General features: G+C 36.7%; 3 protein-coding genes across 6 annotated transcripts; 2 read left to right on the forward strand and 1 right to left on the reverse strand.

The window, feature by feature from the left end:
- Positions 1–28,055: 28,055 nt before the first annotated feature.
- On the reverse strand, positions 28,056–35,580 carry LOC137811020 (uncharacterized). 3 transcript variants are annotated; one of them, XM_068612568.1, is made up of 15 exons: positions 35,365–35,576; positions 35,160–35,250; positions 34,764–34,874; positions 34,459–34,562; positions 33,248–33,345; positions 33,060–33,152; positions 32,770–32,906; positions 32,485–32,557; positions 32,353–32,398; positions 32,133–32,242; positions 31,746–31,853; positions 31,601–31,660; positions 31,039–31,100; positions 30,091–30,409; positions 28,056–29,316 (listed from the first exon to the last, which is right to left on the reverse strand). In XM_068612568.1, the coding sequence occupies exons 5-15, from the start codon at positions 33,251–33,253 to the stop codon at positions 28,507–28,509; spliced, it is 1,824 nt and encodes a 607-aa protein (XP_068468669.1). In that variant the 5' UTR covers positions 33,254–33,345; positions 34,459–34,562; positions 34,764–34,874; positions 35,160–35,250; positions 35,365–35,576; the 3' UTR covers positions 28,056–28,506. The 3 variants fall into 3 exon arrangements, with proteins under 3 accessions (XP_068468669.1, XP_068468668.1, XP_068468670.1); XM_068612567.1 differs by lacking the exon at positions 34,459–34,562 and having other exon boundaries at positions 35,365–35,580; XM_068612569.1 differs by lacking the exons at positions 28,056–29,316; positions 34,459–34,562 and adding an exon at positions 29,471–29,612 and having other exon boundaries at positions 35,365–35,579.
- A 5,604-nt stretch (positions 35,581–41,184) lies between these two features.
- Positions 41,185–48,408, forward strand: LOC137811023 (ubiquitin domain-containing protein DSK2b-like). Of its 2 annotated transcripts, none has more exons than XM_068612574.1 (9): positions 41,185–41,785; positions 42,314–43,039; positions 43,196–43,410; positions 43,479–43,589; positions 44,042–44,100; positions 46,733–46,761; positions 47,153–47,242; positions 47,350–47,501; positions 47,666–47,937. In XM_068612574.1, the coding sequence occupies exons 1-8, from the start codon at positions 41,548–41,550 to the stop codon at positions 47,496–47,498; spliced, it is 1,617 nt and encodes a 538-aa protein (XP_068468675.1). In that variant the 5' UTR covers positions 41,185–41,547; the 3' UTR covers positions 47,499–47,501; positions 47,666–47,937. The 2 variants fall into 2 exon arrangements, with proteins under 2 accessions (XP_068468675.1, XP_068468674.1); XM_068612573.1 differs by lacking the exon at positions 47,666–47,937 and adding an exon at positions 48,065–48,408 and having other exon boundaries at positions 41,190–41,785.
- Positions 48,409–63,796: 15,388 nt separating this feature from the next.
- Positions 63,797–65,539, forward strand: LOC137809242 (DEK domain-containing chromatin-associated protein 4-like). The gene is made up of 2 exons (XM_068610377.1): positions 63,797–64,100; positions 64,509–65,539. The coding sequence occupies exons 1-2, from the start codon at positions 63,797–63,799 to the stop codon at positions 65,537–65,539; spliced, it is 1,335 nt and encodes a 444-aa protein (XP_068466478.1).
- The last annotated feature ends 6,550 nt before the right edge of the window (positions 65,540–72,089 follow it).

The following is a 72,089-nucleotide window of genomic DNA, read 5'->3' on the forward strand; positions in this document are numbered from 1 at the left end:
AGGGTCCAGCACAGATTAAAACCTTATCTTTGGTAGCCATTTTGCTAAGTTCTTAGGCACAAGATGTTTTCTAGCAATGCAAGACCTAGATGTATGACCAGATTTCATGCAGTAAAAACAGGTTACATGAGATGCCTTTTTGCCACTGTTAAAAGCTGAAAAAACTGATTTTGCTGGAACAAAAAAACTTGAAAGCTTTTTTACATTGGTTACATTTCCAGGGGTATAACCAAGTCCATTCTTATTGAAAACAACATTCTGTGATCCAAGGAGAGACTCAAGGTTTTCTCTTCCCTTGGTGAAATTGGAAAGGGTTTTCAGCAAATATTCCACTTGTTTTTCCAATCTTTTGCAGTTTTCACAGTTCTTAATAGAGGCATGCAAGCAAGTCAGTTCAAGGCTTACCAAATCTGTTTTGGCCTTATGCAATTCTTCCTCAAGTGTTTTTACTTTAGGTGCAAGCACATTATTTACCTTTTGCAGCTTATTACATATTACAGCTAGCCTATTGGCTTCATCATGTGTTTCCTTGAAGGCAGCAAGCAAATCATCATAGTTATCAGAATCAGCAGAAAAATTACTTACTGATTCAGAGCTTGACTCCTCATCCTTCATCATGAAGCACAAATTATTCTCCTCATCTTCTGTTGAAGAGCTGCTAGTTGAGGATACTTCATTTTCCTCCCATGAGATGTAGGCTCTTCTTCCTTTGTTCCTTTCAAATTTCTTGCTGGCAGATTTGTCCCTTGTTTGATTGTCTGGACAATCTGTTTTGATATGCCCTGTTTTGCCACATCCAAAGCAAGTATATTTAGAGGAATTTGAATCATTGGGTTTAGGATACCTTCTTTTCTGCTGGTTCCTATTTTTGCTTTTCTTCCTCAGGAATTCGCTGAATCTTTTTGTAAGAAGGCTGATTGTATCATCATCTTCAACATCTTCTTTTTCTTCCTTGATCTCATTTAGTTCAGTTGCTTTCAGTGCAAGACCTTTGGGTTTTCTCTCTGTTGTTTCCTGCTCTTTAAGTCTTTTAAGCTCTAGCTCATGCTCCATCAGCTTTCCAAACAGTGCAGCAGTTCCCAACTTTGACAGATCACGGCTTTCAGAGATAGCTGTCACCTTTGGTTGCCAGCTTCTGTCGAGGCACTTCAATATCTTTATGTTGAGTTCCTCTCTGTCAAACTCTTTTCCCAAGCCAGTGAGGTGATTCACAATATGGGTGAATCTTTTCTGCACATCAGCAATGCTCTCCTCGGGTTGCATTCTGAACAGTTCATATTCTTGGATGAGCGCATGTTTCCTTGACCTTTTCACATCTTCAGTCCCCTCATGAGTCACTTCTAAGACTTCCCACATCTCCTTAGCTGACTTACATTGAGATATCCTGAAGAACTCATCCATAGTCAATGCAGAGGTTATGATGTTCTTGGCCACAAGATCATGTTGAGCCTTCCTCCTTTCGGTCTCATTCCATTCTGATCTTGGCTTTACCTTTTCTTCATCCTTGACAACCTGCATTGGCATATAAGGTCCATTGACCACAACTTCCCAAATTAATGCATCAATGGATTCCATGAAAATTCTCATTCTAACTTTCCAAAATGCATAATTCATTCCATTGAACATAGGTTGTCTATTAACAGCAGAACCCTCAGCAAAAAGCACATTAAACTCATACATTATTACAAACAAACTTGATTAAAATACAAGTCCTAGCTCTTGATACCAATTGTTGGGTTTAATAGTGCCAAAGTTCAAGAGGGGGGGTGAATTGACCTTTTAAAACTTTCTCGCAGAAACAATGTTTAACCCAGTTTTACAGAAAATAAATCGATTTATGTGAAAATGAACAGATTTATTTCAGCACTGTTTTTGTTTGAAAAGCTTTTAATTCAGCAAGGTTAATCACAAGACTATGCAGTGAGAATTTCCAGATGCACACACACAGATATCAGATTGAAAAACAGTGAAACACAAAACAGCAAGTTTCAATTTCAAGTAAGTGATTGAGGTTCAATTGATAGCATGCTAATTAATTAAGTGACCTTTGCAAACAACCTGTTCCAGTGGCTTTTAACAGACTATGAGTGTTCTTCTTGATGTCAAGCAATTTTCCAAAAATTAAGAACAATGAATCACAGAACAGCAAGCTTCAACTTTAAGCAATTGTTTAAGGTTCAATTAATAGCTTTGACAGTTTCTTGAGCAACCTATCACAGCCAATCTGTTCCAGTAGCTTTTAGCAGATTTTATACGTTCTTATCAGATTAAAACAACTTTTTCAGAAATCAAGAACAGTATGCACAGTGCCCAGAAATAACAGATTTATTTTCAATTGAACAGATTTATTTCTTTGCTGTTTTATCAATTATGCAGAAACGAAATTGCAGAGAGTGAGAGAGAATGAACACAAGCAATTATACTGGTTCACTCAACTGAGCTACATCCAGTCTTCACCAACAACAGGTGGAAATCACTAACACACAGTACAACCAAGTACAATTCCCACTGTTCTTGAAACCTACAAGAATTTAGGTACTCTTGCTGAAAAAACCTATTTCAGCATACACACACACCCACTCTTCAAGAACACCTATCAAGAAGAGTGTTCAACCAAACTATTACAAGAAATGAGATGTGAAACGACTACACCTGATTGAGGATACAAAGATCTGCCTTAAACCAGTAGGCAAGATTGCTAGAACAGTAGCTGCACCTCACACCAAGCTTTTGGAACCAAACCAAGAACAAGCACTTTGTGATTTTTGAAATCTTTGAAGAACAAATGCTAATTCTTTGTAAACTTTTGATTCTCTGCTGTAAAACTCGTTTTTGCAAATGTATGAACTGTTTGAATTGTTATTAAACTCAGAAAACAAGTTTGCATTTTATAGAAAAACCAACTTATAACAGATTTTTGAAAAACAGTTAAAGCTGTTATAAAATGAACAGATTGAAAATAAAATGAACAGATTTATTTTCAAAAAACAGTTAGAGAATCTGTTAAGTGAGGAGACTTAGTCAACCATTCTGGTGCAGAGATAAAACTGAAAACGTTTAAGCTTGTCATGGCACCAGAGACAAAAAGAATCTATTCATTTACAGATGAACAGATTTATTTTCCAAAACGAAAACAGAGAAAGTTTAACTATTTAAAAATCAGTCGTTTTGAAAGGAAGAAGACTTAGTCAAAATACCTGATGCACAAAATCTAATTTTCACAAGACATAGCCAAGGCATCAGTGTAAAAAAGAATCTGTTTATTTAGAAAAGAACAGATTTATTTTTATGCAGTAAACGTGTTTTTTGTAAAACATGTGAAAAACAGTTTAAGAAAACTTATGCTTGTTCTTATCACATGGCCAGTGGTTATGAGGTGAGTTACTCAGCAAAAAGCCCACTCTTAGACAACCTCTAAGCACTACCTAAGACATACTTAAAGCAAAGCAAAATACAAATGAAATGTACATGTAAGTCTTCATCAAACACTACATATAAGCCTTCATCAAACACAATCTTGAAGGGGCAACAACCATCTTCAACACCTGGGACAGATACGACCCATGAGAGGGCCATGACCAAGGGAGAACCACGTGCATGATACGAGAGAAAGGTAGATACACCCCAGGGCGAGTGACTAGCGATTGGGGCGCATGAGTTGACACCCAGAAAGTCACCCCACGCGCCAGAAGCACTTCGAGGAATGATGGCTCACACAGTGGAATAACCCTAAGTTGGGTTGCGGCGCTGTGGGACCCTCCGCGCAAAATAACGATCAAGTCAGAAGGGCACGTGACGATGCACACGTGCTCATGAAAGGTTTCAGTGAAAGTTTGTCAAGGTACGCGTTGATTCAGTTAAAGATTTGAACATTTCAAGGAATATTTTTATACTCTTTCAATGCGCTTTAACGCGCTTTAAACATGAGAGATGTATAAAAAGGGACCTTGGGGCATTTGAAGAGAGAGGGTTTTTTTTGACCTAATTCTCATAGTTACACAGAGCACAAACCCTAGTTGTTTTCGCTGCGCACCCACTGTGAGCACAAGGCAATTAGGGCAACACAGTTTTAGTCACTCAGTTATTCCTGACCACCTTCAGAGCATTCGTTTACGGTGTTCCGATACGGAGGTGCGTCACCTTTGATGTTTCTCGCTAGCTGACTTGATCGTCGGAGTGCAAACGTTCGCGAGGGCGCCCCTTTGTTCACTTCTTTTCAGGTATTCACAAACGGAGCGAAACGAAGGTGCCATAGCTCGTGAGAACAAGCCACGCACGAAAACGACACTGGTCAACCGGCTGGAACATTGATGAGTAAGACGCATATCAGTATAAATAAATAAATAACACGCATCTCACTTTAGACACAGATTTGTATAAATTCACTTTTTCTTATTTGTCTTCTTTGATTTTTTTTATATATACAGTTCATTGAAAGTTATCATTGAAATTAGTTACTTCCCAATGGATTTTAATGATTTAACTTTCCATGTAATCATTTTTATCCCCTTAATATTTGCAATTTTCTTATTTTGTTAAATATTGAAGTAATTTGTTGGTCAAATTGAGTTGAAAATTGTAAAACGGATGAGACCATCATTAAAAATCCGAATTATATATTTTCTTGTTTAATATATCAGTGTGCTATATTATATAGCCTAGATGGTGCTTACATAATAACACAAAGATTCCGTCTGTGTTGCATTTGATAGAAATTATAAAAATTGACATTGGACTTTTTTTTTTTCAAATAGCGTTATTTTTATTTTTATATTTTTATTTAATATCTTTTTGTTTTTATTTTTTTATTTAGTATCGTTTCTTCTGACTTTTTTAGTCAGATATACTATTTTTATTTTTAAATATTTATAAAATTGAAATATTATTTTTAAATATTTATAAAATTGAACTAGAAGAAAATTTGAAATTTGAAAATTAAAAATTAAAAATATAAAAATTTATAAAGAATTATAAAGAATTATCAATACAAAGAGAATGAAATAAAATATTGGTATAATTACCTTATTCGTCCCTACACTTTGGGCCAATAGTCAATTTAGTGTAGTGATTTTAAAAAAAATCAATTTGGTCCTTATATTTTTTAAAATGTATCAAAATTGGTCTTTTTCCGTTAAGTCCTAGCTTACGGCGTCAAGTGATGCTTATGTGACTGAGGGAGATGTTTATGTGGCAGAGAGAGGTGAGATTGAGAGAGGTGCTTTTGGTCAGAAGCTTCAGCAGCGGCCCCACTTCGCCCTCCTCGATTATCAACTTCTCGTACCGGTGGTTGTCGCTAGCCAAGGAGACCAGCGACGCTGCCGCGTCCGACCGCTCCTTCGGGGATCCAATGTGGAGAACGATGATCTGCTCCCAAATGAGGCAGAGGATCGACTTGTTTCCAGCTATAGGAGGGAGCCCGTCGAGGTACTCGTTGCTGGCTTCACCGGTCGAGACATGGAGGAACTAGGAGATGTCGTCGACGGAGTTTTCAAGGTAGGAGGAGACCTTGCGGAAGGAGGCGCTAGGGTTGAGGGTGAACACGAGCTTCATGTCAGCGTTGCCGCAACACTTGAGGACCAGAGCCAGAGCCTTCTTGAGGACCTGTTTAGTCTCCTAGATGATGCGGCGCGTGGGACGCTTGTAGAGTTCAGAACTGGAACGTGTCGCCTGACGCAGTAGCGTCGTCAGCTTCTCCGTCTTGGACTTGAGCTCGTCACATTCCTGTTTGAAGGAAGTGTCCTCGTAGGCAACTTTGGTGACTTGGTCCGCCAGCTGGATGGGTTTGGCCAATATTTGCTTTAGTAGAACATTACATCTTTTTCTTCCATTTCATTTCCTCTGAGGTAGAACTCATCTTTGCCTACTCAATTACTTCAATTACTGTTATTTGCCCGGGTCTTTACCAGAAAACTATTGTTGGGTGGGGGAGCGAAAATCCACATCCTGATTTCTCGGATTCCCTTTGATCTATTATGGCCTTCCTAAAAAGTTAAAAATATAAATAAACTAAACTTTAATGATTTTTACTTTCTTCTTATTGGTCACATTTTCTTGCAATCACATTATCTTGCAATTTAAAGGAGAGTGGAAGAAAGCTTGAAAATTTTGGGGAGGTTTATGTTCTCGAACAGGTGTTGGGGTCTAGAGAACGATTGCCTTGCTCCTCCACTCGGTCGGTCGTTACCTCTCTCAGCTTCCAACTTCACCTTCCTCTTATCAGTTGTCTGGCAGCACAGGCTGGGATGGTACTTGCAGAAGGCACTCCGACGATCAAGTCAGTTAGGGTGTCGACACTCAGTTGTCAGAGTATTGTAGATAATGACGTACCTGGTTCTTGGAATTTGCACTATTTATATTACTTTAATGGGCCTTCGTTGGTGGGCCGGATTAGAAGGTTGGTTTGTGTTTAGGTTGTGCTAAGCAACTCTTAATTATGGGTTAGCCTTGCTGACTTGGTCAACCCATGACTCGTCGTCATGGGTCGGTTGGTCACGTGTTGTCATGTGACCTTCTTATCGTGGTCGAGTGGCCAGATGGTTCGGGATTCTGATCGACTCACTGAGTCACCTGGTTGATGAAGCCGAAGAGTCTAAGAATTGGGTGTTGTTCGGTGACGTAATGATGGAGGATGTGACTGAAAGTGGCGCCTGAACGAGTGTCATGACGCGCATTTATGAGGGGTTTTTTTTGTGCCAAATGGCGTGGACCGTTGGATCGAGCAAATCCAACGGTTGAGAAAGTTGTGACGTTTTGGCTTCCAAGACTTCCTCAGTTTATAAATAGGGGCTGTCAACAGTGGCTTTTCACGCTTCCTTATTCGCTTCTTGCTCCGAGTCCCGAACGTCTATCATCGATTTGTGTTGTTGTTCTCGTCCTTCCTTGGTTAGTGATGTCTTCTATCTCTCGTCCTACTTCTTCCTCTCCAGCCGCTCCTTCTTCTCTTCCCGATCTCCCTTCGTCTTCGTCTTCTTCGTCTTCCTCGTCCACTTCCTCTTCTAACCAAATCCTTTCAGTCGGGGGTAATTCAAACTATTTTCCCCGAGGTGGAGGAAGTGATGGGTGATGACCAGGGTAGCGCATCTGACCGGTCGAGCACCTCTGAGCGACTGTGTCCATACGAGGGCCTTAGCTGGGTTGATCCCAAAGTGTTTTTCAAACTAAGTGAAAAACTGTTGAAGATGGTTGCTGCCCCTTCAAGACATGTGTTTGATGAAAAATTTTATGTACAATTCATGTATATTTCCTTTTTCTTTAAGAATGTCTTAGGTAGAGTTTAGAGGTTGTATAAGAGTAGGCTTTTTGCTGAGTAACTCACCTCTTAACCCCTGACCATGTGATAAGAGCAAGCACAAAATTTCTTAAACTATTTTTCACATGTTTTACAAAAAACACGTTTACTGCATAAAAATAAATCTGTTCTTTTCTAAATAAACAGATTCTTTTTTAAAACTGATGCTTTGACTAAGTCTTGTGAAAACTAGATTTTGTGCATCAAGTATTTTGACTAAGTCTTCTACCTTTCAAAACGACTGTGTTTTAATAGTTAAGCTTTTTTCTGTTATCGTTTTGAAAAAATAAATTTGTTCATCTGTAAATGAATAGATTCTTTTTTACTCTGGTGCCATGTCTATCTTAAATGATTTTTCAGTTTTGTCCTTGCACCAGAATATTTGACTAAGTCTTCTCACATAACAGATTTTCTAACTGCTTTTGAAAATAAATCTGTTCTTTTTATAACAGCTTTAACTGTTTTTCAAAAATATGTTATAAGTTGGTTTTGTATAAAAAGAAAACTTGTTTATGAGTTTAAAGATCAATCATACAATTGAGAAAACAAGTTTTGCATCAGAGAATTAAGGATTTACAAAGAATTAGCATTTGTTCTTGAAAGATTTCCAAAATCAAAAGTGTGTTTGTTCTTGTTTGGTTCAAAAGCTTGGTGAGAGGTGTTGCTACTATTTAAGCGATCTGTTCTACTGGTTTAAGGCAGATTTTTGCATCCTTTATCAGGTGTATTCATTTCACATTTCATTTTCTGTAAAAGTGTGGTTGTAAACTCTTCTTGATAGGGTTTCTTGAAGAGTGTGTATGCTGAAATAGGGTTTTTCAGCAAGTGTACCAAAAGTTCTTGTAGGGTTCAAGAACAATGGTGTTTGTGTTTGTTTGGATTGTGATTTAGCGAATTTCACCTTGGATTAGGTGAAGACTGGATGTAGCTCATTGGAGTATAATTGCCTTGTGTTCATTCTCCCTTAATTTCTGCACCTGAATTACTGCATATCTGTTAAACTGTCAAAAAATAAATTTGTTAAATTAATAATAAATCTGTTCTTTTTGGGCTTGTTTCATATTGTTCTTAATTTCTGGAAAAACTGTTTGATTCTGAAAAGAACATATATAATCTATTAAAAGCCACTGGATCAGATTGATTGTGATAGGCTACTCAATTAATTGTCAAGCTATCAATTGAACCTTAATCACTTGCTTAAAATTGAAGCTTGTTGTTTTGTGATTCACTGTTTTTCTTCCTAACATCAGTGTGTCTGTATCTGGAAAAACAATCTGCATAATCTCGTGATTAACCTGGCTGTATAAACATTTTTCAAACACAAACAGTGCCAAAATAAATCTGTTCATTTCCAAATAAATCGATTTATTTTCTGTAAACTGTGATAAATACTGATTATGCGAGAAACTGTTAAATGGTCAATTCACCCCCCCCCCCCCTCTTGAACTTTGGTACTATTAAACCCAACAAAAAACAACCTGTTGTTTTGTCGAAACAACCAATTGTTTTATACTTAGATGTTTTGAGAAAGGTTGAAAATTGTTTTTGATGGTTGACTTGCTGTCAAACCAAAACAACTGGTTGATTCGAGCATTCAACTGATTGTTTGTTTTGGGACCATAACAGAAAACTGTTTTGTGCTTTGACTGAGCTTTAAATGATTTTATAATTGAATGCGCTCTAATTTTAAATGCTTTGACCAGTCTTTGAAAGCAATAAAAATTTTGTTCAGATTATGTGACAAACAAGAACTGAGATTTAATCATAGAAAAATATATTTAAGTTTTTCACTGATTTTGCTTTTGAAAAGTTGAAGATTGCTCTGATCAAGAGAGTGTGGAATAGGATTTTCATATGTATTAATTTCAGATCTTTCTGTAACAAGTGTAATCCTTTTGTACTTTGTGTAAACTCTGTTGTGTGAGGCCAAGAAGTGTTGTGTGCTCTTGAGGTTGTCAAGATCAACATTCTTGGTGGTGTATGTGCTGAGCCAAAGGAAGTGTGTGTCTTGAGGGGATCAAGGTCACTTCTTTGGTGGTGTTGTAAGTAATCTAGGTTTGATTGCTTAGTGGATTCCCTAGTGGTTTCTGGGAAGACTGGATGTAGCTCTTGGTTTAAGAGTGAACCAATATAAACCTATGTGTGCAATCTCTCTATCCCTTAAACTCTTTAATTTCAGTTTATATTTGTGAACTGGTATAAACAACCGATTGTTTTTCTGGTGTTGTGATAAATTGTTTTGTGTTTTTGGCAAACTGAATTCTGAATCAAGTTTTCTCCAAGGAATTTCATTCTAGACTAAAAAGTTTGCGAAAACCCTCTTTAAACCATTCACCCCCCCTCTAGTTTAAAGTCATACATTCTAACAATTGGCATCAAGAGCTTGGTACTTGAAAGATACTCAAGTTTGATCCGAAAATCTTTTTCAATGGCTGGAAAACTATCTTTTGAGGAAGGTGCTTCAATCTACAAACCACCTTTATTATGTGGTTTGAATTATAAGTATTGGGAGGCTAGAATGAAAATCTTTGTTGAATTCATTGATCAAGGAATTTGGGATTCAATCGAAAATGACACTTTCATTCCAAAGTTTAAAATTATGGATCTTTTATTGCAAAACCTTGGTCCCAATGGACCAATGAAGAATGTAAGATGGCCAAGCTTGATTGTACAACTCAAAACATAATAGCTTCTGCACTGGATACTAATGAGTTTTTCAGGATATCAAAATGCAAATCTGCTAAAGAGATGTGGGACACACTCAAAGCTACTCATAGGAACATCAATGAATCAAAGGAAGTAAGGTCAATAAGTCGAGCACGAAGGAAAAGGAGGCTAAACAGAAAAAGCCTCAACCTATGCTTCATGGCCAAAAAGAAAGATGATTCAAGCAGTGTAAGTTCATCTAACTCCTTAAATTCTGAAAATTACAGTCAATTGCTTCAAGATTTTCAAGAAACACATGAAGAAGCTAACCGAGTAAAAACACTAGAAGAAGAGTTGGAAAATTCAAAAACAGATTTTGAAAACCTTGAAATAGTTACAAAAACTCTTCTTGCAAGTGTGATACTCTTATTTGTGAAAATTGTGAAAATCTTGAAAAGAAAGTTCATTATCTTGTTAATACTGTGGATAAGCTTTCTAAAGGTCAATCCAACTTTGAGAATGTCTTGGCATCTCAAAACTGTGTTTTTGGAAAAGCTGGATTGGGTTTTAACCCACAGAACAAGCAAGATAGATTTTCAAAGTCATTTTCGAAACTATCAGAAAAACAACCGATTGATTTGTCGAAACAACCGGTTGTTACATGCTTCTATTGCATGAAAAGAGGCCATTCTGTCAGATTCTGTAAAATCAGAAAATATGTTGTTACTAGGGGCTATATGAAGTGGATTCCCAAATGTTGTAAAGGTTCAAATGATGAATGTAAACCAAATGGACCCACATTCATAAGGGGACTAAATCTTTGTACTTGAAAATCTTCTTTGTAGGAAACCTTGGAGGAGAGCATGCAGCAATGGTACCTGGATAGTGGGTGCTCAAAGCACATGACAGGGGATAAATCAAAGTTTTTAAGCATCTCCTTTAAGCAAGAAGGGCACGTTACCTATGAGGACAACAACAAGGGGAGGATTCTTTGAAGAGGACCCATAGGAGACAAAGATATCTTGGTCATCCATTATGTGCTCTATGTAGAAGGTTTAAAGCACAATCTGCTGATCATTAGTCAATTGTGTGACAAAGGATATCAGGTTATCTTCAAAACAAACTCCTGTGAAATCTGTCTTCCCAACACAAAAGAGGTAATGTTGATTGGTAAGAGAATCAATAATGTTTATCTTTTAGATATCTCTTCTCCTTGTTCAATTGGTTGTCTTCTATCCAAGCATGATTAGTCTTGGCTTTGGCATAGAAGAATTGCTCACATTCACATGAATCACTTGAACAAGTTAATTTCTAAAGATCTTGTGATTGGGCTGCCCAAACTCAAGTTTGAGAAGGACCATATTTGTGAAGCTTGCCAAAAGGGGAAACAATTGAAAAACTCTTTTAAAATAAAAAATGTTGTTTCTTCTTTAAAACCTCTTGAGCTACTTCACATGGATCTTTTTGGACCTTCAAGAACCATGAGCCTTGGTGGCAACTATTATGCTCTTGTTATTGTGGATGATTTTTCTAGGTTCACTTGGACTCTCTTCTTGGAATCAAAAAGTGATGTTTTCTCTGCATTCAATAAGCTTGCTAGAAGATTGCAAAATACAAAGAACAACAACATAGGCTCAATAAGAAGTGAGGTGAATTCCAAAATGAAAAGTTTAGCAAGTTCTGTGAAAAGATGGGAATTCTGCACAATTTTTCAGCTCCAAGAACTCCACAACAGAATGGTGTAGTGGAAAGGAAGAACAGATCCTTTGAAGAATTAGCTAGAACAATGTTAAGTGAATCTTCTCTTCCCAAGTATTTTTGGGCTGATGCTGTTAGCACTTCTTGCTCTGTGATGAATAGAGTGCTAATTAGGCCAATTCTGAAGAAGACTCATTATGAACTCTTCAATGGAAGGAAACCAAACATCAATCACCTCAGATTTTTCGATTGCAACTGTTTTGTTCTCAAAATGGAAAGGAAAACCTAGGGAAATTTGATGAAAAAGTTGATCATGGTATCTTCATAGGCTATTCTCTAACTAGTCATGCATACAGAATCTACAACAAGAGGCTAATGACTGCAGAAGAGTTTGTTCATGTTGTCTTTGATGAAGTGGATCGCAAAAGCATTCAAATCTCGAAGAACAGTGCTGAAGAGGATGAGCAGAACATCAGTTTGGAGAAGCTGGACATCTGTGCAGAAAAGCAACCGATTGATTGCTCGAAACAACCGATTGAAATTCTGCAGTAGAGTGAGTTGCCCAAAGAATGGAGGATTCCTAGGGATCTGTCAGTGGAGAACATCATTGGGCAGATAAAGGAGGGTGTTTCTACATGTAGCTCTATCTTAAACTTCTGCAGGCACACTGCTTTTGTCTCTCAAATTGAACCAAAGTCAATTGATGAAGCTCTCAATGATGAAAAATGGGTTGAAGCTATTTATGAAGAGTTGAATCAGTTTGCAAGGAATGAGGTATGGTTTCTTGTCCCTAAAACAGCTGAGATGAACATCATTCGTTCGAAGTGGGTGTTCAGAAACAAACTTGATGAGGATGGTGTGATCACAAGAAACAAAGCAAGGCTAGTTGCCAAAGGCTACAATCAAGAGGAGGGAATTGATTATGGTGAAACCTTTGCCCCTGTTGCAAGATTGGAGGCTGTGATGTTGTTGCTGGCTTTTGCATGTATGAGTGGATTTAAACTCTTTCAAATGGATGTCAAGATTGCTTTTTTAAATGGCTACATCAATAAGTAAGTGTATGTGGATCAACCACCGGGCTTTGAAGATCATCAATATCCTAATCATGTCTTCAAGCTGAAAAAGGCTTTGTATGGGCTGAAGCAAGCTCTAAGGCAGTGGTATGAAAGGCTTAGCAATTTCCTTTTGTCTCATGGCTATGAAAGGGGAATGATTGATAAGACTCTCTTCATCAAAAAGTCAAATTATGAAATTATCCTTGTGCAAATATATGTTGATGACATCATCTTTGGTGCTACACAAGATAGTTTGTGTGAAGAATTTGAAATGTGAGTTTGAAATGTCTATGATGGGAGAATTGTCTTTCTTTCTTCGATTGCAGGTTAAGCAAACAAAGGATGGAATCTTTCTATGCTAATCAAAGTATTGTAAAGAGATTCTCAAGAAATTTGAAATGGAGAGTTGCAAGGAAGCAAGCACACCTATGCCATCAAGTTGCTACATGGATGTAGATGTTGTTGGAAAAGGGGTAGATCAAACAAAATACAGAGGTTTGATTGGCTCTTTCCTCTATCTAACAACAAGTAGACCAGACATAATGTTTGCGGTGTGTCTTTGTGCAAGATATCAAGCAAATCCAAAGGAATCACACTTCAAAGTTGCAAAGAGAATTCTAAAATATCTCAAAGGAACATCAACTGTTGGGTTATGGTATCCTTCTCACTCTCTCATTCATTTAATTGGCTATTCAGATTTTGATTTTGCAGGATGCAAGCTAGATAGGAAAAGCACAAGTGGCAATTGCCACCTTCTTGGTTCAAGCCTCATCTCATGGCATAGCAAGAAGCAAGCTTGTGTGGCTCTCTCTACTGCCGAGGCTGAGTACATAGCTGCTGGAAGCTGTTATGCACAAATCCTATGGCACAAACAACAACTTGCAGACTTTGGATTGCAAATCAACAAGGTCCCTTTGATGTGTGACAATACAAGTGCTATCAATCTTACCAAAAATCAGATTCAGCACTCAAGAACTAAGCATATTGAGATACGCCATCATTTCATCAAGGATCATGTGAGCAATGGGGACTATGAAGGGAAGTTTATTGAGACAAAGTTGCAGCTAGCTGATATCTTCACAAAACCACTACCAAAAGAGATGTTCTTCTTTTTGCGAAATGAGTTAGGTATCCTTGACCTTCAAAATCTTTCCTAATTTTGTTTTATACCTGTTATAGTCTATTTGTGAAGACAAATAGGGGGAGAATTGATTGGTTCTTGTGTATCTTTCTCTGGAATTGTTTAAAACTTTTGAAATCTCTGATATTATAATTGTTTTTGCTTCTGCTGATAGAAACAACCAATTGTTTCGTGTAAACAACCGATTGTTTGTCTGGAATATTGTTTTCAACATGTAAAAATCTAACCTACTGTTGTAGGAAACATTGGATTGTATATATGTTGTTTTTATAGGAACTGCTTCAGATTCAATCAAATCCAACACAAGCAACCAGGGATTTGTCTCTCGTCAAATAGGGGGAGATTGTCGAATCAAGTGTGTTCAAGATTTGAAGAATCCAAATCCTTTGAGTTTGATGGAAGGTTGGATGTGCTTACTATTGCTGAGGTGTTTTAGAATAGGATCTGGGGTAGATTATCTGTGTTAATCCACTCTTGATTAAATCCAAAGCTTAAGTATTCTCAAACCTTTTTAATTCAAAGTGTTTTTCAAACTAAGTGAAAAATAACCTGTTGTTTTGTCGAAACAACCGATTGTTTTATACTTAGGAGTTTTGAGAAAGGTTGAGAACTGTTTTTGGTGATTGACTTGCTGTCAAACCAAAACAACCGATTGATTCGAGCATTCAATCGATTGTTTGTTTTGGAACCATAACAGAAAACTGTTTTGTGATTTGACTAAGTTTTTAATGATTTTATAACTGAATGCGCTCCAGTTTTAAATGCTTTGACCAGTCTTTGAAAGCAATAAATAGTTTGTTCAAATTATGTAACAAACAAGAACTGAGATTTAATCATAGAAAAACATATTTGAGTTTTTCATTGATTTTGCTTTTCTAGAGTTGAAGATTGCTTTGAGATTGCTTTGATCAAGAGAGAGTGGAATAGGATTTTCATTTGTATTGATTTCAGATCTTTCTGTAACAAGTGTAATCCTTTTGTACTTTGTGTAAACTCTGGTGTGTGAGGCCGAGAAGTGTTGTGTTCTCTTGAGGTTGTCAAGATCAACATTTTGGGTGGTGTTTGTGTTGAGCCAAAGGAAGTGTGTGTCTTGAGGGGATCAAGGTCACTTCTTTGGTGGTGTTGTAAGTAATCTAGGTTTGGTTACTTAGTGGATTCCCCAGTAGTTTCTAGGAAGACTGGATGTAGCTCTTGGTTTAAGAGTGAACCAATATAAACTGTGTGTGCAATCTCTCTATCCCTTAAACTCTTTAATTTCAGTTACCGATTGTTTCTGCGAAACAACCGATTGTTTTTCTGGTGCTGTGTTAAATTGCTTTGTGTTTTTGGCAAACTGAATTCTAAATCAAGTTTTCTCCAAGAAATTTCATTCTAGACTAAAAAGTTTGTGAAAACCCTCTTTAAACCATTCACCCCCCTCCCTCCTCCCCCCCTAGTTTAAAGCCATACATTCTAACAAAAAGAACCATTGCACAAAAAGAGGAGGAAATGAGACAAGTGGAGGAAAGACTACAAAGATTGGAAATGATGAATGAAATACCCCAAAGACAAAGGAGGCACCATCATAGATATGATTCAAGAAGTTCTTGAAATTATCAAGGATATGAAGAAGAAGTCGAATGGAGGAGGCACCAATATGAAGCGCCAAAATGTGGCAAAGCCTTTTCTACCTTATATAAAATTACCTAGTTTTAGTGGAGAAGGTGATCCTAATGTGTATTTAGGATGGGAGGCTAAAGAATACCAATTTTTTAATGTACATGAGGTCCAAAATGACCAAAAGGTTAGGTTAGCCTCCTTAGAATTTGTGGACTATGCCATGCAATGGTGCCACAAAACTCTCATGGACATTGGTTTAAACAAGAGACCAACCATGGTTTTTTGGGAGGATTTAAAAGAATGCGTGTGCGCTAGATTTGTGCCTCCACACTATAGGAAAGACCTTTTGTTGAAACTCCAAAGGTTTCATCAAGGCACGCTAAGTGTAGATGCTTATTTCAAAGAGCTTGAAACGATGTTGATTAATATTGATATGCATGAAAGTGAAGAGTCAGAGATGGCTAGGTTTGTAAGTGGCTTAAGAAGAGATATCCAAGATGTGGTAGAATTGTACGAATCTTCTTTAGAAAACTTGGTTCACCTTGCCATCAAGGTAGAATCCCAACTTTTAAAGAAAACTTCTTTTCAAAAATCTCACAATGATGGCTTTTACCACTCTTCTTGGAAAAACAAAAACAAAACTTCTTCAAATTTTCCTTCAAATTTTAAAGAGTCCACTTACAAAACTAGAGATTCTAAACCTTCACCTTCTAATCCTAAATCTCCAACTAAAACTTCAAATAGAAAATGCTTTAAATGTTTAGGCTATGGTCACATTGCTTCGAATTGTCCTTCTAAGCGAAACATGATGGTGCATGAAGGGGTATTTGTTAGTGATCGTAGTTCCCAACACTCTAAGTCTCCCAATACCTCTAGATCCTCAAGTGAAAATGAGAGTGAGATACCTTGTGAAGGCGACTTATTGGTGGTGAGACAAATGCTAGGCCAAGTTTTGAAACCCTTTGATAAAAGTCAAAGAGAAAATATTTTCCATACTAGATGTCTCATCAATGATAAGTTGTGTTCTCCAATAGTGGATGGGGGTAGTTTGCAAATGTGGCTAGCACAAGAGTAGTAGATAAACTTGGCTTGTCTACTATCTCTCATGCCAAGCCCTATAAGCTTCAATGACTAAGTGAAGATGGGGAGATTATAGTAAATAAACAAGTCCTTATAGCCTTTTAATTGGCAAATATAAGGATGAGGTCTTATGCGATGTTGTACCTATGGAAGCCACTCACATTCTTTTAGGTAGGCCATGGCAATTTGATAGAAAAACAATACATGATGGCCTTACCAACAAAATTTCTTTTAACTTCCATGGGCATAAGGTCACACTCAAGTCTCTTTCACTAAAGGAAGTCCATGAGGACCAAATTAAGACAAAGGAAAAGAGAGAGATCGAAAAAGAAAAAAAGAGCTCAAAGAGAAGCCTTCTCGTTTCTCACCAAGAGGTCAAAAAGGTAATGCTAGCCCAAAAGAATATGTTTATAGCTATTTCTAGGACCCTTGAGAACAAGTTAGTGTTGGATAGTCCTCATTGTTTGGCAAATTTAGTAAAGGAATTTAATGACATTTTTCAAGACCCTCTAAAGGGATTGCCTCCTCTAAGGGGCATTGAGCACCAAATAGATTTTGTACCTGGTGCTTCTTTACCAAATAGGCCTGCCTATAGGACCAATCCAACTGAGGCAAAAGAAATTCAACAATAAGTAAAGGGTTTAATTGCTAAGGGATGGGTACAAGATAGCATGAGCCCATGTGTTATGCCTGTGATCCTTGTCCCTAAAAAGGATGGGACATGGAGGATGTGTATGGATTGTCGTGCTATAAATAACATAACTATCAAGTATAGGCATCCCATCCCAAGATTAGATGACTTATTGGATGAATTACATGGGTCTAAAATATTTTCCAAAATTGATCTTAAGAGTGGTTACAATCAAATTCGTATTAAACAGGGGAATGGAAAATCGCTTAGTAAAGGGTTTAATTGCTAAGGGGTGGGTACAAGATAGCATGAGTTCATGTGTTATGCCTGTGATCCTTGTCCCTAAAAAGGATGGGACATGGAGGATGTGTACAGATTGTCGCGCTATAAATAACATAACCATCAAGTATAGGCATCCCATCCCAAGATTAGATAACTTGTTGGATGAATTACATGGTCTAAAATATTTTCCAAAATTGATCTTAAAAGTGGTTATAATCAAATTCGTATTAAACTGGGGGATGAACGGAAAACCGCTTTTAAGACCAAATTTGGTTTATATGAGTGGTTGGTCATGCCTTTTGGCTTGACTAATGCTCCTAGTACCTTCATGTGACTCATGCACCATGTCCTTAGACCTTTCATTAGCAAGTTTGTAGTAGTTTATTTTGATGACATACTTATCTATAGCTTGTCTTTAGAAGATCATGAGTCACATGTTACGCAAGTCTTAGAAACTCTTAGGAAGGAAAGTTTATATGCTAATCATGCTAAGTGTATGTTTGCACTAGATCATATAGACTTCCTAGGGTTTGTGGTAAGTTCAAAAGGGGTGCATGTAAACAAAGAAAAGGTTGCAACAATTCAACATTGGCCAACACCCACCAATGTTAATGAGGTACGAAGTTTTCATGGACTTACTAGCTTTTATAGGCGGTTTGTTCAAAAATTTAGTACCATTGTCGCACACCTCTAAATGCTATAGTAAAGAAAGATGTGGTATTCAAGTGGGGACAAGACCAAATTCAAGCTTTTGAAACTTTAAAAGAAAAATTGACTAAAGCCCCCATTTTAGCCCTTCCTAACTTTACTAAAACATTTGAAATAGAATGTGATGCTTCTAATATAGGCATTGGGGTTTTTCTCCTTCAATAGGGTCACCCCATAGCTTATTTTAGTGAGAAACTCAAGGGGAGTCATCTCAACTACTCCACCTATGATAAAGAACTTTATGCTCTTGTAAGAGCCTTGCAAAATTGGCAACATTACCTTTTTCCAAAGGAGTTTGTGATACATAGTGATCATGAATCCCTTAAATATTTAAAAAGCCAAAGCAAGCTTAACAAGAGACATGCCAAGTGGGTGGAGTTCCTTGAGCAATTTCCTTATGTCATCAAACATAAGCAAGGTAAAATAAATGTGGTTGTCGATGCTCTTTCTAGACGTATACCTTGTTAAATGTTTTGGATGTTCAATACTTAGGTTTTGATCACATAAAGGAACTTTATAATGATGACCATGATTTCTCTCTTATCTACCAAGAGTGTTCCAAAGGAGGACACAAAGACTTTTTCATCCATAATGGTTTCCTTTTCAAAGGAAAAAGACTTTGTGTTCCCCAAGGATCTTTAAGACAATCTCTTGTTAGAGAAACACATGAGGAAGGACTTATGGGACACTTTGGGGTAGCTAAAACTTTAGATACATTGCATGAACATTTCTTTTGGCCACACATGCGCTACATAGCTTTTGTGATAAATGCATAGCATGTAGGAAGGCTAAATCTAAAGTACAGTCACATGGTTTATATACCCCTCTTCCCATCCCAACAATGCCTTGGGTAGATATTTCTATGGATTTCATCTTAGGTATTCCCAAGACATCAAAGGGTATGGATTCTATATTTGTGGTAGTGGACCAATTTTCTAAAATGGCTCATTTTATTCCATGCCACAAAGTAGATGATGCTTGTTTTATTGCAAATCTCTTCTTTAAGGAAGTAGTTCGTTTGCATGGGCTTCCTAGAAGTATTGTGTCCGACAGAGATTCAAAGTTCTTAGGCCATTTTTGGAAGACTTTGTGGGGGAAAACTTGGCACTAAACTCTTGTTTTCTACTGCTTGCCACCCTCAAACTGATGGTCAAACTTAGGTGGTTAATAGAACTTTGGATCAAATCTTAAGATGCCTTATTTCCGGGAACCCAAGGGTATGGGAAAATTTACTACCTCATATTGAATTTGCTTATAATAGAGTACTAAATTCTACCACTACCCATACTCTTTTTTAGGTTGTTTATGGGTTTAATCCCCTCACACCTCTTGACCTCCTTCCAATTCCTGTACTTGATGAGGTGTTGTGCAAGGATGGTTTTGAAAAGGCTTCTTTTATTAAAGACTTGCACCATCACATCAAGCTACAAATTGAAAGAAAGGTAGGCAAGTATGTTGAACTTGCCAACAAAAGGCTCAAGGCATTAATTTTTGAACCCGAGGATTTGGTTTGGCTACACTTGAGGAAGGATAGATTCCCTACTCAACGGAAGTCAAAGCTTATGCCACGTGATGATGGCCCTTTTCAAGTCATCAAAAAGATTAATGATAATGCCTATGAGTTAGATATGTCTGATACATACCTTGGTAGTCATTCTTTTAATACCAACTATCTAACTCCTTTCTCTGCAGATCTTAAAAATTCGTGGACGAATTCTCTCTCACCTGGGAGCATGATGTAGACCAAAGAGAGAGGACGTTTAAGGCTTAAGACCAACAAACCCAAGCCCAATCTGAGGCACAAGCCCAACCCATTATTGCTTCATCGATCATGCCTTAGAGGATTACTAGAAGTAGGGCACAAGCATTAGGAGAGGAGCATCAATTAATGTCTCTTTTTGTAATATATTTAAAGTAGATTTAAAATAGAACATAAAAAAGGGAAGTATGAATAGGAGAATAGGAATTATGAGAAGTAGTAGAAAAGACACATTTGTTTGGGCGACATTTCAAATGCCTTTTCATTTTCCTCCTTTGTCTTGATGTATGACAGACCCTCTACACTATATATAGAGGTGTTTGGCTCTTGTAAAGACACATTGAATTTGAAGTAAAGTTACTCTTCTCATATTGAGTGAGATTTTGTGAGACTTGTTCTCCTTCTCTTAGTCTTATCTTGTGAGTCTTTGGGAGCTCTCAAGTGGTGACATTCTTCACTCATCTCGGAATCTATTCACCTTCCAAGTGGCGTGAATCACTTCCCTTACATCAACCACATAAGTGTTTTGTCCTTTCATCTTCTTCTTCCATTTCCATTCCATATCAAATTCTAAAATATGTCTTGTTCATTAGTTTTTTATTTCAATCGGTAGTTTCTTGTTGTTTCTTGATTTCAATCGGTATAATCTTATTGTTTCTTGATTCTAATCGGTTGAATGTGTTTGCTGGATGTTTTGTTTGGTTCATATGTTTCCCTTCTTGATTCTAATCGGTTGAATGTGTTTGTTGGCTTATTTGTTCGGTTCATATGCTTCCTTTCATGATTCTAATCGGTTCATTATCTTGTTATTTCAATTGGTTAGTTTTGTTCTTGTTCTTGCGTTCATAATTGCTTAAGAATCTTGATCCTAATTCTTGAAAGTGTCTTCTAATGAACCAACCTAATATAAACTCACATCAAACTTTGTATCAAAGTTGAACAACAAAATTTGAGAAAAGGATCAAGTCGCAAGGAAAGTTCTTACTCTAAATCTTATCCCAAGTAAGAGTATAAAAGGGAGGATAGTGTTTCAAAATATATATCCAAAGAAACTCCCAAAAATATAGAAAAAAAAAATGAAAGAGCTTGTAGAAAAAGGAAGAAAGTTTATATACGGAGAAAAAGAATATGCAAGAGTTCAAAGAAAAATTTCAAGCTCTTGTTAGAAAGAAAGAAAAGAAGGAGAAAAGAGAACGAAAGGAAAGATAGAGAAGAAAAAGAAAAGAGAGAAAAAGTGATGATAGGAAAGGAAAATACAAAAAAACTCTTTTTCTAGAGTTGAATTAGATATCGATAACATTTTATCTTCTCTAGAAAATCCTTGTGAGGATGTGCTTACAAAAAAATCTATGTTTGGAGTTGAAACAAATATAGATATAAATGTTTCCTCCACAAAAAATACAGAAGAATGTTTGATTGAAAAGGAAGAAGAGTCTTTTATGACATCCCCTGAAAGCATAGCTGGGAAAGAATCCTTAAAAGGGGATTGCAATACTTTGAACTCTTCTTTTCAATTATATAATGCTCATTCTTCTTTATGAAAGGGGTCTTATGTTTTTATTTAACAAGAATTTTAAAGATAAAGGGCTTTATTTTTGTTTAATTTTCTTTTGTTTTAATTTTATTTTAAAAAAAAAAATTATCTCATGTTTGTTTAATGTTTACTGTAGATTGACATTTGATCCTGGAGGATGAGCATAGTTTTCAAAGCAGGAATAAGATTGTTGTTCGAGATCAACCTTGTAGATCTGAGGACAGATCCTCTCAAGAAGGAGGGGATGATAGAAACCGTCCAGCCACACACAACCCCATAATAAGGAGGATGAAGACCTATAGGTTTTTATTGATTTAATTGCAAATATGGGTCTAATTGGGCTTTTGTTTATTTTTGTAGGCCCAATCAAGAGGACAATTCTAGGTGAAAGAATGTACAAACATATTCAAGAAGACCTCCAAGTTATCAAAACATAAACTAGAGCTTTGACCAGAAGAACACAAGAAGACTGAGTTTTTGCTGACTGGTCAACATTATTTTTGGGCTAAGCTTTAGCTTAAATAAATTGTATAAAGTTGTTTAGGATTTCATGGGCCATGTATTGGGCCTAGTAGCATAAAATAATTGGACCGAATATTTGGGCCAAATAGCATAGGTTTTTTGGGCTTGTATTTGGGCCAATAGTAAGATATGACTAGTTAAGGTTAAAAGTGACTAGTTAGGGTAACAATTGGGCTTCTTTGAGCCCAATGTAACCCTAAAACATCTAGAGTATATTGGAGAACGAAAATCACCTTGGCATGGAGCATATGGACGTCCACATGGCAACATAGGAGTGGAAAGGATTTAGCATGGAAGGTGTGAGCTAAACATGGAAAGCATGACTCCACATGACGCCTTCTCATTGGAGAGTTTTATTTTGAATTTTCAAATTTTGGCTCCAAATGTTCAGCCCTCTCTCCTATAAATTGAGGTGCTTGGCTCTCATTTTGAAGATTAATGAATGAGTGAAATTGCTGCCAAAATATTGAGCCAATTCTCACTCTTGTCTTGCCTATTTAGGATAGACACTTTAGTCTTCAACTTTCCACCCAGCTCAAGTGATTAGGCCTCACCTATCACTCTCCATACTTATCACGCACCTCCAAAGAAACCACAAGCTCCATGTGAGCCTCCTTGCACGCCTCCTCCATTGAAGCTTCCGCTAATCCTCTCCAAAATTCAATCAAAGAATCTGTTCATGAAGATACAATACATCACCTCCCTTGTCCAGGCATTTTACGCCTGGGTGACCGACTGTCAATCACCTTCTAACGAATGGGTTCCACTCTCAGGCTTTCTGCATAGCATTCCCTTGCAATCTTCTAGTCCACATGGATCGTCAAGATATCGCCCGACAGAGATGGGAAATTCATCGCGAGATATGGGGTGGACACAATCGCTCCAAGCTTATTGAGAGACGACCGTCCAAGCATCTTGTTGAGGTATTCGCATCGATAATCAAATACCTAATCTTCAAGGTTTTACTCGCTTTTTCTAGGCCGAAGGTCGTATATAGGTCGATGTACCCCTACGTGCCCACTCGCTCTCCAGAGAAGCCAACTACGTGGTCATCGTAGGTGTCATCTCTTCTATTGGAATTCTCATGGCCTTGAAGGTCTTCCAGTAGAGGATGTCGACCGAGCTCCCCTGGTCCACCAGGGTGTTCATGATGGTGAAGTTGTCAATGTCAACCGATATCATCATCAAGACATCTTGGGAGGGGTCTACACCCTTAAAATCTTCGTCATTACACGTGATGGGGGGCATCCTTGGTCGGATGCCAACAGAATTGACTTGGTGCACCGTGCGCAGATGCTTCTTCCTGGCGTTGTTCGAGCTACCTCCTCCAGCGAATCCACTAGTTATGGTGTTTATCACTTCGGCCCCTCCTTCTTCGGTCATCTTTTGGAGGGTTGTCCCTCCTCGTGCGGCGTTCCTATTATCGATCGTCCTCGCTCGTCCTCGGGGGTGTGTGGTCTCTCTTTTTGGATGTTTCTTCCCTACGCGGGGAATGCCTCGTAGTACGATCGCCTTGCACGAAGCAGCGCAAGTGCCCGACCTGTGTCAACTCTTCTATCTTGTCTTTCGGGGCCTGGCACTCTTCAGTCGATTGACCGGTATTTTGATGATACCGACATTTCTTGCTGCAATCCGCATTATCAGGACTTAGGGCCCTTCTGGGTGGTGGCATCAATTCTACACTAAGGGCTTCTTGCAGAATCTTCCCACTATCGGCATTGAGAGGTGTATACCGTGACAATCGGGGGCCGCAATTATCCTGCTTAGGGTCTCCTCTTCTAGACCCAGACTTCCCTTATCACTCCTTATAATCCTTCTTTTCACCACCTGCCTATGCCCGAGCTTGGTTTCTGAACTTGCGCAGTTCTTCTAGCTGCATGAACTTAGTGGCTTAGCGCCTAAGTTCGTCCAAGCTTGCAGCAGGTTACATGCACAAACTATCTACAAAAGGACCCGGTTGGAGGATCGTGAGCATGTGGTGCATCGCCACATTAGGACTGAGATTTTGGATGCTCATGGCAACCTTCCCGAACCGGTCGATGAATTTCCTCAGTGATTCTTCCTTCTCCTAGCGGATGCCAACCAGGGCGATGGACGTAAGGTGATAGGGCCAACTAGTTGTGAACTGGACGTCAAACTTAGCCACCATCGTCTCGAAACTGTCAACATAATTAGGAGGGAGCTTCGTGAACCAACTCAAAGCACCTTCTTTCAGAGAAGTGGAGAAGACCCGGCATAGGACCGCGTTATCAGTGGTATACAGACTCATGAGAGTGGTATACGCATCCATGTGCTCGTCTGGGTCAGTCGTCCCATCGTAACGATCCCTGTTGAACCATTTCCACTTGTCCGGTAAGGGAGCTTCCATGACAAAATCAGTGAAAGGGTGGCGACGACCGGTCATTGCAGTTCCGATCATGTTCAACGACTTATTAGGGTGGGATTCACCATCCATCTCCAAGGTAAGAACCTTATTCTTCGATTCTCTCTCAGTCTGGGGACCGGCAGAGATGGCGAAGGACCTACCGATCTGATTGGTCGAGTCCACAGACGGTCTTCCATCTACGAGCTTCTTCATTTCCTGATTCTTCTTTCTGAGGTTCCTGATCCCGTCCTCGTTCCTTTTGGTGGTTTCTTCGTGCATCCTCTTCATCTCGACCAAGTCTTTCAGTAGGGCCATCAGCATCTGCTTCCGACATCCTCTCACTTGTCATGCTTCGGGTTGATACCATTTACCAACGTTTCTTCACACTTATCCTTTCGGCCCACAATGGGCACCAATTGTTCTCGAACAGGTGTTGGGGCCTAGAGAACGATTGCCTTGCTCCTCCACTTGGTCGATCGTTACCTCTCTTAGTTTCCTGCTTCACCTTCCTTCTATCGGTCGTCTGGCAGAACATGCTAGGATGATGCCTCCAGAAGGTACTCCGACGATCAGATCAGTCAGGGTGTCGGCACTCAATTGTCAGAGTACTGTAGATAATGACGTACCTGGTTCTTGGAATTTGCGCTATTTATATTACCTTAATGGGCCTTTGTTGGTGGGCTGGATTAGGAGGTTGGTTTGTGTTTAGGGTTGCGCTAAGCAACTCTTAATTATGGGTTAGCCCTGCTGACTTGGTCAACCCATGACTCGTCGTCATGGGTCGGTCGGCCACATGTTGTCACGTGACCTTCTTATCGTGGTCGAGTGGCCAGATGGTTCGGGATTCTGACTGACTCACTGAGTCGCCCGGTCGTACCAGTACAGTTTAGGTGGAGATTCAAAGGCGTTTTGAAGAAGAACGGAAGAGACTTAATGATGAAGTTACAACTCAGCTTGAAAAAGAAAAAGAAGCTGCTATTATTGAGGTTAAATGAAGGAGCAATATGAATATGAAAATGAAAATGAAAAGAATATGAAATGGCCTTGGAATTGGATCAGATTCTTCTCTTCTCCCTAAAAACATAATTGTACCGACCAGTCCTCGGGCGTCGTTGACCATTAGTAATGTTGGGGTCATGTAAGTGGGGTCCCACGAGCGGCGTGGGTCAGTGTCTCGCGAGGCATGTGCACCAAGGTACCAAAAAGTGGTCAGACATCGGTCATCAGGATGGACCGACGTGCCACTAGGTAGTGTAGAGAGGTCGGACATCGGGGACTCAAACAACAGAGCTGGGCCACGAGAGGTGGATCTCATACCACACACCAGTTATCAGTAAGGGAGAAGCCTAGGTCACGAGAGTCCATGCGTGTGGAGTGGATGACGCGTTCAAGCGTAACACAAATATAAAGCCACTAGAAAGGATACGACCTTTGAGGGTCACGTTCCAGCGGTGAGTTGCATGCATGGCACGTGAACAGCTGGGGCGCTCCCCAGACGGGTGACCCCAGAGATCAGGTGCACGAGGAGGCATCCAGGTGGTCATCCTGTCAGAGGTTGCACTCTAGTTAGGGAACCCCGCGCGCTAGGTTATCCTAAGAGTGGGTAACATTGGTGTTGGGGCCCACCCCTCAGGAAGCCTATTTTGGGTAACGGAAACAGTGGAAACCCTAGGCTATATAAAGGGAAGTAACAAACTTAGTAAGGTACGCTATTTATTTGCGCCGCTACACACACAGTCGACAGAGCTTTACGCTTAACAGTTTCTGGTGTTTCCTAACCCTACACTAACTTGAGCGTCGGAGTGCAAACGGCCTCTAGAGTGCTCTTTGCTTTGTGCTTTCAGGTGTTTGATCGAAAGAAAGGCACGAACAAAGGCATAGAGAATCGGGCGTGGGAGTATCGTGAGACGTACGAAGGCCCTCGAGTCAACCGGCAGGAATAGTAATGAATGGGTTTTTATGGTTGGGATTTGATAAGAAGAGTGTCTCCTCCCCATTCATGAACACCACCACCAAATCTTATTCCCTCTCCGAAGTCAGAAGACACAACAACCCCGATTCAGCTTGGATCATTGTTCACGGCCATGTCTACAATTGCATCTGCACCCTCAAAGACCATTTGGCCATGTGTGAGGAAATGAAGGAAAAGTTGAGCCAACACCACCGTCAATCAGAACACGCCGGTGTAAGGCCCTTCGCAGCAAGCGACAACCAACAGTACGGGAAGCTAACAATCGAGGAGGATGGAGTGGGCCTGCTGCTGAAGCTTTTAACCAAAAGCACCTCTCTCTCCCACATAAGCACTTCTCTCTGCCACATAAGCATCACTTAATGTCGTAAGCTGAGACTTAACGAAAATGACCAATTTGGATACATTTTAAAAAACATAAGGACCAAATTGATTTTTTTTAAAACCACTACATTAAATTGATTATTGGTCCAAAATGTAGGGACGAATAAGGTAATTATACCTAAAGTATTTTATAGATATTTTGATGTAAATAAATATTATGGGTAGAATAAATATCCACCCTAACAAAATTAAACCCTCACGAAATACCATACTTGTTGTATAAGTTAAAATAACGGTTCATGTACAATTTCATGTTTTACACTGTAATAATTCATTTTTTTTATTTCTTGATCATATATATATATATGAGAATTATTTGTTTTTACAAATAGTTTGATAGTTAACTTAAAAAATATATAACAAACAAGACAAGTTGTATGAATTTTTTTGTAAATAAGTGCAAACAATTATAAAGTTTTTGTTAGAAGAACCTTTAGTGGTCATCTCAACTTTGGTTTTTCTATCCACAAAACTCAAGTTTGAACAAATTATTTGTTTCCACAAACAGTTTGATAGTTAACTTAAAAAATATATAACAAACAAGACAAGTTGTATGAATTTTTTTGTAAATAAGTGCAAACGATTATAAAGTTTTTGTTAGAAGAACCTTTAGTGGTCATCTCAACTTTGGTTTTTCTATCCACAAAACTCAAGTTTGAACAAATTATTTGTTTCCACAAATAGTTTGATAGTTAACTTAAAAAATATATAACAAACAAGACAAGTTGTATGAATTTTTTTGTAAATAAGTGCAGACGATTATAAAGTTTTTGTTAGAAGAACCTTTAGTGGTCATCTCAACTTTTGTTTTTCTATTCACAAAACTCAAGTTTGAACAAATTCTTAGAGAGCTTAAATATTCGTACCAACCACTTTTTGGTATCAGTATATATTCATTAGAAACAATTTTTGATAAAAACGGTTTTTTTTAACACTAAACTTTAAATATTCTTCTAATAACAAAATGTATTGTGAAATCCAACTTATGCTTTATTTGTTAAAGAACAAAAGACTAAATAATTTATTGAGAGAATATTGAAAGGTATCTCTTCCTAGTTTTCCTATGTAAATATTTTTGCTTAACTTTTATTTAGTTATACAAAAAATTACGTGACAATTTGAAGTTTGAAGCTATTCCTTTAGAGCTGAATTCGTAATATTTATATTTTCCAAAAAAAATGCTTTCGATTACATTTTAGGTTCAAATTCATTGAGAATTTTACTTTATATATACATATCAAGTTAATTATTAAGCTCAACAAGAACTAATGCTAGTTGTGTTAGGCATTTTACATTCATAATATTTGTTTGGGTCAGAAATTTTTATCTTAAAAAACTTAAATATTTGATACCTAATTCTATACAATTGTTTATGATTTTCATTCGTCATTTCCTTAGGTTTGCATCCTTTGGAGTTAAGTTATTAATGAATCTTCTGATCAACTATACAGTAATGTTTTGTTAAATTCCCATCCTAAAGCGTTGTATCTCATAAAGATACCTAACAAACCAAGCTTCCCTCGCTTCTTTGCCACAATAAAAAGTGGAGGGAAGGGATATCTCCAATGGTGACAAAATATAGACCCAATAGAGCCTAAAAAATATAAGCATAGAGGAACTCAATGCAGTTTTAAACCACCAAGATTTAAGGGGAAAAGAGAAGTAGGAAGCTAACTCTTTCTGGCCAAAAGCATAGCTAGAATTATCTGCTTGATTTTTTGTCTCTGAACTATGCTGGACAGGCAGGAGGAAAGAAAACATCTGCTGCTGCCAACAAATTTTATTCATCGCTTGAAGAGACTGAGTGGAGACTTCGCTTGTGTTTTGTGCGGTTTCAGTCTTAGTTCACTTAAAGAGTTCGACCAGTGATACACGCATTTTCTTCTTCTTCATGTCTGACTCATTTGGTGTTTTTGCATCCACGTCCAAGTTGTTATTTGTTGTTTTTGCATCCATGTCCAAGTTGTAAGCTATCACCCGATGATTTTCAGATACTGCAGATTGTGATGCCGTACATGTGCTGTGTTCCGTCTTCATTAGCATAGCTTGGTCTAGAGAACTTGTATTGGCACTGGTTATTTTCTTCTTATCATTTATCAGCTGTTTTCTGTGATCAATTTTCCTTTTTGCGGAGTCCTTCTTCATGGACTGATCAACCTTCTGGTTTATCTTAACTAGCTTCTGCTGCTCTTTTTTATTTTCCTTGCATTTAAATTTCTCAGACAATTCATGGTTCCCTGAGCCCATTTTCTTCCTTGCAACACACCTATTCTCAACCAGTTTCCGTTTCTTGTTTTTTTCTTGCCCACATGCTGAATTTGGTATTGATAAAAGTTGTCCTTCACCATCCATTGACGCCACTTGATGGTTTACCAGATCTGGATGTTGCGATGGACCAATTTCTTCAGTGCCCTTAGTCTTTAGGTGACATTGTCCAGCTTCAGGATCCTTCCCATCCCCAACAATTCCACTACTCATAGTTTCAAGTACAATTTTGCCCAAAACAAATCCAGTCTCTGAAAGTTGACCCTTCCCAAGCATGTCATAATTTATCTTCAAATCTGTTCTTCTCCCACTCTTGTAAAATTTACCATCACTGGCCAGCTTTTTGAAAATTGCATGAGCAAGATTCCCTGCTTTCCTGGATACAAATACCTGAAATCCGCAATCATTCAATTGAATTGGAGCCTTATGAGTTACCACAAAATAACATCTTCAAATGGACACAATGATCTATTTACAAATTACAAGGGATAAAAGATGGCTTGACTAAACCTATGGGATAACTTTATAATCAGGTACTATACCAGTTTGGTACAAGGGCAGAAAGGATAAACATCCCAGTAAAAATACAAAATGATCCACTGATATGTTTCAATTTCCAGTAAGCCTCATGAAGTCTATTGACCAACTATTTAAAATTCGGATTGGTGTTCATCTTAGAGGGAGTCCTGGAAAATGGATAACTGGTTGAATGATTAAAAGTGCATGTGTATAATATTGTCAAAATATCTGGTCATTAGCAGAAATGGGATGTTAGAGATTCTACACTGATTAGTAATAAAGTCAAAATAAGTGAGGTAATATTCACCTTTTAATCTAGTTTTTGGGGTTAAGCCCAAATTTTAAAATAGTATTAGAGTCAATCCTAAATCCATTTGCCACGCTCCAGGCCAATAACTTTATAAGTCAGTTTTGAGGGATTTTGTTAGGCTCAAGTCCAGATTCTAAAAATCCTAATTAAAAACAGTTTCTTTACATGATAGCAGAGGTACTTCAATTTGAGATCCCAAAATAATTATAATAGTTGACAAGGTCTATGTAGAACAAAGGAAGTATCATAAACCCTAACTACGGCATGTTTGAATAGCCTAATCAATTAGAATAGAACCTGATCCTGTTGCAACTTTATGAAATAGATTTACTTACCATGCCAGATTGTGGAAAAGATGGGTATCTAGAAATGCTCAGGAACTGACGAAGACTATTTTTCTCAACCAACGGAGATATCGAGTGTATCACCAAAGATGCCAATTTAGTAACTGCTATTGCAATTTCTTCATCTGATTTGTATAAATTAGATTTTCTTATTTCAGGTACAAAATTAACACTCATCCTGGCCTGTTCTTTAGCAAATTTAACACCTTCTTTCCACTCTCCATGATATAGAACAGATGCAAAAGCCCACACCACTATAGCATCTTGAGGATTATTTACTAATGCCAGGTGAAATGCAAGCAATCCAATCCTGTAACATAAACAAATTTAGAATGGTGTCAAACACAAACACATCACTTAGACAATATAAATTCACAAACAACATCCATCCAAACCTTAGCCAAGTAAATTCCAGCTACAGCAGAAAATAAACCAATAATTCTCCCTCCTCACCACTTCCGCCCATAAAAACTTGAAAAATAAGTCCACCATTATGCTGGTTTTTTATTTGCCAAAGTAGATAGCTTTATTTGAAAAGTACTTATTCATACGGATCTTGATTTGCCATATCAGAAAACAGGTCAGCTCAGCTAAATAGTTGACTAAAAATGACATGATATATGTAACTCAAATAGTTTCAATAACATATATGGTATTAAACACTTAAAACTCAGTTTACACAAGCATCTAATATTTGAAACTTAGATTCAATAATAATTTTTCAATTCCCTCAATCTGAGAGCAAAGTTTCAGAAGATAGCTCTACTTATTTATACAAGCATAAATGTGCTATTAGATATTTGTTCGCACTCAAAACTACACCCTAAAATTGATCCTAAAACCTGGTTGACAGAAAACTATACCTAAATTCTAGGGATAACATTGTTTTCTTTATTGGAGAGAGGACTCTTGTAACAAACAAAACTTACAATCACTCACCACAGAGTGCAATCACAAGGCCGATCACATGCAACCAACTTATCCAGATGGAAGAATAACTTCTGCAAAAGTAAAAACAGAACCATAAGAAGTGAAAGCATACAAGTTTGATAACAAATGTACACTTTTATGATTGTGATTGTGATTAAGGCCACACTCGTTCAAGAAGGTGGAGATGAGGAGCAAAAAGGAATAAGTACTTGCACACTAAATACCTTATACCTTGACATCTTTTATATATCCCTTTCATGTACATATTATTGTGTCTATACATATCCAATTTTTTGCTTACTCACACAAGCACACATCAAAATATGTAAATCTCTTCATAGTCATACTGCTTTTTTTAAATTTATGTTAACCTTATCTAACCTACTGTCCAGTTTGTTTTTAGTCATAAAAAGAAAAATCTTATCATCAGAAGAGTAGATAGTAACAATATTCTTCTGTCCTTAGGATTCGTGACTTTCACATGGAATTTCAGTTAGATATGTGTGCAAATAATTTACGATTACTCCAACAAGTTCACTGGTCAATCATATTATTTGCAAAGCTAACTTACTAACAACATATTGGAAGCCTGAGCATCTTCTTCAATAGCCTGTTCATCTAGATATGCTGCCTGTAACCAATCAATTAGTAACAACTGTATTTGGCTGATAGGCAAATTATTAAAAGACTAAAATCGGTAACTCAGATTCACTTACATGTACAGGAAGTAAAAACTCAAGCAATTTGAATTTCCAAAGTAGACGCAGAGATGGTTCAGCAGCTCCATAAGACAGCATATACTTCAATTCAATCATAATTCTACTCTGAAATATATATTGAAAAGGCAAAATGAATAATGAGACTAAAACTATAATTAATTTGATATCCAAAAAATAAAAACGTATGAGTATGTTGTGTAATGAACCAATATACTTTTTCCAAATGTCAACAATGAAGTGCAACAAAAAAAGGAGCATTTCTATATAACCCATGGACAACAGATATGACAAGCAGAATTATCATTAAAACTAGAAGATGATAGAAAGCTCTTATGCCAAAATCAGAGCAGCACACCACCATCATAAAATTTCAATTGAATGTACCTTGTCCAAAGTCTTAACTAGTGAAGAATATGTCCAGATTGCAGCCTCAATCTCCCTTGATATTGATAAACCTAGCCGAGCTGTAATTCTGAAGCCACGCAAAATTCTTCCTACATACAGACAAATTCTTACATGTGACTTCATTTTCATAGTAAATGCAAATAAATGTGATTCAGAATGCCTTATTTCAAGATGCTGATGAAAGTATGATGCTACCTACCAGGATCCTCTTTGAAGGACAGCTGTGCAGGGATAACAGTTTCTAGCTGAATCCACATCACCAAGCGTAATTACAAGTTGCACTCATACTTGGGGTTGTAAAAATGCAGTAACACATTGAATAGAGAGTTACCTTTAAGGTCTTCAAATCTGCCATTCCATTGGTATAATCGTAGATTTTATTGGCAAAGGGGTCATAAAATAAACTGATTCCAGAATCAGAAACGAATTAATGACACAAATAAAAATTAAATATCAAAGATTAAAACTGATACTTGTTACTGCAACTTCCTACATTGCAACATATAATCCAAAATCCCGTTTTAAAGAGCAAGTAAAAACATAAACTATGTGCAAAAACAAATAGATCGCTACAAGCTATAAAAAAAATTGAAGAAAAAAACAACTCCAACAATACCTATTAATTGTAAAGTCTCTGCGCAAGGAGTTTTTGCAGCGAAACAAGTCTTTTTTGTTACTGCATTTGGGCAACAGAGAGTACAAAAATTGTTCCTTCCCATTGGAAGTTTGTGCCACTGTCTCAAAACTAGTTACCTGACACAATATAAATATATAGGTTGATTAATATTTTGATATTACATTATTGAAAGTAGAACCTCCAAATGAGTGTAGATTAATCATACATGTACTTTGTAGATTGAAAAATAAAGGCAAAGGTAATCTTGTATAACTACTGAATGGACAAACCTCAACTACAGAACCTTTTATATGAACCAAGCATATTGGAAAACGACGTCCAACAACTTCAGCATGAGCTGAACGACGAAGCTGCTTTCTCACCTGTTAGATATCATTGAAGAAAAAAAGTGTATTAAAAACTGACTAGTATCATATGCTTCTATTATAGTTCATAGATTGAGTCATTGTCACAAAACCTCCATAAGCTTTGCTGTGGTGATGACATCAAAATCTTTTGGGGTTCTATTCAGTATTAGATCTCTCACGCACCCCCCTACTAAGTAGGACTCAAATCCTGCAATTCATAACAGATGAAAGAATATAGTTATTATAAAAGAAAATATGGGTATAACGAAATTCATTAATATATATATAAACAGGTATAGTAGAAATGCATTAATATTTATTTGGATTAGGTGTGAAATATAAACGAAAGAACTAGGAATGATAGAAATAAAGTGGAAAATATGTGTTGTTTGCATGGATGGAAATAAGAAAGAAAAAAGTACAAGAATTTATCTTTGTTTTTGTTTGGATGAGTGCAAAATAGAGTTGAAATAAATAAAGAAATTATATGAAAAATATTTTCATACCAATTAAAAAATATTTTTTCTCCAATTTTCTTTCTTAAAATAGTCTTATTTGTTATTTTAAAAATTGTTATAAAAAATATTTAATTGTTAAGATATAAAAACAAAACAAAAAAACAAAAAAAGGGAGATCGTTTCCTTCCCATTCCATGCCAGTTTTATTTAGGGGAGGGAAAGTATTTTCTGGTAAACAATAGAAATGTAGTATTTCCATCATATTTATTTCCACTTCATTCCTACCCAAACAAATAAGGTGTCATACAACTGAGCATCCTTTTCAAAGAAACCACGGAGTATATCTCAAATTGTCTTGAGTTGAGAGTGTTATAAAATGAATTAGCTATCTTCATAATATTATATTTGTAATATCTCATAAAGCCTTTAGTTGCCTCCTGTTTATTATTTTATGCTTTGCTCTCTTATTTGAGAGTGAGTCCTGGCACATTGACAAAGTTGTGTCATGATGACCGGTTGATCATGAGTTTGAATCCAAAAACAGCCTCTTGCATGTGCAAAGTAAGGTTGCATACGATGCCACAATGGTAAAGTTGTGCCTTGGTAACTGGTGGGTCATGGGTTCAAATCCAAAAACTTCTTACCATTGCAATGGCAAGACTACACAATGGCCCTCTCCCATATCTTTGCATAAATAGGGTTACTCTTCTTATTGTATTGATGGTTTGTGCTTTTACTGTTAGCACTACCATAGTACCTAATTACTAGCATACATGGGAGCGCTATGTCAGTATTTGTATCATTTTACCTATCACATCAATATAAACTTCTCATATTGATTATTCTTTCACTCTAATCCTTACCAATGCACTGTAATTCAATAGAATTATCCTTTAACCTTGTTGACTAGCACTTCCACCAGCTCAAAGCTGCAAGAATGCTCCCCTGTAAATTATCCTTCGGGTATCTACAGTATTAGGAGTAACCAGAAAGGATACTCAATAACTAAATACTAAGATCGAACTTTCAAAATCAAGATACAAAGAAAATAAGCTGGCAAGGAAGGCAATGCTCTTCTTTGGCCATTATTTGGGCATACCAAATTTTACCAGCCTTTCAGTGGCACACAAGAATATTAAGGTGTCACGAGGAATTAGAAAATTCTCACCTTTGCTCCGAAGAAGTTTCAGGACAAACATAGATGAGTGTGAAATCATAGAACTAGTTACACCAAACTCCTTTGCATCCAAAGTCTTCCCTTCTGAGATGCCTATGCGATCTGAATAATAGCTTCAATGTGTAACGATGTCTCAAATGCAAGTAATCAAAGTCTTTTATGGGTTTCTACATATACAAAAGAAGGTCTGAAACTGATTTTAGGTGACCACTTGCACTTAGTATAGAGACTTTCATATGTTTTTACGTGCATTCTGTTTGATGTTATCATAGTGGCTCAACGAGAAAACAAATTCAGATAATATGAAAGCCATAGCAGAAGTAGGGCACAAATCTTCCAATAACCGTGCTAAGCTGAGCAAGGTAAAAAACAAAGAAGTAATTTTACCTCGGCAAATAGAGTAGTCCAAGTCTCCTTTTGGAGACGGACTGTCTTGCTTTGGTTGTTTGGCCAGTTTGGGATCAGCGGAGTGAAAGTTCTAAACCAAAGAATTAAAGAAAAATCAATGGGTTTAGAGAGAGATGTCACGTGTCGCAATGTGTTTGAGAAAATGCCTCAACCAAAGGAAAAGAGTGGTGTTGTGTTTGTGCACCTGAGAGTTGACGAGAGTCTTCAAACGAGCGAGCACGCCATGTTTGTTGTTGTTCATTCTGAAAGTAACCGCCATTAGAGCATGAATCAACCACTTCACCTCTCACTGAAACCCACCTTCCTTCATTTCGACCGCCACAGTATCTTTCAAGTTTTCTGTCACGGTCGCGGTTCTATACCTTACTAACTCGTGTTTTTACCCTCATCTCCCATAATAAAGGTTTGTCTTATGCAGCTATCGTTTATATATAATTCCAATAAAATAATTTTACTCTTTATTAGATTAAAATAATTGTATTACACAATAAAATAAATAATTACATTATCTTTACTAAAGAATAACTAAATAACTCTTCAACTAAAAATAACTGTTCAGTTTTTGCTATTTTTTATATATTTATTATATCTTTAAAATTATATTCTTTTAATAGAAATGTGACATACATTACGTATAAGCCAATGTGTTTCAGTGCAAATATACTTTCTAAATATATAAATTATATTGTAATTAAAATTAGTGCGTCACACGTCCACTTGCTCATTATTTATTGTCCTTCATAAGTTTGAGAATTTTTATTTTAAATGAAATTAAATTGGCTTTAAATTATTTGATGAACTACAATCTTGAACAATTTTATTTGAAGTCAATTCAATAAATGATAACATCAATAATAAATAAAAAATGAATATGAATATTAAAATGTTTGTTACCATGTGATAAGTACTTTTCTAAACTTATATAGTTCTTTTTGTCAAAATCCATGTCCCATCATAAACTAAATTGAGCAGATAATTTTAAAAATTTATAAGAAAGAAAAAAGGAAATTGAAAAATAATTTATCAAAACATTATATTGAGAGGATTAGTTTGATGAGAAGGACATGATCCTCAATTCAAAATATGAACTATGTGAGTTTCATGACATGTTTTTTTAATAATGATTACAACTTCAAAAACAAAATTTTGAATTTGACTTAAATATTAAGACATACATGATAAATTGTTGCAAAACTTATAGACCTGAAGTGAGTTCTTAGCCTCAATGTCCATAATGCTACTTGAAATAATGTTGGATTTAATTCGTAAAAAGAATAGTATTAATGTATAATTGTCTTACCTTGAAATGAAAATAAATTCATGTGTTACACATGGTTGGTTAAGAAGGATGTGTTAAAAAAATATTAATAGTTTAGTCTTTAGAATTTAAAAGAGTAAATAAAAATGTGAAACTCTCTCTTACAAGTTTGACTAAGTCCAATGTATGTGTAGAGTAATAATAAAATTCTTAAAAAAATCATGTTTTCCTCAACATCAAAGTTCAACTCACTAAGTCCAAGACATGTGTAAAGTAATAACAAAATTCTTTCAAATATCATTTTTCATCAATTCACCTAATGTTAGAACAACCTTGAAGTTGAAATGTGACTTTAATTTGTTAAATATGCAAGATTAAATTTTTGGTTTTGAATTGTCAAAAAATAATAACATTATGCTAATAAAAATTGTAGAGATCGGTTAATAAAAATATGTTCAAAATTTGTTAGTTGAACAACATCATCTAATAATACATGGTCATCTACTTTTTGTGGGTCGTCCATTGAATGATTGTCTTATTGACGGAGTGAAGAATATCTTATACACATGTTTTGTAAATATAATTTGATGCACTCATTTTGTGAAGATCGTTTGATACATCTTTTTGATGAAAGTCGTCTTGTACACTTATCTAATGAAAGATTATCATGTACACCCATCTAGTGAAGAACATTATGTACACTCATTTGGTGGAAGGTCGTCTTATATATACAATTGTGTCCACCGTTTTTTAGTTTGTTTATATGTTTGAATTGTAATAGTTGAAGTTCTTTTGTAAATCTCCAAGTGAGAAAATTTTGTTCTTAGTGAATTTGTCGATATAGATTAGAATTCATTAACATTATTCTTTCCTTCTCACTCTTTATTGTTGTTTTTAAATTTTATTGTGATGTTTGTCTTAAACATTTTAATATCCAAACTTGAGATTAATTTTACAACAAAAACTATTGGAATTGTGCCAAGTTAATCCTATCATTTTTAAAGATGTTTCACGACTGACAGTGGGTATTTACACTTTTATTGTGTGACTAGTCATAAGTATGAATGAAGTATTTAGCATTGGAAAAAAATTATTTTAAAATTAATGATGAAAGTATAAATCGAATGACATTGAATACAAAGGATAAATATAATAAATATGGAAGAAATGTTGGTGTTATTGATTTTTGTTGTATTTTATCTTGGGAACAAGTTTAATTATATTAACTAATTCATTGATAATATATTTAAACTTGATCAGACTAGTCAACTGAAGTCAAGATTCTTGTCATCTTTTAAAGGACTTTATGAACAATACTTAGGTATTGAAGAGTGTTCACTGAGTAGCAACAAGAATCACAAGTAGATAATGAAAATGATGATTCCGATGACATGAGTTTTTATTTACAAGTAATTGCGTGTAAATATGATTGCATATTAGAGTTTGATAAATATTTGAAATAAAATGATGAAAACCGTCTAGCCACACACAACCCCATAATATGGAGGATGAAGACTTAGAGGTTGTTTATTGATTTAATTGCAAATATGGGTCTAATTGAGCTTTTGTTTATTTTTGTAGGCCCAATCAAGAGAACAATTCTAGAGTGAAGGAATGTTCAAACATATCCAAGAAGACCTCCAATCATCAAAACATAAACTAGAGTTTTGGCCACAAGAACACGAGAAGACTGAGTTTCTGTTGACTAGTTAACATTATTTGTAGGTCAAGCTTTAGCTTAAATAAATTGTATAAAGTTGTTTAGGAATTCATGGGCCATGTATTGGGCCTAGTAGCATAAAATAATTGGACCAAATATTTGGGCAAAGTAGCTATGTTTTTGGGCTTATATTTAGGCCAATAGTAAAATAGCTATAGATTAGGGTTAAAAGTGACTAGTTAGGGTAAAAAGTTAGGCTTCTTCGAGCCCAATGTAACCTTAAAACATCTAGGGTATATTGGAGGACGAAAATCACCTTGGCATGGAGCACATGGACGTCCACATGGCAACCTAGGAGTGGAGAGGATTTAGCATGGAAGGTGTGAGCTAAACATGGAAAGCATGACTCCACATGACACCTTCTCATTGGAGAGTTTTATTTTGAATTTTAAAATTTTGGCTCCAAAATGTTCAACCCTCTGTCCTATAAATTGAGGTGCTTGGCTCTCATTTTGTAAGATTAATGAATGAGTGAATTGCTGCCAAAATTGCTAGCCATCTCACTCTCTTGTCTTGCCTCTCTAGAATAAACACTTTAATCTTCTTCTTCACCTAACTTAAGTGATATGGCCCAACCAATCACTCTTCCTACCTATCATGCACCTTCAAGGAATCCATAGCTCCATGAGAGCCATCCTTGCACGTTTCCTCCATTGAAGCTTCCACAAATCCTCCAAAAATTCAAGAAATCAATTCGGTCATGAAGGCACAATCCATCAGAAAATCTCGAAATTTACATTAAGTCAGCTAGGTTTGTCGTTTTAAATTAATGGAAAGTAAACTAACTTATATTTTTATGTCCTTACAAACATGACTTGAGAGGTGTTAACCATTCTCAAATCTACTGCGACCTTACGATGTGCATTTAACACATAAGGAAACATGTTAATCCTCACCATAATTACTTTATATGAACAACGAACTAGAAACATATTCACAAGATTGATTGAAAGGAAAGTCTTTTGTGTTGCTTTATATTGAGGATGTTGAAGTCTTCAAAAATACTACTATATCATTTTATGACCTGCACTATAATAAAAATAGCAAAAATACCCTAAGTCATTTTTTAAGTATATTTAAGGATTTGATTTTTTGTTTCATTTTTTCTTTGTGCATTTTTTTTATTGCTTTTAGTGTTTTGTGAAAGACGTGAGTGCTTTTTAGGTCCATTTGCATTTGTTGTCCATGTTTCTTCGATGTTTGGTGGTTGCTTTTGTCAAGGAAGAAAGAAAAGTGAGTTTGTGGCTTTTTAATTATGAAATTTGTTTTTCGTAAAGAAATTTATGATGCAATGAGGAATTCCATTACACAATACACTATAATAACTTTTGGTTTGCTTATTCCAAAAGGTTTATGAGGAAGACAATTTCAAAAAGTTATCTCTTTATCATTCAACTCCACAAATCATATTTAATCATCGTTTTTTACCTCCTTCTAAACATCACCACAACCTCAATCGTACTTCATCAGAGTTAAACTTTGTCTCCATCATCACTACTGAAAACCATCAACAACGAACAACTACACATTTAAACTCTTTTCTTTCAAATAAAACATACAAGAACAATCATAACATTTCAAAAAGTTGGTATAAATCAATCTTTCGCCACTCAACAAAACAAAATAAATTATGCAATCACTTTATAAAATTCACAAATTAAATTTTAATTTATCTAAGTATGAGAAAATTAAAGCATACACAAAATTATCATAAGATAGAGAGAGTTTAATAATTTTAAACTGAATATATTATTATATTTAATTGTATTTACTATATCTCAATAAGTAGTGTATTAATAGTATCAAATGCTACAATTAAAACTTGTAAATATTTTGGGTGGATGAAAGATGTAAAAGCAAAAGAGGCAAAAAAAAAAAAAAAAAAAAAAGAAAAGAAAACAAAAATAGAACTACACAAAGATAGATTAACTAATGATGCGCGTCCGTATCAAACAATAACCAGTTCAGGAGGAGATTTTTCAGAACTGTAATAAGGAAATTGCTACTCTAATTTAATGAGGAGCAATAACATGCATATTGGAGCTCAATCAAGGTGGTGAGACATTCCTTGAAGGGGATCCAAAACCGATTATACTATAAATAATCAATTATAATTATATAATATAATACTAATATAAATATATTTATATAAAAAATTAAATTAAGAATATAAATATTAAATAATATAAAATAATAATATTTAAAATTAGTTTATAAAATATAAAACAATAATAATATGTAAAAAATAATAAAATAATAAATATAATAACAATATTAAAAACTATAGTAATAATCAAAATAATTTTTTAAAACAATAATATATAAAAATAACAATTATAATAATAAATTATAAAATAGTCAAAATAAATTTATTAAATAAAAATGTGATTAATAATAATTTAATTTTAATTTTACGAAGATATTTTTTTTTTATATTTTTAGATTTATTGTCAATATTAGATTGCTCTCATGATATGATTGTTATTATAATTTAACTCTTTTTTTTAATTATTATATTATTTTATATTTAATTTTTATTTGATGTTGAATTTTTATTATTAAATTTATAAAATTTACAATTTTATTTAAATTTTTATAATTATATCTATTCAATTTTATTGAAATTTATTTCCAATAATTTTGCATTAAACTAACTTGATAGACCTAATGATGCTTTAATCAGGCAAAAATGTAATATTATAATTTTATTGATTAAATTTTGTTATTAATCACATTTATCATATGAAACTTCTATAGTCTTATGTTAACAAGTATAGCGTAAATTAAATAAGAAAATTGTTGTATTCTGGTATTATTTGAGCGTAATCTAAAAAATTGATGAGGTGGGTATTGAAGGCTATTTAAAAACGGTGACGCGCTTGTTAAAGAGCGTGTGGGTTTAAATAAGGTTGTATAGAGATGGGGAAAGGATAACAGTGCAGAGAGGCGGTTGCCATCTTTAGTCACGCGGGGGCAGAGCACGTGGATCCAAGTTTACGAAAAAAGAGCAACATCAATTCTTTTCCGGCTTAGGTGGGTTAAGAAGCGTAGGGTCTCTCTTGCTTTTCTCTCTCCCTTTTTTATTTATATTTATTTATTTATTTTAATTCTCATTCTCATTTTCTTTTTTATTTTTATTTTCCGATTTCATAGCCATAGCATTAGCCCAACAACAACAGTCGCCACTTTTCATTTTTTTCCTAATTATTTTTTTCTTCACGATTTTTCTGTTATCTCTCCAATCCTCACCTTCCTCTTTCTCCCTAATTCGGATTTCGCTTCAATCGTTCTAGGGTTAGGGTTTCGATCCTTTCTCCCTCGATTTAATTATTATCAAGGAGTGCGGCACACCTGATTCCCCTCCCGTCGTGCTTTGGACGGAGGACGCCATGGGAGGTGACGCTACCACCGCTGAGACTGCCACATCAGAGTCCAACACCGCCGCCGGAGTCAACATCAACATTCGTTGCTCCAATGGCTCAAAGTTTTCCGTCCAGATTAGTCTGGATTCCCTGGTCAGATCTTTCAAAGACGTTGTGGCTCGCAACTGTGACATCCCCGCTGATCAACAGCGATTGATTTATAAGGGTCGGATCCTCAAGGATGATCAAACCCTCCAAAGCTACGGTATTCTCCTGATCTTGTTATTATTCCTGTATTTTCCCTTCGTATTGACTTTTATTTTTTTGCAGCAAATTTTGGATCCTGGTTTTCTTCCTGTGAAATATGTCTATTGTGTGTTTTTATATTGGTCTGCTGATTTTTTACTTTTTAATTTGCCATGATTTTGTGAATTTCATGTACTCAAGTCTCTTATAATTTATTCATTTGCTCCAGGGATTTTTGCGAAAGTAATGAATGGGACGCTGTTATTTGCATTTGTGTGGCTTAATGTTAGCCGTAATGTAGGGTTAGTTTGTTGAGAAATTTGTGGAGTTTTTGTGCAGGGGCGGGTCGTGTTTATGGAAGGCGTTACAGGAATTTTGTATGTTGCATGGCTTAGTTATCCTCAAGTGAGGACATTACATCTTAATTGGGAATGGAAAATAATTTTTAACGCAGTCAATATTTCTTTACTTGAAGACTATATGGTGTTTTGTAGAGTAGTTCTTTTAATTGATTGAATGTGACTGATTTGCCATTTTGTATTCATAGGTTTGGAGGCTGATCACACTGTCCATTTGGTTCGTGGCTTTGCTCCTTCTAACAACACTGGTGGGACTAATGTTGGTGGTGCCAATACCACAACAGCCAATACCACGAGGAGTGCTGGTGCTAATGAGGGTGGGGGTTTGGGAGGGCCAGGATTTGGGGCTTCACTGTTTCCCGGACTTGGTGGTAACAATGGGATGGGGGGCGGTGGCCTCAATGGCTTATTTGGAGCGGGCTTTCCGGATCTTGAACAAATGCAGCAACCGCTTTTGTCAAACCCCAATTTAGTGAGAGATATAATGAACACACCTGCTATGCAGAATTTAATAAATAATCCGGAGATCGTGCGGAATCTTATAATGAATAATCCACAGATGCAAGAGTTAATGGATAGAAACCCTGAGCTGGCACACATACTTAATGATCCCAGCACTCTTCGTCAGACTCTTGAAGCTACGAGGAACCCTGAGATCATGCGCGAAATGATGAGGAATACAGACAGAGCAATGAGCAACATTGAATCTTCTCCTGAGGGATTCAACATGCTGAGACGCATGTATGAAAATGTTCAAGAACCATTTTTAAATGCCACTACAATGGCTGGTAATGCCGGAAATGATGGTGCAGCGGTTAGGAACTCAACTAATCCCTCAACTGCTAATTCTGAAGCAACTTCTCCTGTACCCAATACGAACCCACTTCCTAATCCATGGTCCGCTACTACTGGAAGTAAGTTTTCTTTCCATAATTTTCTCCTCAGATAGTGACTGAATGCCTCTTTTAATTTATTTTCACTTCTAATATTTTGGTCTATTCTTTAGCGGTTAGCTATATTGTTTACTGGCTTGTGATTTTTGCTGGTCTGATTGATGTTGTATATTGCAGCTGGAGGTGGCCAAAATAACACCAGAAGGCCAACTGCTACTGGTGGGGATGCTCGACAGCAGGCACCCACTGGCTTAGGAGGGCTTGGACTGCCTGATCTTGAAGGCATGTTGGGTGGAATGCCGGATGCTGCTATGCTGACCCAGTTAATGCAAAATCCAGCTATTTCACAAATGATGCAAAGTATCCTTTCCAATCCACAGACTATGAATCAGGTAATTACTCATTGCCTGTGCCAATGAGTTCTTGTCATTGAAATTATCTCTTAACATTTTTTTTTTAGATTCTTGGGGTCAACTCTGAGCAGCGTGGCATGCCTGATATGAATTCTCTAAGGGAGGTGATGCAAAACCCAGAGTTTTTACGACTGTTCTCCTCACCTGAGACACTGCAGGTAGACAGATTCAAAGTTTCGCATCTCTTGATACTTTTTTATTGATCCAATATCCTCAATTGTACTGTTGCATACATGTCTTTGTGCGCATTATGTGTTTGAATATTAGAACCTTTAACCATGCTTATATACAGTGTATGAATAATGACAACTATGAATGTTTGTGACGGTTATTTTCTTTGTCACTTCTGTGGTAAATTATAATAACGAGCATCTGATCTAACTTGACTGAGAATTGCATGATGTTCTCCTAGCTAAGGATTTGGGGAAAAAATTGAGTTTGACATCCACGATTAAGTATGCTTTTTTTTTGCATTGAAAATTTAGATTATACAAAACGTGTTTTAATATGTGAAAGAGGTTTTATTATTATATAATTATATTTGCCTATATAATTGATGCTTGTTTTAAGTAATTTTCTCACAATGACATGGTCTTATTTGCAATGGCAGCAACTCTTGTCTTTCCAGCAAGCTCTCATGTCTCAGCTTGGTCAGCAACAATCAACACAGTAAGAAATGAAGCAATCATTGCATTTCTATTTTTACATACCTTCTGTTTTTTACTCAATGAATAAAAATGATAGCATCCTCTTAGTACTGCTAACTGGATTTGTACTATATTGTGCCAATGCTTCAATCCTATAGCTTGATGAAATAGTGTTATTTGTTTATCCCTAGTACACCTATTGCAACTGAGCTTAGGCCTAGACAGAATCTGACTTGAGAATTATACACAAAATTCTGGTAATGTTATTTATATTTTTTGTGAATTGAATCAGAAGAAAGTTACAACTGATATCAGACAGCAAAAGAAGAGGAAAGGAAAGAGTTCCTCAATGTAACCACTCTTAATACACAATACACAGGCCCAGCCTTAGCAGAGAGTCCCAAAATACAATGTCCCTGACACACCATACGCATATGAGTGACATGCATGACTGTAGAACGGTTTCTAAAGAACAAAACTGCCCTATAAATGACTAATCAAGCACACATAACTGCCATAATGTTCATAGAACTGACCTATAATTTTCCATATATAGTCATTGTTGTTACTTTTTTATTTTTTGTTCATCATTATTGGAAGATGCTTTGGCCTAACTGTCCTATCATTATGGAAATGTAGTAATTGTTGTTTTTTACTTTTGCTGATCACTATTGGCAGAAGCTATGCTTGAAATACCAGATTTTTTATTCCTGTCCAATAACAAGATCCTTAGGGTGGGAGAACCGAGATGTCTCCACCATGGGAAACAGTTGTAGTGTGGTAGATATGCTTTTTGTTTATTTTTCGGTCACTTTCCCAATTTTTCTTAGGCTCCTCCTATTCCCCCACATGCCCAAAACCTCACGATGTCACCTCCTCCCTTGATCCACATCTGATGCTACTTTTCCTCCTTCATGGCCTAACTGTCCTATCATTATGGATCTGTAGTAATTGTTGTTGTTTTGTACTTTTGCTGATCACTATTGGCAGAAGCTATGCTTGAAATACCAGATTTTTTATTCCTGTCCAATAACAAGATCCTTAGGGTGGGAGAACTGAGATGTCTCCACCATGGGAAACAGTTGTAGTGTGGTAGATATGCTTTTTGTTTATTTTTCGGTCACTTTCCCAATTTTTCTTAGGCTCCTCCTATTCCCCCACATGCCCAAAACCTCACGATGTTACCTCCTCCCTTGATCCACATCTGATGCTACTTTTCCTCCTTCATCACCAACAAGTGTGAAATGTGGGAGAAGCTTTGAGAGGTTGTCTCAGTTAATGATTGAGGAGTCCGAGACAATGGTGAGAGAAAATGTTTGAGGGAGAAATAATAGAGGGGGAGGAAGGGTAGAATGTGGCAGTGTGGCTCCACTGCTGTAGTGGTCAGGAGAACTCTTCAACTACCAGATTTTCCTTGCCTTCTTTCGTGGCATCACCACTACTGCTGTTCTCTCCATTGTTGCACATGTTCAAACTAGAAGAATGGATATGAATAATGATTTGTAGGTGTTTTGGATGAATTTTTATCAATTTTTGTAGATCTCCTCTTGAATCTTCTGTATGCAACAAGTGGTGATGTGTTCTTTTACTATGGGGTTTTGAGGCATTGAAATAAAGAGAGGGGCTTTGGAATATTTGTGTATGCCAGAGACAAGAAGGACTGAAAATGAGGGTGAATGTGGCTTTAGTGTTGTAGCTGGAGGGAGTGGAAGCTTCCTTGCCGCCGGTTGTGTTGTGAAAGAGAGAAAGGGATTATCGAGGAGCACATTTTAAAAAATAAGAAAAAATAAAAAATCTTATCCACTTATTTTAAAATTAATGTATCCATGGATTAAATGTCTTTCTGTGGAAACTTGTGCTTGTCTCCCAAGCTAGCTTTTGTCCAATTACAATCTTTTAAAGAGGACTATTTTAATGTGTTTGTTTTTGCTTTTGCTAATCATTATTGTCTGATGCTATGCTTGAAATATAAGATTCTGGGATTTCTGTCAAATAGCACTCATGAGAACGGGACAACCTTCTCCTAATCTAAACTTTCCGTACCAAAGCAAGTGCCCTTTAGGGCTTTGATAATGTTCTTTGAATTATAAAGAATCTGAGGAGAGAATCCTCCTTTCAATTAGTTCCCCGTCATGGAAGGTTTTACCTGTCTTACAACAGAGCTAATGCTCAGTTTTCATATCTCAAAACAGAATGAATCATCTTCTCTCTAATTTTAGCTAACCATCCAACTAATTATTCAATTAAATTATCCTAACTAATTGCTTTATTTCCATTTAATAGATGCAATTTTTCTTACTAAGCAGTCATAATTTTTATACAAGTATAGTATCTAACAAAATCTGCATACAATACAGCCAGTTGGGGTTTAGCCCACATGGTTGACCTTTTGTTCATAACAATTGCATGACTCAGGTTTGAGTCCAGAGTTCTGCCAAATAGAATTTGAATCCACATGAATATCATTGCTGAGATTGGTGATTTGAGTTGTGGAGAGCCTTCCTTCACCTTAAACTTTCTCTTGGTGTGTTCAATGCCCTTGAATTGGAAGTTTTCTTGGGGGCAAAATGAGTAGTTATTGCTTTTGAATTTTATTTACTTTATTGTTTCATGTTTGTTGCTAGTCTAATCTTCTAAACTGGATGCGTTTTCAGGGAACCAGGTCAAACAGGTGTAGGCACTGGTATGTAAGAGAACTCTGCATTTTTTTTTTTGTTTCTGTTTAGATCTAGAAACTATGCTCTGTAAGTAGGTTTTTTTAATTTTTTTGTGGCTGTGGTTTTGCATTGGGAATTCAAATTTCTTGTCTATCATTAATATCATATGCTGCCTGCTAGTACTTGATTTAGTTTGAATTATAGTATTTTTGAATTGGTGGAACAATATGTGATCAGGTGTCCTCTTTGTACTTGTTCTTTGCAATCTCTTTAAGGGCCCCATGCATCTATAGAATAGCGATGAAAAGGGAACTTTTAGGTTCTAGGGTGGCTGCTGGGTGATGCAATTGCCATTTGATTGCATGCAGAAGTTAATGTATATTATAAATAATTGCTATTGAATTGTTTTAATGGTAGGACCGATGAACAACATGGGACTGGAGATGTTATCGAGCATGTTTGGTGGACTTGGAGCTGGTAGCCTTGCTGTTCCTAACAGATCAAATGGTTAGACATAGTTTCATAATTTTCTAAATAGATTTTAACGTTGTTGTTTTCTGCCCAAATAGTTTTTATACGTCCTCCCTAACTTGTGTGACTTTGTTGTTAACCAGAGCCACCAGAGCAATTGTATGCCACCCAACTTTCTCAGCTTCAAGAGATGGGTTTCTTTGACACTCAAGAGAACATAAGAGCTCTTATTGCTACATCAGGGAACGTTCATGCAGCAGTTGAGCGGCTTTTGGGGAACTCTGGACAGTAGCAGGTAATGTTGGTTAATTTGGTTTCATGGAGGTCCTTCTGTGTGTACTGCTGAGTTTGGTCCCTTCGAATTCTGTTGTTTTCAAGCACCTTGTTTGGTATTTAAATAAGATCAGAAATCTGTCCAAATTAAAATGGTCTGAACTTTGTCCTGACATGGTGATGTAGGTTATTCGTTCGACCAACTCTGATCATCAATTATCTCCTTTCGAGTTCTAATGGCTGTTATTTTCTTCATGTACATATATCAAAACTAGTGTCAGACACGTGGCAGCATTGCTTAAATATTTTCAACTGAATTTATTTCAATACTGTTGATGTACTGTATTAATATTCTTCTGGTTATACGAGTATCTGGACTAACAGTTTAATGTGACTATGTAATACAATTTTACGTTGTCATTAAATCATAAATCATCATTGGTGTGACTTTGAAGGCACTTTGTGTAAATGCTAATAAACATGTCATAGCTGGTGATTCATGCTTGAGTGATAGTATAAATTTATTTTACAATGTTAGTGTAGTTTTTTTTTTCTCACTTTAATAACTTATTACTGATTTGGCAGGTGGTAAGCGACACAGGACTAGCAATTAAATCCCAAACGCTAGAATCTGGTGTGAGATATTTGTCCATTTAGCTTCGATTTTCGCATGGAATTATGTTTAAACAAATCTGTTGATTTTTTTTTCGTTTACATGATATCCAGAATTTAGTATTAAATCCAATACTCCAGTGTCCAATGATTAATTATTATACCTTCAGCTACAAGAAAGTACAAGGCATTTTGTACCATATACATGTAATTCTAACTTGCCTGTTTGCAAGGGTTGGGTTCATAGGTACTCTCCAAAGAAGGGATTTATATTGGAACATGAATTTAAATATATAATTATGAACTTCTGTTTGTCATTTTAGTTGTTAATCCTGCTGTAAATCCCGTAGTGATATTAATGACTAAAGTGGCGAAAGAGTTACAGATAAATCTTTTTTCAAAATGTATGTTGATCATAAGGTTTTTAAAATTTTGGAAGTACAATATTTGTATGAGCGACTCTTTTGAAAGGAAAAAGAAAGCTGTGCAAGATGTGTTCTTTGGTGTTTTGTGATTTATAGTTGTAATTACCTCGCAATCAGTGATGCTTTTTTAAGGGCGTTTCATATTTGTTAAACAACCGTTTAAGCTCAATCGGACCTGTTGGTTTTTTCAAGTAAACGACACTTACTATATGTATGTATATGAAAATATTTAAGTTAAAAAATGTTGATACTTTTTAATAAATAAATTGATGGCTAGCTATTTCATTTTGTTAAAACGGCAAATAAAACCCTTGTTTGATTTTGAGGGATGTTAAAAATTTAAATATAAATATGCATATTGATTCACTAAAATTTAATTTCTGCGTTCTTTTTATTTGTTTCAATTGGGAAATATAGCTGTTCTCAATCGATTTTAGTTATATTTTTTTCTTATTATACTTTTACTTTTATAATAATTTTTCGATGATTTATACATATATTTATTATGTTAGATAAAAGAGAGTTGGATAAATTTAAGAAATTATATTACCAATTTATTTCAATAAAAGAAATTTATTACTTTGCAAAATAGCCTTAAAACACATAAAAAACATGGAAGGAGTATTAATTTACAATTAAATTGGTAGGATTCTTTGATCCAATTGTAAAACAACAACAAATTGTATTTAAGATTACGGGTTGACTATTTTTTTGATTTTTTTTTTATTAAAAAATTAATTTTGGTTCCTGTTACTAATTTTCTTCGTTAACTATTTTATTTACCAAGGAGGGGAAATATTTGAATGCTATTCTTATATACTAATTTAATTATTGTTATTAAAAACTTTAGAACATTTTAAATGGAAAATTTTGGTTAAAATATGAAATTTAAAATTTGAGTTTTATAAAATATAATATAAAGATACCTTAGTCTTATATAAAGATATGGTCTTAAAAACAGTATTTAATTATATAATTAAATTAAGTTTTAAATTGTAAAAAGTTAAAGTGTAACTAAAAAATTATAAAAAATGTGAATTTTATAAGACTTTAAAGTATTTTAATATTTAATGATATTCTACTCATTGTAACTATTATCGGTCTAACCGGTTTTAAGAATAAAAAAGTGCTTAGTCATAGAATTAAATTAAATTTTAAGTGGTGTATAATTAAATGTTTTTACATGGTGAAAATTTAGAAGGTATTTAACTATGTTTTTCACCAATGGGTTATCCATCCAGGTACCAAGGTACTTCTAGGAAGATTATTGAAATAAGTCTTTTTTAATATGAAATTGGTTCACGTTTCATTTCATTAATTTATTCGAAGTAGTTAAAATGGATATTAATTTGAAATCAAAATAACAATAATTTTTTTTAAAAATTAACAATTTTTAAGTAAAATTAAAATTTATTTTACATAAAAAAAACTTATTTCAATAATTTATATATTATAAGTACTTAGATGATATAAAATGTTCCTGTCGGTTGACTCGATTCTCTTCGCGCGCCTACTACGATCCCATGCCCAAAAATCTTTGCTTTCGTTCGTACTCTTCTTCGATCAAGCACCTGAAATCACAAGGACAAAAGGGCGTCCTAAAGATCGTTTGCACTCCGACGCTCAAGTCAATGTAGGGCTAGGAAACACCGAAAGTAAGTTGTAAGAAGCTCTCTGTGTGTATTCACGTAAATGATTCGTACCTTATTAGGTTTAACTCTACCCTTTATATACTCTAGGGTTTCCGCTATTTCCGCTAATCACAATTATGGTTACTGAGGGTGTATCTTAGCGCCGCTATCACCCACTCTCAAGGCAATCTAGCGCGTAAGGTTCCCTTACTGAAGTGCACCTCTGACGGGATGATCACCTGGGTACCAACTTGTGCACCTAATCTCTGCGTCCTGGGAGTGCCCTAGCTGTTCACGTGCTATGCATGCAGTTTCACCCCCGGAACGTGACCCTCACAAGTCGTATCTTTTCTAGTGGCTCTTTGCTTGTGTTACGCTTGAACGCGTCATCCAAACCACATGCATGGACCCCTCGTGATCTAAGCTTCTCCCCAACTGGCAACTGGTATGTGTCTAGGATCCACCTCTCGTGGCCCAGCTCTGCTGTTCGAGTCACCGATGTCCGACCTCTCTGCATTGTCGAGGACACATCAACACATCCTGGTGATCGATGTCTGACTACTCTTTGGTACCTTGGCGCACGTGCCTTGCAAGACACTGACCCATGCCGCTCGTGGGACCCAGCTTATGTGGCCCCTGACAACTAGCGGTCAATGATACCCGAGGACTGGTTGGTACAAAAGTCCCCTAGTCTCGAGCTGTAACTTGTTCAGCGAAGAGATTAAGTCCTCGCCTTGGCGACCTGTGTGGCTCTGTGTGACAGGACGTGAACAATGCACCGAAGTGACGCTTCTCTGTGCTCGTTTTAACCTGCGTATATGTGTCTTAATCCAACGACTAGGACTTAACGTCGCTTGTGCTTCTTAGTTTACGTTAAGCATTCGAAAATGCGCGTTCCCATTCACCGTTCCATTATCAGAAACCTCTTGCACACTTTACCTTCTTCTTCTTCAAGCATTCTCAGTTCCCTTTGCAAAAAAATCAGAACTTTCAACTCTCGTCGATTAAAGGTATGATTTTTATCCGTTGATCGCCCTTGTTCTTCGATTTTGTTGCTTGATAACTGTCTGGGCCTGTTTAAATTCTTGCATTTTAAGCTTTCCTTGCTTTTTCTCCGTTCCTCTATTTTTCTGGGTTTTCTTCGAGTGTGGGGTTTTCCTAGTTTTCTTGTGTTACACCATCACCCTCTTCTAAACCCTTGTTTTCTTCTTTCTTTTTCTTGCTTTTTAGCTTTCTTCGAGATGGCTCGAACGAAAACAACATCCAACCCTCCTCCCCAAGTAGATTACAGAGCCCTCTACCTTTGGGCCTCCGAGGACCTCCTTGCTGAGACCTCCGCTCTCACCTCCAGTAAGGATGTGATGAAACATAGGGAGGATGAGGTTGCCCATATGCTTCGTGTGTTTGGGCGAGAGTGCGATGCTTACGTATCCGTCCAACCCTGCGCTGTGGGCGAACCCGTGTGCGCTGATGAACACGCAAACAACGGGGAACCCTTCTTCTTTCTTTATGCCACCATCTTCAAACGGATCAAACTTCGTTTGCCGCTCACGGGGTTCGAGCGGGCTTTACTGACTGAGATCAACGTGGCCCTTGCACAACTGCATCCCAACAGCTGGCCTTCGTGAGGGCGTTTGGTATCCTCCGCAACTACTTCGAGCACCCCCCCTCTATGGACGTCTTCCTCTACTTCCTCGAGGCTAAGAGTCCAGGGAAGAAGCTTTGGGTAAGCTTTAACGGGGTGGCAGGGAGAGTTCTCTTCACCCTGTTTCAACAATCGTATAAGGGCTTCAAAGGGAAGTTCTTCAAAGTGTGTTGTAACGACTACGACCCCGCCCTGCTGGATGGGCTCCCCTGTACTGGGTGGGGAAGTTGAAGCTCAAAAAGCCCAAGTCCCTTGAGGAATTTCCCCCCCACGATCGCGAGGTGTGCCAAGTCTTTGCGAGCTTGGGATGAACACTACTCAACTAGTCAAGCATGAGTACGACGTTGGGGCCCTCAAGGGCTACATTGGTACCGGTCTTCTCTTGTCTTACTTTGTCATGCCGGTTCCCATGCTATTATGCCTTGTATATTCTGCCTTTTCATGCTTGGGTGTTTACTTGTATTTTGATCGTACTGCCTTGTTGATCTCTTGTACTTTGATTTTGGCGCAGGCATGGTACTTAACGCGGAAAAGAGGGCAAGGCTGGCTGATGTCCTTGCTCGTCCCCAAGGGGCTCTTTGCAACGCTGGGTGCTCAAACCCCCCGCCCCTACTGCCACGGTTCCCCTTGCCGTGGTCCCTGCCTCATCCACTCCAACCCCTACTCCTCCCACTATCGTCGCTTCCCCTGCCTGTGCCCAAGCTTCGCCTACGCCAGCTCATCTTGCCATGAGTGTGGTGGTAATAGAGTCTGATGACGATGAGGACACCGAGGAAGGGGTGGTCTTCAAGAGGAGAAGGAAACTCGTGGTGACGCCTTCCCACTCTTCGACCCACGGACACCAAGCGCCTTATCTCCCCACGGCCTCCTTGTGCTCGAAGGTGGCGGCGAAAGCGCCCTTGCTTCCGAGCACACCCCTTGTCCGCCCGAACTGCCTGCTGTCCTTCAGCACACCCTCAAGGGCTTCCAAAGAGGGGTGGCAGAAGACCTGGATGAAGACGCCGCGAGGGCAAGGCTGGGTCTCAGCTTCGGCGAGCTTCTCGCCCAATCCAACGCCTCATAAGCAGGACTATGGTGAGGGTCAAGGAGCAAGTGGCCCTGGTGGAGGCCAAGGCTGAGGAAGAATTGGCCAAAGCTATAGACGAGCTGAAAAAGGCTAAAGAGGACATGGTACTGGCAGAGGAGAAAAAGAAGAAGGAACTAGCCTAGCTGGTCTTGATCTTTACCAATTGGGAAACTGCCTTGGATCAAGAGAAAAGCAATCTCCGCCAGACTGAGAAAGAGATCAAGAAACAGCTCTACGACAAAGGTCAAGAATACACTGATCTCGAGTCAAAGGTCTTGTCCTTGCGCACTTGGGCGGTGGAGCTGGAGAAGGAGGCTGTGGAGACCAAAGCTAAGATGGGCAAGCTGGAAGAAAGAGTCACCAACCAAGAAGTGCAACTTTGTCGCGTGGAGGCTGAACTCACTCAATAGGCTGAGAAATTCAAGAAATCCGAGGTTGAACTTATTCACGATGCTGCCGACACGTACGCCACAGGGTTCGAGGACGCCCTTGCTCAGGTTTCCTGCACGCATCCTGAGATGGACGCCTCACCCTTCACAACGTCTAACCACGTTGTGGATGGGCAGATTGTGCCAAGGGCTCCACCATCCTAGCTTGTACTTGGTCTTCAAGCAAACAATTATTCTCTTATTTATGAATGCTTTGTTTTTCTGAGCTGTTTACCTGCTTTAAATCTTCAAGTGCTTTAACTTCCTCAATCTTGACCTGCTCAAACTCTGCGCATAACTTGTTTTAACTTGTGCTCCTTGTCTTCGACTATTAACTGTTGGACCTCGCGCTGACGCTTTTAACAACGCCTTTGACAATACATGAATCTTAGGTAGCACGCTTACTCACCCTGACCCCTCTATCTGACCTCGCCCTTGCTCAAAGTCAGGGGAGGATTTAGCTGTGAACTGGGTTGTTCAGCCTTGGCGTTCTCACTCGAGGGAGGAAGTGTTCTCTGAGAACCTATCTTTCCCACTCTCGAGACTTCCAACTCAAGGGACAACATATAACTGACCTCAAATCCACTCAAGGCGGAATAGGATTTATCTAGTGAACTGTTTCGTTCGACCTAGGCGTTCTCACTCGAGGGGGAGGTGTTCTCTGCGAACATACCTTTCCCGCTCCCGAGACCTCTAACACAAGGGAACTAGTTCGAAACTGATCTCGTCTTCGCTCAAAGACGAGGAGGATTTAACTAGTGAACCATTTCGCTCAACCTTGGCATTCTCACTCGAGGGGGGAGGTGTTATCTACGAACCTACCTTTTCCTCTCTCGAGACCTCTAATGTAAGGTGAACAGTTCGTAATTGACCTCGTCTTCGCTCAAAGGCGAGGATGATTTAACTGCTGAACTATTTCGTTCAACCTTGGCGTTCTCACTTGATGGGGGAGGTGTTCTCTACGAACCTACCTTTCCTTCTCTCGAGACCTCTAACGCAAGGTAAACAGTTCGTAACTGACCTCGTCTTCGCTCAAAGGCGAGGAAGATTTAACTGGTGAACTATTTCGTTCAACCTTGGCGTTCTCACTCGAGGGGGGAGGTGTTCTCTACAAACCTACCTTTTCCTCTCTCGAGACCTCTAACACAAGGTGAATAGTTCGTAATTGAATTGTACAAAAATTCGTGAATATACTTCATTCGAAATTTATTGGGCGACCTCGTTAAAAAAATCCTTATAAGGGAAAAAGAGCATCCCCTAAGAACAATGTACAATGTTACTGTTCAACTGAAATAAAACTTGAGGTTGGTCGCATTCCATGTACGAGGAACCGCACCTCCCTCTAGTGTCTCAAGCCTGTATGCTCCATTCCCAAGGGCCTCTATCACTCTGAAAGGACCAATCCACTTGGGGGATAGCTTGTTCTCTAGCTAATATGGGTGGGCCTTCCGCATCACCAGGTCGACGACCTGGAATTGGTGAGGCTTCAGCTTCGAGCTATACTTGTACTCCACCCTTCTTTTCAATGCTTCAGCTTTAATTCTTGCTTCCTCCCTGACCTCGTCCAGTAGGTACAGGTTCACCTTCCTTTTTTCGTTGGACTCTTCAGTCACGAAGTTCTGGAAGCATGGGGAGCTCTCTTGGATCTCCATTGGAATCATCGCATTCGACCCATACACCAAGCTGAAGGGTGTCTCTCTGGTGGTGGACTAGGGAGTGGTGTGGTATGCCCACACAATTCTAGGAACCTCCTCTGCCTAGGTCCCTTTGGCCTTCTCAAGCCTTCTCTTCAGACCTTTGAGCAGGACTATGTTGGCAGACTCGACCTGCCCATTCGTCTGAGGGTGCTCGACTGACGCAAACACTTATTTTATTCCAACCTCTGAGCATAGCTTACCCAACTGTTGGCTTGCAAACTGTGTGCCGTTGTCAGACACCAAGCGCTTCGGTACCCCGAAACGACACACTATATTCTTTCACACGAAGTGCGTGATCTTGTGGGCCGTCATCTGCGCCATTGGCTCGACCTCGATCCACTTCATGAAGTACACTATGGCGACCACGAGGTACTTCATCTGCCTTATCGCCAAAGGAAAGGGTCCCAGGATGTCGATCCCCTATGTTTGAAATGGCCAAGGGCTATAAATTGACCTGAGCTCCTCTGGCGGTGCCTTGTGCCAGTCAACGTGTTGTTGACACTTCTTGCACTGCTGTGCATACCTCGTGCAGTCTTCCCTTACGGTTGACCAATAATATCCCGCACGAATGACCTTTGATGCTAGAGATCGTCCACAAATGTGACTCCCACATATCCCTTTGTGGAGTTCCGCCATTATACATGCGCATTGGTCTCCGCTTACACATACCAAGATTGGGTGGATGAACCCGTGTCTGAACAACTCTCTATCAATGAGAGTATACTTGGCAGAATTTTTCTTGATTTTCCTGGCCTCTGCGGATTCCAATGGAAGTATCCCATCAGCCAGGTAGCGCTTATAGGGCGTCATCCAGGTTTCTCCTCCTTCGACTAGGCAAACCTGCATTGACTCCTTTCCCAGGATTGGATATATGCTTATCTTTGGGGTCTGCAGTGTCTCCTGGGTCAATGACTGATGACTCATCGCCCCTCCTCTTGTCGTGCTGACCTGGTGCGCCCCCACCCAGTTATCTGCGGTAAATGTTCGAGGTGTCTTCAGGGTTTCCTATATGACCGTCCTCTACTTGTCCCCCTTGCCTGAACTGGCGAGCTTATCCAACAAGTCATCTCGAGCATTTTGCTCTCTTGGGACATGCACCAACTCGAACACCGCGAGTGATCCCTTCAGAATCAGAATCTAGACATATCCTAGGTATGCGACCATTTGAGGGTCCTTGGCCTGGTAATCTCCAGTCACCTGACCCGTGACTAATAGGGACTCGCTATTTGGCAACAGACTCTATGCTCCCATCTCCTTCGCCAACATCATGCCAGCGATTAAGGCCTTGTACTTCGCCTGATTGTTGTTGGCCTTGAAGGCGAACCGTAGAGCCTGCTTAATCAAAAGCCCGTTTGGTCCCTCCAAGATGACACCTGCCCCATTGCCTTGTTGGAGGACCTGTTTACAGAGAGCACCCACCAAAAGTTGGCTTCCTCTTGGTGTGCATCTGTCGAGGAGAGCTTTACCACAAAATCTGCGTAAACTTGGCCTTTGATAAGACTTCAGGGCTCGTAATGGACATCGAACTCTGATAGTTCCACTGCCCATCGTACTATTCTTCCCGCTACATTTGGTTTTTGTAGAACCTTACGAATAAGCAGGTCTGTCATCACCACCACTGTAAAACTTTGGAAATAATGGCGAAGTCTCCTCGCTGAGAATACCACTGCTAAAGCCGCCTTTTTCAGGGCCTGGTATCTTATTTCGGGCCCTTGCAATACTTTGCTTACAAAGTATATGGGTTTCTGCACTTGGTCCTGCTCTTGCACGAGGACCGAACTAATTGCCCGCTCCGTCACAGCGAAGTACAGGCGAAGTGGAGTACTTAACTGTGGCTTGCACAAGCACTTGGGGACTGGCCAAGTACTCTTTCAACTTGTGAAACGCCTCTTCGCATTCTCTGGTCCAGATGAACCTGTTGTTCCTCCTCAGACACTGGAAGTAAGGGTGACCCTTGTCTCCTCCAGTTGATACAAATCTGGACAGAGCGGTCATCCGCCCTGTTAACTGTTGCACCTCCTTCACTGAGATTTGGCTTCTCATCGCAAGGATTGCAGCACACTTCTCGGGGTTCGCCTCTATCCCACGCTCGGTGAGTAAGAAACCCAAGAATTTACCTACTTCCACCCCGAACACGCACGTCTTGGGGTTCAGATTCAGTCTATACTTAGCTATTATCGTAAATAGCTCTTCCAAGTCCACCACATGCTGATCTTTCACCTACGAGGTCACCACCATGTCATCCACTTAGGCTTGCACATTTCGCCATATCATGGGCGCAAGCACTTTGTCCATTAACCTCTGGTAGGTGGAGCCCACGTTCTTTAGCCCGAAGGGCATCACTGTTTTACAGTAGCAAGACAGCCCGATCATGAATTTTGTCTTGCACTCATCCTTGGGGTGCATGTTGATTTGGTTGTACCCGGAAAAAGCATCCAGGAAGCTGAGCATCTTGCAGCCCGAGGCACTGTCTACCAAAGCGTCTATGTTTGGTAGAGGATAGGAGTCTTTTGGGCATGCTTTTTTGAGGTCGGTGAAGTCGATACACATCCTCCACTTCCCGTTGGCCTTCTTCACCAAGACCACGTTGGCCAACCACTTAGGATACTGGATCTCCTTTATGTGGTCAGCGCCCAAAAGCTTCTTCGTCTCTTCTTTTATGACCTGCCGCTTCTCTTCGTTGAACTTCCTTCTTCTTTGGCGGATGGGCCTGACCTTGGGGTCCATGATGAGGTGGTGGCACAGGAAGTCTGGGTCTATGCCTAGCATGTCCGAGACAGACTATGTGAAGGCATCCAGATGCCGTGCTACGACCTCGGCGATCTGGTCCTCTGCTGCTTGGTCTAGCGACTTTCCAAGCTTGAACGTCTTACCTCTAATCTTGCTCTCCAAGACTTCCCCTGCTGGTTCGGGTCGTCTCTCCCGAGTGATCTCTGATGGGGCGACCCCTTCTTCAAATGGTGCCCTGGTGGTAACCATGAACACCCCTCTCTTCATCTTGAGTTTGTTCTCATAAAACCTCTTAGCCTCCTTTTGATCCGACTTGATGGTAATCACCTTTCCTCCCAAGTCGGGCAGCTTCATCTTCATGTGCCTCGTCGACGCCACCGCCCTCATCCTGTTCAACGTAGGTCTACCTCGAAGTATGTTATAAGCGAAGGAGACATTGACGACGAGGTACCTGATGTTCCCCGTACGAGATGTAACACCATCTGTGAAGGTGGTCCAGCTCCAAGTGCCCACGCACCTCCACATGGGCGCGTGGGAGCAACGCACGTGCACTTCTCGTTGACTTCTCCCTCTGCAGCAATGTGAGCCACCGCCCGACGCCTTATCTCGCCGAAAGTTTTGGGGCGGTTTCTGATGAGTGATTCGCTGAAAGGCCCTGGACGATGCCTTTTCTGAACGCGTGCACCATCATTGTTTCATCCTTGGTGTTTAACCTCCTCACCTATGCCCCAAAACAGTTGAGGAATTCCTTTAGGGACTCTCCCTGGTACTGTCTTACGTCAAAGAGATCATAAGAAATGGGTGGGGGAGTACTGCTCCCTGAACAACTTGGACAATTGCACGAACGACGTTATATGGCCATCAGGAGGCTGATGAACCAATCCATCGTCGTTCCCACCAGAGTGCTCATGAACAACTTGCATTACACCGCGTCAGAACCCGTAACCAACATCATCTGCGTATGGAAGGCCGTGAGGTGAGCCTCTGAGTCCTCTACACCCGTGAAGGTGGCTTTAGGCCCCACAAACGTGGCTGATATCACGACGTCCATGATCGTCTGCGAAAATGGCATTGGGAATTCCCTGGGTGGTGTCGTGGCTTCTTGATCCTCCATATCATGTTCCCCCCCTTGATTCCGCAACCCCCTACGCCATTCCTCGTTGGCTCTTTGAGGCAACCAAATCAATCTAGATGCGTTCTTGATCTGCTCTTGATGCAGCCATCGTTTCTTGGAGAGCCTGCATCGTTTCCATGATCTGTTGCAGGGTGAGGCTTTCGCTTCCATTTGGTGCAACGGATCCTTGCCTCGTATTTCTCATCTTTCTTGTTCTTGCGGATGGGACAACGTTTTAGATCGTGCCCCACGGTGGGCGCCAAATGTTCCTGCCGGTTGACTCGATTCTCTTTGCGCACCTACTACGATCCCACACCCAAAAATCCCTGCTTTCGTTCGTACCCTTCTTCGATCAAGCACTTGAAATCACAAGGACAAAAGGGCGTCCTAGAGGCCGTTTGCACTCCGACGCTTAAGTTAGTGTAAGGCTAGGAAACACCGAAAGTAAGTTGTAAAAAGCTCTCTGTGTAATCTGTGTGAGTATTCGCGTAAATGATGCGTATCTTATTAGGTTTAACTCTACCCTTTATATACTCTAGGGTTTTCGCGGTTTCCGCTAATCACAATTACGGTTACTGAGGGTGTACCTTAGCGCCGCTATCACCCACTCTCAGGGCAATCTAGCGCGTAAGGTTCCCTTACTGAAGTGCACCTCTGACGGGATGATCACCTGGGTACCAACTTGTGCACCTAATCTCTGGGGCCATTCCTCCTGGGAGTGCCCTAGCTGTTCACGTGTCATGCATGCAGTTTCACCCCCGGAAAGTGACCCTCACAAGTCGTATCTTTTCCAGTGGCTCTTTGCTTGTGTTACGCTTGAACGCGTCATCCACACCACATGCATGGACCCCTCGTGATCTAGGCTTTTCTCCCCAACTGGCAACTGGTGTGTGGCCTGGGATCCACCTCTCGTGGCCCAGCTCTGCTGTTCGAGTCACTGATGTCCGACCTCTCTGCATTGTCGAGGACACATCAGCACATCCTCGTGATCGATGTCTGACCACTCTTCGGTACCTTAGCGCACGTGCCTTGCAAGACACTGACCCATGCCGTTTGTGAGACCCAGCTTACGTAGCCCCTAACTACTAGCGGTCAACGATACCCGAAGACTGGTCGGTACACAAAATTTGAATAAAAATAAAAACTAATTTTGTATTATAATACATAAATAAAAATATATTTAACTCGCTCATTATTTATTTGTTTGCATCCTACTTACTAGTCACACTTGGTATCATTGTAATCTCATTTGTCATGCTTCATATCTATGTGTAAGTTGAGATAAACTCATACAAGCGAATACCTAGTTAGAAATTCCAACGAAATACTGACACACTACAGATCTTTTAACTTCAAAACATCACTTCATATAAGTTATAATATCATTTTACTCTGAAAACTACAGAGTTTACAAGAGTGGGAAAAAGCCACACAAAGGGTTACAAATGATTAAAATTTATCTACTTTTAACTCAAACAGTTATAATTGGTTTTGTATTGGGCGTGTATCATGATCTATAATAAAATATATTTTTAGATAAATAATATAAAAAGATATTACCTTGGATAAATATGTTGTATGGATCTTACGTAAAATGAGTGTATTCTATGTTTATATTATTATATTATTTAATTGCTTATGTGTTTTTTCATCTTATCTAATAAACCTAATATATATTGAATATGGCAATATATTTTGCATAGAGAGTCATTTTAGGAGAAATTGATCACAAGATAATCTGTGTTAACTTTTGTAGCATATTGTGTAGTTTGTGTGAATTCGATGAAAATATAAATTATTTGTTCTTCACTTGTAAGAGTAGATATTCTTTTAGAGAATATTATAGAAATGTGGATCCATTTGTGATTCGATAGATATATTTGTATGTAATGTATACATATAAAAATATGATAAATTGTACTTTATATTTTATGAGTGTGTTAAAATAAATTATCATAAGATCTGTACTATTATTATAGTTTTAAGGTCTTATTTTTGTATTTGTTCTCTATGTAATGACATACAATAATACATATTAGGTAAACAAGTAAATACATATCACGATTTCAGAGTTGTTTATGGGATTAGAACCCTACTAAAATCTTTGGGTTTTTTTAATGAAATATGTATACATGTTTTGCATTAAAGTTTATTTAGAGTAATATTACTTATTCTTTTCTTTTTTGGGGTGATAAAACCAAATATTAAATTGCTGGAATAATTATAAAATATATATATATATATATATATATATATATATATATATATAATAACTACAATATAGGTTGATATATATAATAAGACATGTAAAAAGGAAGATTTTAAATTTTGTATTAATATGTATACCAAACGGAGTAAGTGAATGATGATTCTAAATAAATCTCTCATCCTATTTTTTTTTTAATTGTGTTAGAGTATTTTTTTTTATCGTTGGTCCTCTCGTATGAATTTCAACATGCATCCAATTTCTTATTGAAAACGAAAATAATGAAATAACGAAAATAATCTTAAATAAAAAAAGGGTGTGAATAAAAAATTATTTCCAAAATTCTTTTTCTGAAAATATTTTGGATTTGGATTTCAGAATACATTTTTTAGTTTTGAAATTTTTATTCAAAATGCATTTTCAGATTTTTTTTTCACAATGTAATTTTCACTTTTGAATTTTATTTATTAAACTTCAAATTTTCAAATCGAGTATAAAAGATAATTTTGGAAATTTTGAAAAATGATAGTGGAGGTTAAAATTGATATGGTTGCCATTTGTAATTTTTCAATCCAATTTGGTTTGAGATTTTACGATTTTAATCATTTTAACTGAAAACTGTTTTCCCCTAAATTCTGAAGATTTTTTTTTTATCTTTAGTAAATAATTGTGACATTTATTCTCAATGTATGTTAGTAATGATAAGTGTAACTAAAATAATTAATGCTAAAATCTATTTTACATTTTTTTGCCATAAATCTTTATAATTGTTCTTAGATTTGTGTCAAATTTTATTTTAGATATCCAAAATTTAAAAGGAATTTTTTAGTTCTTTGAATTTATAATGGTTATTTTAGTCTCTCAAATTTAAAAATAGTTTTATTTTTCTAAATTTTTAATAAAATTTAGTCCTTAAATATAAACGTTTTCCTTTTAATCTTTCAATATAAAAATAATTTACTTAGATTTTCAAAATCTATGTTATCGAAAAGTTTGTTGACTTAATTAGCATATGATTTAATTTTAAAAATGCGATTTTATTAGCATAGGGTTTTTGAAGTTTTTTTTTTCTTTTATCTTATTTAGTTTTTTCTATTAAAATATAGTGATTTACACTATTCCATTTTCAGTTTACTAGATTTTGGTTCTTTAAAACCAGGAATTAACTTATATTAAAAATTATGGGTAATCTAAATTTTGGAAGCTTAAAATAGTATTAATCTTATTTCGAAAATTGTTAGAAAATATATTGTTCGTAAAGTAAGTTGAAACTTTTAACAACGAAAACTTTGTCAACTGTAATAAGTCATTTTCAATTGAAACACTAAAAATTCATATACAAATTTAACGGGATTAAAACATCACATTTAAATTATAGTTGCTAAAAAAAACAAATTTTAATTAGAGGACTATAACAAATATTTATAAATTTAAGAGACAGAAAAATAATTTAAAAAGGGACTAAAACAATAACTTTTATATTTAAGGAGCTAAAGTAAACTTTGACATAAATTTAAGAACTTAAAAATATTTAATTTTTTTTATGGAAAATTAAGAACAGTTTGAAATTTATAATTAACGTGGGAGATGGAAGTAGCTTTTTAAATTTAATTTATTAGACATCGGTTAAAAATGAAAAAAAAATACTTCAATATTTTTAGACAGATATCTTTTAGCGCGTGTTTGAAATTTAAATTTCACTAAAAAGACATTTGACTTTTAGCAATAGTTATTACAAAACCAGAAAAAGACATAAACATTAATTTCTTCAATATATTTAAAATGATTATCTTTAATTGTGTCATTAAAGGCATCATAAATATTTTTATGAGAAATACCAGTTCAACGATATATTAAAAATGCAATAAATGATGGAGGAAAAAAAGGATAGGAATAAAAAATATATTTTATGAATTAATATTTACATTTTTGTGTTTGCATTACGTATATTCTCTTAGCTGGCACTGAGCACATACAAAGAACAAAAAAAAGATACGTTAAAGGAAGAAACTAAAACACACGTTAAAAGTACGTTCTCTGCGTTTCGCTTAAAGTGTTTAAGTGCGTTTAGAAAAATATTGAGTTTAAAAATGAGTAGAAATATTTTTTTACAAACATATATTTATATATGGATATTTTTATCATTTTATTTAAAAAAATAATTAGAGTTGTATATTGGAACAAAGTTATCAATGTATATTTTTCATAATTCACAATCCATTATAATGATATAATAATATTTTAAATTAAAAAAATTAAATATAATTAAAATATCAATTTATTGAATTATGAGTTTATTAATATGTACGGTGTCAATTACCAACACCCATGAGTAATGTATAGTTTTTTTCTGTGATGTGTAAATTTGGGGCTCGCAATCTGAACAACCAAACACGGTCTTAGATTTTCATTGAAGTAAATTTCACAATCCACTTTCAGATCTGAAACAATAGATAGAGAGATTCATTTTAAGTAAATTTAGGGAGGATTTTTAATTTTTTTTTTGTCCTGAAAATATTTAAAAAAAATAAGAAAATAGAATAAATACTTACAGGAAAATATGGCGTGGAATACGGCGCCGTTTTCTTCATACAATTTTCGCCACCTAAAACATTGTGTCAACTTACGTAGTCTATATATACAAGAACCTTTTTCCAGTGTAAGAACCCTACCCACAACATAAAGCTATTAATATTGTGTGTTTGTTTTCTCCGTTGTTTTCGTAGTTTATTTAACATTGCTCTCATTTTCAGTTCCTTAACCATGCAGAACTCTGAGTCAGTGAAGATGGAGGCCACCACCACCATGACCACTGCTGCTACTCCAATTCAAGCTACAGAAGGGTCTCATGGAGACGGAGAAAAGGGAATTGTTTGTTCCTTACAAACAATGGAGCTTAAGGGTGGCGCTGATGACGTCACTGAAGCGGATTCACTGGATCCGGAACCCTTCGCTGTGGTTGGTCACAAGAGGAAGGCTTCATCAGAGATCGATCCTCATTGTGTCAACTCTCCTGATTCTGTTTCATCCCCAACTGTTGCACACCATGCTGAAATGGTGCCTCAAGGTATAAACAAAAACCAGTGTCATATATGAATTTATTGATCTAATATACCATTTTGTAATGAGTAGTTGGTTTTCTGATAAATGCTGATAATGTATACGCTCTAGAAGAACTGAACCTTTTGAATACTTGTTAATCTTTTTCTGAATTTTGTTAGAGGCTATTAAATTTTGTAGATCTCAATTGTTATTATTCATTGAGTCGGATCTATGTACTTGTGAGAAATGCTGGTAATACATTCCGAAGCACACCCTTTTGAATTGAATTTCGTTACAAACTAGTCAATTTTATAGATTTCGTTATTCAATGAGTGGCGTCTGTGTTAGATATAGAGAGGTGTTAAATTGTTAATTTAATTTGTTTAGGAAAATATTGGATGGGTATTTACATAGATGATTGTGTTTTGAGAAGGTGGAGAGAATGAGAAAGTGGAAGGTGACAACAACATGCCTCAGAGAGGGATTTTGTTAGACCTGAACCAAGGCCCAGAAGAAATAGATTCCTATCTTTATGATGATGTGTTCAAAGAAAAAGTGGAAACTGTTGCTAAGGTCAACATTGAAGTGAAGCCTGAAGGCAAGAAGGGCATCATGCTTCATGGAGCACATTCGGATTTTGACCTAAACCAAGAGGGAGTGGTTGACACAAACAGTGATCAGGAAAAAGATAAAGTGGAGAGTGGTGATAGTGATACGGAGAACCCTGAAGAAGACGAGGGCATACCTCATGGAGGGCTTTCGAAGATGGACACAAGCCAAGGAGAAGGAACAGTGAACTCTAGCACTGAAGTTGAAAAAGAAACACAACTGGAGATTGATTCTGTAGAAAGCAAAGAAGTTGTGCCCTATGTTGCAGAAAACGAGGAAGTTGTGCCTTCTGCAATAGAGAAAATTGAAGGGGAGCATTCTGCTGTTGTTGAGAACACAGAAGAGGCACTTTCTGAGAACAAACAAGTGGAGCCTCCTTCCTCCATGGATGAAATTGAAGTGGAGCTTAACTGCGAATTGAACAAAGAATGCGACTCTTTTTCTGATACTGAAGTGGAATCCAAGAGTTCTGCTGTGCCTGCTGAGACTCATGCTGCAGACAAGAATAATGAAGTGGAGGTCGAGGGTGATGCTGCTGAGGAAATGGAAGTTGAGCCTTATGATGTGGCTCCAGAGAAGAAGAATGAAGAAGTGGAAGCTGATGCTGCTGAGAAAGTTGAAGTTGTGCCTCACTCTGTGGATCCGGAGAAGAAGAAAAATAAAGAAATGGAGGTTGATGCTGCTGAGAAAGTGGGAGCTCAGGCTTGCACAGAGAAACATGAACATGAAGCGGGGTCTTCAACCACAGGAGAAAAGGAAGTGGAGACATCTTCTCCAGTGAAAGTAGGGTTATTGCGTGGCCCACTGGATTTTGATCTTGACCTGAATGAACTTCCTTCCATGGAGGAGGATTAGAAAATAGACCTGAGCAATCAACTATGGGTGAACTGATTCAGTTTTTTGTATTTTAGTTTTTAAAACTTTTTATTCGTAGAAGAGGTTCTAAAAGCTAGTTTAGAGACATAGAGAAACAATAATTCTAGATGGTGTTGTATTTTTAATTGAAAAAAAAAACAGTTCATTTTCAAAAGTGGTTTTGGTTTCCAAAGAAAGCACAATGAACCCTTGGGGTTTGTGTTTATTTCTTTTACAAGCAATAAGAAGTAGTATATATTGACTAGTTATTTACATAGATTGTTTTTGGGATATGATTTATACATATGTTCTTGTTTTGAGATGTTGAGGATGTTCTTGTCAAGCACAGTTATGGTTATTTTTAAATTAAAATATGTCTCAAAATTCATAAAATGGTTGTCTTTAGAAGTTATTTTAAAAACTAAATATAAAATGATAAAAATAGAGTGACTTTACCTTTTGTTTTTATCATGAACAAGTATGTATATATATATATATATATATATATATATATATATATATATGAAATACATGAGTTGTTTTAATCCATAGAACAGTTTGAACATCAAAACAATAATATAAACATCATTAACCCAGATAATTAATTAATCTAGAGATATTTTCATCGAATCAAGGATAAGATTGTGTGCAGTTTTACATTAGGTACAAACTGGACTCTTATTAATTGGTTATATATTGCTCTCAAATATTGAATTCTTGTACATTAGATATATTTCAGTCAACTAAATAAGAAAAATAATTATGTGTGCATGCTCTAAAAGTAAATGCTATTTTTTTTTTTTAATAAAAGAGGGTTAAAGAGATTTTTTTTATGTAAATGGTGGCATGATTAATTCTTGGATAATTTATTGTGTGTGAATGGTATATCCATATATCGCTTTACGCTTACAATTAAGGTGCCAAAAAGAATCCAAATATTGAATTTCACTCTGTTATCATACTGAACTAAATTATTTTAAGTGCATTTAAATGAATTAATTTCATATCAAAATTTGTTTTTTAGATTTTAAATTAATCTAATTTATTGAATATTTAAATTTCTGGATTTTAAATAATTCAAAATCAGTATTTATCATAAGATATATTTAGTTAAGAACTTTTTTTTTTGTTTTGACTCAAACATTTTATTTTTAATCTTGTAACCAAATTTTATCCACTAAATTTTAAAATTTAAATCATTGAGTCTGATTAATGTTATATCTATAGAAGGAATATATATATATATATATATATATATATATATATATATATATATATATATATAAAAGTTTTATTAATGGAAGTCAAACTAAAAAATTAAAACATAATAAAGAATTAAGACAAGGGGAACAAAGCAAGGGAACCTAATTGTTGATGAAGGATTAAGAGGAATCATAAGGCAAGCAATAACAAAAAAAATTGTCCTTTGCAAATGAAGGAGCGAGGTGTAAAACTCATAACATTTGCAAAGTCTTTGTCAGCCGTTTTTATATGAGTGTGTTACTCCTGCACCTAAGGATTCAATTGTTTTTTTTTATCAGCAATAAATTAATAGAATAAATAGAGACACATAAGGCTGTTTTAACCCTTTTACAAGACCATTCTACAATTAAGCGAACAACAGTACAGAAAAGAGTTACAGTTTGAATCTCTTAACACTACAGGGCTTAAGCTGGAAAGCTGTCTACTTCTTAGAGCATCCTAAGTGCCAAAAAACCAGCCCCCACCTCTACTACTAGACAAATTCCATCCCCTCTTGCTTCTGCCTTCTTCATTCATGACATGGTTACTGCTGCAATCTTGCAAAGCACTAAGCTATCAGCTTGCAGCAGCCGCTCACTGCCCAGGATGGCCACTTCCAGTTTAAGCCAACTCCCCCAACTCAAACAGCTACGTCAATAAACATTCTTTTTCACTTGTTTTTTGTACTGTTTAAGCCCAGGATTCAATTGTATTTTGTCTGCAACTCTTGGGTGTTTGTGTGGTAGACCCTGCATCTTGTTTTTCTTATGTAACAATCATCATAGACCAACTTTTCTAGTTGTACTGTTTTGGGTATTTTATATGTATGTTGTTGTATTGTATAAGGGTTGGAACACTATGAAATGTTCCGTTTAATTTATTTTATTCTTTGTTGATAAAAAAAATTTTAATAGAAAGAATTAAAGTAGGTAGTAAAAAGGTGTTTATAAATGCTATACAATTTACATATGACACTCTTATAATGATTGAAGCCAAAACACAAAACATTGTTATTATCAAAAACATTATTTGATGCTTTGAACTAGTAAACATAAAAGTAAGTGAAATATAAGGAGTGAGCTTACATACCTAAGAAATACAAAGAAATTCTTTAATACTTAATTAAAACACAATATATACCTTTTACTTACTTAGGTACCAGAGAAAATATAAGAAAATATAACTTTTGACAACTAGTCATGAGGAAACTAGAGAAAACTCTCAAAATAGAAAGGTAGGAAGCTATCATATGCTAGAAGACTATGTCTACTTAAATCAGTTATGACTCTCTTGCCACTGTATTATATCTCTTGTTTTCAAAATACCAATTAAGGTAGGAAGTGAAATAACGAGAATACAAAAAGAATTATTATGGGAATGGAGTAACGAAGGCAAAAACATAGTATGAGTGAAATGAGAAAGACTATGCAAAACAATAGAAGCAGGTGGCCTTAAGGTTGAAGACATAGATTAACATAACACAATGGAGGTTAGGGATGGAGAAATGAGGACTATGAAAGGAGTTTGACATAAAAAAACTCGTCCAGGGACAAAATTAACATGGCGGAGAGATTTGAATAAGGTGTGTGGAGAACATATGGAAGGGAGTTATAATTTGAAGAAAGCACAAGATGAAAATTGGGAGATGAGAAAGGTATCAAGTTCTTTGAGGATAAATCTTTCATATCCTAGATTGGATACAAAGATTCTTTCTCAAAACAGAAACATAAATAAACAGGAGAATGGAGAAATAAAAAATGGGAATGGAAACTAGAGTGAAGAATGAATTTGTTTGAATGAGAAAAAATTCAAGTACATTTAAGGAGAGGAAGAATAAATGTGTATGGTTGGACATAACACATCTTTATACAGTCAGATCAATTTTAAGAAAGTTACAAAATATCACTTTAGGGAAAACAATAAGGTGTACAATTGTTTTTTTGGAAGATTAAAGAATTTCCCTCAACACTATTATTAGCATGAAGAGTAATTATAAATAAAGTTTCAACAAAAGATAACCTAAATAAATAAAATATCCTATAAGGCACGACAACATGTAACATGTGTCAAGGGAACTGTAAGTCACATATTCTTCACATGTATGATGACTAACCAAGTATGAAATATGTGTAAAGCTTGGATAGAAGTGGATAATATTTTCATTGCTAAGCAATAGATCAGTTGCAAAATTTTAGCATGGTCACTTTAGACAAAGAGGGGAATAGGATATGAAGATGTGTATGGGTAGTCATTATATAAAATATATGAAATAAAAAATAACGTTATCTTTAAAAATGACCAAGTGCATGCAGAATTCATTGTTGCACAAGTTAAAGTCTATTGAATTGTTAACAATTTTTTTAAGGTAAAATTTTCATATATTCTGATTGGTACGTAGTTTAACCTAATAGAATCCATAAGCCATATATACAAAGAAAGGTTGGAGGATCTTGCATGGGCTAGTTATATGCAAAGATAAAAGTAACTTTTATAATAACTAGAAAAATATTTGTAATTGTGGATGGAGGAACAGGTTTTGGCATACCCCTAAAATATCCCTCTTATTTTAATTTATTCATTGCTCATAGAAAAACACACACTTTGACAAGAAATATGTATACAATCATAGATTAAACCCTGAACCCATGCTAGGATCGAGTTTCACGGTTTCGAAAAACAAAAATGTTTGTATAAAAAATAATACTTTCACAACTTTTAAAATTTATATATCAAATTTAAAATATTGAGAGTCGTAATATAGTTATATAAAAAATTTAAGATTTTCAATATACGATTGTAATTATTTCTGTGTAATACTGTTGCAAACTTTTTGAAACTGCTTTACTGACATTTTACGTCTTGGTTCATATTTTTTAAAATACTATTCTCTTTTCCTATAAAAACACATTTTATATATCTAATTATTTTTCTATTTTACCGAAATTGTCCGAGCAATTCTTCTGCGTGATCTCCAGCAAGCTAACTATTTTTGCTCATACATATTCTTGACGGTAAATAATTTTACTGTTGATAAGGAAAAATGAAAATTACTGTATGTTTAAAATAATTTGATGTATTCAAATATTTTCTTTAGAAAATGTTTAGATGATGTATAAAAAAGGTTAGCGCGTGTTAGATCAACTTTAATTTCGAACTTATGGGATACATTTTTTTTCAAAATTAAATTAACTATAGCATATATGTAAAATGCTGATAAAAAAATATTAATATGTAAAAAACCCATAGTAACTTATATAAAAGTAATATTTTAACTTATACATAAACTAATTTAAATTTTTAAAAAATTACATCACTTGAAAAAAAAATCAAACATACTAAAAATTAATATCTCATCTTAAGACAATAGAACAAGGACATTTTAGAATAAAATTTGTTCATTGGAAAAAAAGTTTACAATTTAATATATCTTTTGTTGGAAAGCAATTTAAGATATAATGGAAGATATAACACTACTGATTGTTTTTATAATCTAAAGTTCAGGTTTTAAAACTTGTTAATCTTTCACTACAAGAATATTCATAATTAATATATATACTGAAAATAAATAAAATAAATAGTTTATATTTCAAATGACTTGATTGTGTTCTTCCAAAACTTAAAATTCTAATATAATTATTTTGAGTTAAATATGTTATTTCTTCCATACAAAATTAGTTTATTTCTATTTAAAATTTTAAACAACATATTTGTAATATAAAAATGATTTTGTGTTCAAGAATCAAAATGTTACGAGTTAGGTGTGGAAAATTGTTTTTAATTATGGAATTCTAATGATATAGAATGGATAGTTAACGACTCTAGCAATACTGTAAGAGAGATTATTATGATGTGGAGAAGGAATTGTTTTAAATTATCTAGATCGTACAATGGGAGTAGTTTTTCTATTATTGAAGGGGAATGAAAGATTGGTGGTGGGATACAAGTTACAATTGTGAATGTTTATTGTTCTGACTCGTTGACGGAAAAGAAACTAATTTGGGATGACATTAGTGAAATAAGGAAGACTCAATCCAACAGGGCTTGGTGCGTCTTAGGAGATTTTAATGCCATCAGAAGGAAAAGGAAGGAGGAGAAAAGGTTAATTTTTGTGTTAGATTACTATAGAGAAATAAGTGGGTTTAATAATTTTATTGAGAAATCAAACCTGTTGGATATTCCGATGATTGGTAGAAAATTTACCTGGTATAAACTTAACGGGTCTGTTAAAAGACACATGTATGATTGGGACCGAAATCATTTAGAAGTCTAGATATTTGGCAAAGCGGCGATAGATTTTGTGATTTTGTACATGATAAATGGCTCAGTTATGAGGTGCAAGGCAAAGGGTTGTTTGTTCAAAAGGAAAAATTGAAAAGGTTAAAATCGGACTTAAAAATATGGAATATAGATATTTTTGGGAATGTAAACCTTTTAGAGGAAGCGTTACAAAAGAAAATTCAAGATCTGGATGCACATGATGATGAGGGTGCTTTAGATGCGGCAAGTAGGGAGGAGAGGAGAACCCTATTAGCGGAAAAAAATATGAATCTTTTTTAAACAAGAAGTTGTTTTCCATCAGAAAGCACGTCTCAAATGGCTAAAACAAGGCGATCTTAACACAAAGTACTGCCATTCAGTTGTAAAGTGGAGAAGGGTGAGAAATAGCTTTAATGGAATCTTTGTTAATGGTCTCTAGTGCAAGGACAAGGAAGTGGTTAAGGATAAGGTTAGAGATTTTTTCAAGACCTGATTTGACAGAGTTGTTGGGCCTCATGTAAGGTTGGATAATGTACACTTTAACACTATTTCTGAAGCTGATAACGATATGTTGGTAGAATCTTTTTCGAAAGAGGAAGTTAAGAATGCGGTTTGGAGTTGTCATAGCTCGAAAAGTCCTGGTCCGAATGGTTTTAACTTTGGTTTCATTAAATTTAGTTGGGATGTTATAAAGAAGGATATTATTTTGGCTGTGAATGATTTTTCTCACTATGGTAAGTAGCCCAGGGGGACAAATGCTTCTTTTATCTGCTTGGTTCCTAAGCCTGATAATCCACAACTACTTGGTGATTTCAGACTCATCTCTCTGATTGGGTGCATGTACAAAAATTATTTCAAAGTTGTTGTCTTTAAGGTTGGAAAAAGTGACCAGTAAAGTCATAGACTCAAGGCAATCAACTTTTCTTGAAGGATGGGGTTAATGGATAACATCCTTGTAGCCAATGAGGTGCTAGAGGAAGTAAAGAGGAAGAAGAAAACTTGTATCTTTTTCAAGGTGGACTATGAGAAAGCCTATGATTATGTGAAGTGG

The sequence above is a fragment of the Phaseolus vulgaris genome, chromosome 2 (genome assembly GCF_000499845.2).
Source record: "Phaseolus vulgaris cultivar G19833 chromosome 2, P. vulgaris v2.0, whole genome shotgun sequence".
In the NCBI taxonomy this organism is placed as follows: domain Eukaryota; kingdom Viridiplantae; phylum Streptophyta; class Magnoliopsida; order Fabales; family Fabaceae; genus Phaseolus; species Phaseolus vulgaris.

Bases quoted from the DNA above. Each gene is read 5' to 3' on its own strand.
- LOC137811020 (XM_068612567.1), bottom strand. From the start codon at position 35,439: ATGGCGGTTACTTTCAGAATGAACAACAACAAACATGGCGTGCTCGCT. The intron at 33,346-34,763 runs GTGAGAATTTTC...TATGAATTGCAG, and splicing joins GAAACTTCTTCGGAGCAAAG to GATTTGAGTCCTACTTAGTA. The intron at 30,410-31,038 runs GTGAGTGATTGT...TTTATGTTACAG, and splicing joins CCTTGTGATTGCACTCTGTG to GATTGGATTGCTTGCATTTC.
- LOC137811023 (XM_068612574.1), top strand. From the start codon at position 41,548: ATGGGAGGTGACGCTACCACCGCTGAGACTGCCACATCAGAGTCCAAC. The intron at 43,590-44,041 runs GTAGACAGATTC...TTGCAATGGCAG, and splicing joins CCTCACCTGAGACACTGCAG to CAACTCTTGTCTTTCCAGCA. The intron at 46,762-47,152 runs GTATGTAAGAGA...TTTTAATGGTAG, and splicing joins TCAAACAGGTGTAGGCACTG to GACCGATGAACAACATGGGA.
- LOC137809242 (XM_068610377.1), top strand. From the start codon at position 63,797: ATGCAGAACTCTGAGTCAGTGAAGATGGAGGCCACCACCACCATGACC. The intron at 64,101-64,508 runs GTATAAACAAAA...TGTTTTGAGAAG, and splicing joins TGCTGAAATGGTGCCTCAAG to GTGGAGAGAATGAGAAAGTG.